At 51.5% G+C, this 68,456-nt stretch overlaps 4 protein-coding genes and 1 long non-coding RNA gene across 10 annotated transcripts; 3 read left to right on the top strand and 2 right to left on the bottom strand.

Moving 5' to 3' along the window:
* Positions 1–10,070: 10,070 nt before the first annotated feature.
* Positions 10,071–16,612, top strand: VKORC1 (vitamin K epoxide reductase complex subunit 1). Its single transcript, XM_074998359.1, has 3 exons — positions 10,071–10,243; positions 13,879–13,988; positions 14,071–16,612. Exons 1-3 carry the CDS (start codon positions 10,074–10,076, stop codon positions 14,295–14,297), a joined length of 507 nt encoding a protein of 168 aa, XP_074854460.1. The 5' UTR covers positions 10,071–10,073; the 3' UTR covers positions 14,298–16,612.
* A 1,479-nt stretch (positions 16,613–18,091) lies between these two features.
* BCKDK (branched chain keto acid dehydrogenase kinase) lies at positions 18,092–36,999 on the top strand. Of its 3 annotated transcripts, none has more exons than XM_074998333.1 (13): positions 18,092–18,154; positions 22,682–22,748; positions 22,895–23,115; positions 26,700–26,768; positions 28,030–28,140; positions 28,476–28,523; positions 29,597–29,716; positions 31,246–31,344; positions 31,866–31,939; positions 32,470–32,598; positions 32,916–33,005; positions 33,262–33,423; positions 35,334–36,998. In XM_074998333.1, the coding sequence occupies exons 3-13, from the start codon at positions 22,915–22,917 to the stop codon at positions 35,476–35,478; spliced, it is 1,248 nt and encodes a 415-aa protein (XP_074854434.1). In that variant the 5' UTR covers positions 18,092–18,154; positions 22,682–22,748; positions 22,895–22,914; the 3' UTR covers positions 35,479–36,998. The 3 variants fall into 3 exon arrangements, with proteins under 3 accessions (XP_074854434.1, XP_074854436.1, XP_074854435.1); XM_074998334.1 differs by lacking the exon at positions 18,092–18,154 and adding an exon at positions 21,165–21,210 and having other exon boundaries at positions 35,334–36,999; XM_074998335.1 differs by lacking the exon at positions 28,030–28,140 and having other exon boundaries at positions 35,334–36,999.
* A 489-nt stretch (positions 37,000–37,488) lies between these two features.
* On the bottom strand, positions 37,489–51,535 carry NOL3 (nucleolar protein 3). 4 transcript variants are annotated; one of them, XM_074998355.1, is made up of 6 exons: positions 51,509–51,535; positions 50,970–51,031; positions 47,012–47,140; positions 44,535–44,836; positions 41,903–42,315; positions 37,489–41,762 (listed from the first exon to the last, which is right to left on the bottom strand). In XM_074998355.1, the coding sequence occupies exons 4-5, from the start codon at positions 44,815–44,817 to the stop codon at positions 41,909–41,911; spliced, it is 690 nt and encodes a 229-aa protein (XP_074854456.1). In that variant the 5' UTR covers positions 44,818–44,836; positions 47,012–47,140; positions 50,970–51,031; positions 51,509–51,535; the 3' UTR covers positions 37,489–41,762; positions 41,903–41,908. The 4 variants fall into 4 exon arrangements, with proteins under 4 accessions (XP_074854456.1, XP_074854453.1, XP_074854454.1 ...); XM_074998352.1 differs by lacking the exons at positions 50,970–51,031; positions 51,509–51,535 and having other exon boundaries at positions 37,489–42,315; positions 47,012–47,220; XM_074998353.1 differs by lacking the exons at positions 50,970–51,031; positions 51,509–51,535 and having other exon boundaries at positions 37,489–42,315; positions 46,882–47,018.
* A 1,933-nt stretch (positions 51,536–53,468) lies between these two features.
* On the bottom strand, positions 53,469–54,870 carry LOC142015019 (uncharacterized). The gene is made up of 3 exons (XR_012646080.1): positions 54,838–54,870; positions 54,551–54,619; positions 53,469–53,966 (listed from the first exon to the last, which is right to left on the bottom strand). It is a non-coding gene; the product is annotated as an uncharacterized LOC142015019 (long non-coding RNA).
* A 165-nt stretch (positions 54,871–55,035) lies between these two features.
* On the top strand, positions 55,036–67,383 carry LOC142014976 (interferon-induced very large GTPase 1-like). Its single transcript, XM_074998307.1, has 3 exons — positions 55,036–55,443; positions 56,499–56,570; positions 61,371–67,383. Exons 1-3 carry the CDS (start codon positions 55,167–55,169, stop codon positions 66,071–66,073), a joined length of 5,052 nt encoding a protein of 1,683 aa, XP_074854408.1. The 5' UTR covers positions 55,036–55,166; the 3' UTR covers positions 66,074–67,383.
* Positions 67,384–68,456: the final 1,073 nt, after the last annotated feature.

The following is a 68,456-nucleotide window of genomic DNA, read 5'->3' as shown; positions in this document are numbered from 1 at the left end:
GTCAAACCAAGGCAAATTGTTTAGAGGCAGGGCTACATCAGCCCCAAACTGTGGGTCCTCTTCTTTACATCACTCAAATCAGTCACAAAGAGTCCTTCTGTTCACCAGACTGGCTAGCCAGGAGTCAGACAAGCAATCCCCTTAGACACTCCAACTTCCTGCACCACCACCAAAACAACTCCTTACACAGATCAGAGGTTAGGAAGGTCAATGTCACCAAATCCAGACATGTTCTTCCAACCCCAAAAGGACCAGCCACGTTCCCACATGAATTAATACCTCAGATGTTTCCCAAAAGTGGACATTGTGCCAATCCTTCAGAATCTGAAATCTAAGGGATTATTAATAAAAATAATGGATGAGAGTTAAAAGAATCGAAGTACATACAGAAATTATAAAGTTCTTGATTCAGGCTTGGAGGAGAGATGGAATAATCTGCCGTTTTATAGGTCTCTGGAATACAACCTTTGCTAGCCTGGGTCACCAACCTTTCCAAGCGTCAGTTCACAACAGAAATCGTTCATAAGCGATTAGCAAAGGTGGGGATAAATGGAGGAGCCTGTGTGTAGAGCCGTGTTCTAACCAGGCCCATGTGGCTGGAGTTCCAGGGTTCCAGCTGTGTGAAAATGAGTCCCAAGATGGCGTCTGTCACACGACCAAGTCACCTGTCCATGCACGACTGGGCACTTTTTAAAGTACCAAAGAGGGAGCCATGTTATTCTCTACCCAAACTAAACAAAAACTCAGTCCTGTAGCACTTGCAAGACTAACAATTAATTTATTAGGTGATGCGCTTTTGTGGAGCAGACCCACTTCTCCAGGTCTTGAGGCAGCGCTACATGACGGCTTTTATTCTCTTTTTCAGTAGCAATCATTGCTTCCATGCTGGCTTGAACGTTTCCAGCACAGCGAATTAGATGTGGATGGGCACATTGTCAGTCAAACACTCCTAATCACTTGGCCAGCAGCCCTTCCACGAGAGATTGGCCAAGCCAGCTAATGTCTCCCAGAAGCAGACGTTTGAAATACCAGTACACAACTCACAACTTCCAATACAAATGTTACAGTTCAGACAAACACAAATGCCAGTGCTCATAATGTCAAATACAAAAAAGACACATGCATGTGAACAGTGTTAACAGAGTGTGTGACTCATCAGACAGACACCTCACTTAGCCCAATTTGTACGAGCTCTGGGGCACACACAATGGCTGCAACAATGCACTGTGTTCACATCATAATCCAATAACGTCACATACCATCTGTAAAATTGTTCCATCACTGATAAACAAATGCCCCTGAAATGAGCATTAGGCCTGACTGCACTCAGCCAGCAATGGCCAGCCCATTCTCCCCATTAACTCAGCAGTGACCACAAACTCAGCCAGTCGGTGTGGAGACTCTCAGAGCCTGGAGCATCTCAACAAGTGGGCAACAGCACGAGTCACCTCAGGAGTCCAGTCCGAACGCTTTGTGAGAGCCTCCTACAAAGCCAAGTGGAGCCCAGCCCAGCCCAGCCGTCCCTGGGAAGAACAGCAGCAGAGAAATGGAAGGAGGAAGAAGAGGCAGAAGGGAAGGAGGAAAAAGGATCAAAAAAGGGACAAACACTGAACACCCTCAGGGACCCACAGAATAAATTCCAAGCCCAGAGGGAAGCACTTTGGTTATCTAGGCTGAGTTTCTGTTAACACGGATCATCGAACTTTCCTTAAATAATTCCTATCTGAATTAGAGCAGAGCTTTTTGACACGCGTCCCTCCCTCCCCTGCCCAGTTTTCAAACGTCAGTTGTGGAGGATCCATCTCAAACTTGGGTAAGTAACTCCAAACCCGACTGTTCAGAATGTTCCCTTATTTCCTGTGTGAACTGGTCTGGCTTCAACTCGCACTCATTGTCTGCTGTTATCTATCAATGCAGGAAGGGCACTTCAGTAGATATTTGTTCCCTTGGGCTGATCTCTTAAACCTTCTCTTTGATGGAGCACCTGTCAGCACACGGCGGGAGTTTTACTCCTGTAATCATTCCTGCGGCTCTTCTCTGAACACTCTCTAACTCATCAACTTGTGTCTCTGCTTGTGGGCATCAGAAATGGACATAACAGTGCAGGAGGGGTTGCATCCGTGCTGAGTTCAAAGATATAAGAACCACTTTACTCTCCCCCTGAGAATCTGCTATGCACAGCCAATTGTTTTTGTAATTATTCGCTCATTTTGTGATGTTATGATTATGTGACGTGCATTTTTTCTGTGTTTCTTAAACTTTTTGAGACCACCGAACCATTTTTTTTGGAACACCGATGAAAATTTTCTTTAAAAAAATTGTCAGCCCAAAAAAGAAAATATAAACCCCGAAAGATATACAGCAAAACAAAACAAAGTAATTTGATCAGGTATCATAACAATGAAGATGTAACATTGTGTCTGGTTTTGAGAACAGAAATTAAAGACCGTTAGTGTATTTTTCCAAATGTTCGCGGCACATCTGCAAGTTGTTCATAGAACGACGGTGTTCCACAGAACATACTTTAAAAACACTGTTCAATATTCATTGTATGTTAATTACAGTTAATTTGTAGGATTAGAAAGTATAAGATAGTTAGTTCCTGTGGACACGGGACCATGTACTAGGCATCAGTAAGACAACCCAAGTGCAAACACTTGTAGGTTGAACAAACCCTGCAAGATGGTAGCTTAGCTAATTTAGGCCTTAATGACAGCAAATGATGATGGAAGTGACCAGAAAATAGCCCCATGCTCCAAGACTGTGGGAAAAGAGGCACCCACTGATAATAGTGTGCAAAAATACCCAGAATGTGAGTATTAGATTATAAAAATTCTGCGAAGGCTCATTCTTCTCAGACAAGTGTCTTAGTCACAGGACACTGATTGTGCTTCAGTTCCAATGAGAATAAAGGTCACAGGCTACAGAAAATTGGGAACCTTTACATTTCCTGGGAACACAAACCAATAAGAGAAACGCAGGGGGACACTTTCCTGCACCGACACAGAAAGCAGGTGTAGACAGAATCACATTACAAAAGGGATGCCCAGAATGGGAAAAGTGAAGCCCCTCTGAGGAATTCCAGCAGGAGCCGTCCCTCTCCTGCTGCGTAAAACAGGACAGACCCCCTCAGACTGTAACACTATTGCCCAGGGGAGTCCAGGGGACTGTAATTAACTGTAACTGGACAAGACCAAGGGCCCAAGGGTACATTTTCCCTTTTGGTCACAGGTTCCCGAGGCCGGCCCACCGATGGGGGGCAACAAAGGGGGCAGGCGCCTGGCAGTTCCAAGGCCCCTGCTGCTGCTCTGGCCAGGTCTGGAGTCCTGGGCACTGTCAGTTGCCCCTGGCGCTTGGCACCGCGTTCTCTGTGTGTCTCAGAAGATTGGGGGGCGTAGGCGGTGCAGGGGGCTGGTTGCCCCGGCCTCACCCTTCCCCTCCCAGGAGCAGCGCGCCAGCCCTCCCCAAAGGCCTGCGGAGGCTGTCGGCTCCCCTGCCCTCCAGCAGTTCATGGTCATCTCACGACACTCCCTGGCCCCACGTCTTCTCCAGGGTCACGAATTCCCAGGCTGGAGCCGCCCGCCTCGTACCTACGGCTGAGATTTTGTCTCACCTTCTACACAGATGTCGTCTGCTTCCTGAGAAATCCACAGAGAACAAAGAAACTCCCAAACAAACTCCTCCACACCGACACTCGCGAGGTCCTCGCTGAGAGACCACACGCTGGAGACGTCCTGCAGCCAGGCCACGGGGGTCTCCAAGGTTCCTCCTGCCAGGCCCCCAACTTATACCTGGCTGTTGTCATGGGAACTCTGTGAGGTCATAATCTACTCACCACCTCTGGCCAATGGGCTGAGTTCCTGCCAAAGGCCCATGGCAAGTCCCGGCCACTGCCCACTCGCCCTTGCAGGGCTGCTGGCTGCCCCTGGCCAGCTCAGGCGGGTGTTTGAGCTGCTGCCAGGCTCATCCCACTGGTTTATTATTCACTCTGGGGAGCAAGTGGGTGACCCAGAGAAACAGCAGAGCCGGTTCCTCACCCCACACTGCCTTGTTCAGAGAGGTGGAGATTGTTCAGCCTTTAGATCTTCTCTCTTCCACAGGCCGTGATAGTTCACACACCGACCCTCACATCAAACCCAATCGCTTGTAACTCACTAACACGCACCTCCTAGAAATACAGCCAGTGGTGATGTGAGGCCATCTGGAAACTGACAATTCGCCTCTTCCCTGGGTAATTTGTTCCGTGTTCAGTTTCCCTGGATGACAAAAATTTGTGCTTTACTTTGGATTTGTGTCTCTCTGGCGTTAGCTGACAGTTGTTCCTTCTGGTGCCTTTCATGGCCAGATAGAAGAGACTTTAACTCGTTATCTTCTCTCCATGAAGGTGCTTCTGCATTGTGACCGTCACCTCTCAATCTTCCGTAGCTCGGGCCCGACTGATTTCCAGCAGTGACCCACATGCCCCAGATTGTAAACTAGCCCTGTCCTACCACGTCTGATCTCCCCGTACAGCTGGGACCCTGCCGGCCAGGAGTCTCCCATCAGGGACTTCTAGCTTCTAGCAGCTGGGATGGGGGCAGATCACACCCAGCTCCAGAGGCAGCATGGAAATGAGTGTGGTACATCCTCAGCTCTGTGCTGGAGCAGCCCCTTGTTGGACTTAGGGCTTTGGTCCCTGGCTGTTTCTGCCCAATCTCACATATTTTGTCCTACTTCTCCAGTCCTGCTCCAGCCACGGCTCTGTGCACCCAGGCCAGTGCCAGCTACCGCCTGGAGCAGGATAAAATCTCTGCTGTATTCTTTGCCCTTGTGGTCCCCATGCTAAAACCCCTGACCTATAGGGAGGAAAGAGGTTACGTGTGCTCTTAGGAGGGTGCACGCTTTGGAGAACTGATCCAGCAGTTTCTGAAGCTGGTCTTCTGTGTGAGACACTACAGCAGCATCGTCTGCGAACAGCATGTCTCTGATGAGGACTTCTCGCACCTTAGACTTAGCTTTCAGCCTTGCAAGGTTAAACAGTTTCCCATCAGATCTTGTGTGCAGCAAGGTGCCCTCTGTTGAGGATCCAAAGGCAGGCTTCAGGAGGAGTGCGAAGAAGATCCTGAACAATGTCGGAGCAAGCACACATCCTTGTTTGATGCCGCTGGAAGGACAGAGTGACCAACACCGCCATCCTCGAGCAAGCTGGAATCCCAACCATGCACACCCTCCTCAGGCAGCGTCGACTCCGCTGGCTTGGCCACGTCCACAGGATGAATGATGGAAGGATTCCAAAAGACATCCTGTATGGTGAGCTAGCCTCTGGCAAAAGACCTCCCGGACGCCCCCATTTGCACTACAAAGATGTCTGCAAGAGAGACCTCAGAGAGGTAGACATCGAGCTGTACAACTGGGAAGAACTAGCAGACGACCACAGGAGATGGAGGCAGGGGTTACACAAGGGCCTTCAGAAGGGCGAGATGAGGATCAGACAGCTAGCAGAGGAGAAGCGAGCGCACAGAAAGCACACTAAGGACTTGCCAGACACCCACTACATCTGCAAGAGATGCAGCAAGGACTGTCACTCTCGTGTGGGTCTTCATAGTCACAATAGACGCTGTAAATAAAGTCCTCAACTGAAACTTTAAAGGGCGCGATCCAAAGTCTATGCAGACTGAAGGATGCCTACCTACCTACCTAGGAGGGTGATAGTTGTTTTTTGATCATCAATCCTCTTCCTTGTTTCTTGATCATTAATCTATTTGAAATGATGCTTTGCGACATTAACCGAGACTAAAAATAAAATAAAATGAATTGCCCCTAAGCTTAATCATTGCTATAACTAATGCTCGATACATAACTTGCAGTATGAGTATCCTCTCTTTAGTGTCTGGTCCTCCTATAAGAGCCCTTAATGTAGCTGAAGACAGCTATCAGGTCACAGAATCATAGAATCAAAGAATGATATGTCTGGAAGGGACCTCAGGAAGATATTAAGTCCAGCCCCCTGTCCAAAGCAGGATCGTCCCGAGCTAAATCATCCCGCCCAGGACTTTGTCAAACTGGACTTAAAAACCTTTAGGGATGGAGATTCCCCCACCTCTCTAGGATTCACTATTCATTCAGCAGGATGTAGTATGGATGTGAGACATGGATGATAATGAAGTATTTGAAAAGAAGAATATCAGGGTTCAAAAAAAGTTGTTATAGAAGGATTCTGAGAATAGGATGGATGAAGAAGGTCACCAATGAGAAATTATATAGAAAGATACAGCTGAAAGAGAGCCTGCTGCAGAAGGTTATAAAACGGAAGCTACAACTATTGGGGCATATTTACAGAATGAATGACAAACGAAAAATCAAAACCCTGGTATTCAACATAATGGACGGTTCGAATAGGGGAGGTGGACCCCATAGAGATTTAGTAGATGATATAGTAGGTTGGTGCAGAACTAGTCTACAGAAACTAAGCCACTCCACACTGGATAGGGAAAGACGGAAGGAAATAGTGAGAGAGGCATCAGACACCAAAGGGCGCTGAGCCCATGGGTTATTGATGGTGATGATGATGTACTCGATATACTATAACACATGAATACAGTGGGAGTTGATAGATACCGATACAGATACGCTCCCTCTCAGGGGGTGGGGTCCTCTTTTTCTAAACCTAACAAAAGGAGCTTATTAAGGGTAAATGTACGAAAAGGGGAAAGAAAAGGGATAATTGTAGACAACATAAAATTATAAAGCAGAGTAGTCAGACCCTGTGGTGTAAAACCAAGATCCCTGGGCTGGAAAAATGATTAAAGTGAGTAAAATGGTTTATAGAAACTTATGCTCCAGAAATTTATGAAGTAATTTATGAAGCAGTGGGATCCTTAACCACATTCTCCACACCCCACTGCCTTGTGGGTTATCCTGGGAAGGAGAAAGGCTAAGGGAGTAAACCCTGACAGAAAATCCGGAGTGGAGTCCGAAGGCGGTTCAGTGTCAACTTCTGGCACTGTCCTGGCAACTCCTGCAGCTGAGCTGGTACCAGACGTGGAGGTTATCCTCTCCTTTGGACTATATCAGTAAAGCCGAGAGGGGGACACTGGTGTCTGGGCAGCCGAGTCTCCATAATAAGTGCCCAGGCTCGCGCCTGGAGAGATACTCCGGCATCGCTGAACAGCGTTGTGTCAACACGGGAGGCAACAGATACCGATTATAAGCTCTTGCTTGATTGGCGTAGAGAATGAGCGCCAGGGGTTGCCAGACACCCACCACATCTGCAAGAGATGCAGCAAGGACTGTCACTCTCGTGTGGGTCTTCATAGTCACAGTAGACGCTGTAAATGAAGTCTTCAAATTGAAACTATAAAGGGCGCGATCCCTAGTCTATGCAGACTGAAGGATGCCTACTACTCCAGAAATTTATGCTCCAGAATATTCCTAAGTCTATAAGGCGCCACAGGACTTCTTGTTGTTCTCCAAGATACAGACTAACACAGCTGCCTCTCAGCTAGGGTTTTCTGTTACTATAAGTTAGCAATACGTTAATGGCAGAGAATCTATTTTGTTTCACAAAATGGTAGTCTGGTCAGGTGATATTCAGGGAAACCGTTAGCGCTTCCCACCTTTTAATTGTGGTAAACAAATCCCAGTCAGAACTGGATTCCAGTCAGAAATCTGTGGGGTTTCTCTGCAGGGGCAAAATAAGATGCATCTGATGAAGCGGGTGTTTGCCCATGAAAGCTTGTGCTCCCAGACATCTGTTAGTCTATAAGGTGCCACAGGACTTCTTGTTGTTCTAGAAAACCCGCAGGACTTTTAGCCTTAACAATGGGGTGTGGATGCTTTTTCCCCCAATCCACCTGCGGGAGCAGTATCGTCCCCCTGGCATATGGCTGCCAGGGATGGGCGGTGCCATCCAGTCAATGGTCCCCAACGTTTTTCCATTCACATGCAGAATAAATTTTGTTATGGGCACCAAGGCATGCGTGGATGGGCACCACCGGTAGCAACACACGCTGCTGGTGTGGGTGCCTGTAGGCACTCTGCTAATCAGCTGAGCAGCATTTGAATCTCTCCCAGGCGTCTGTCCAAGCCCTGAGCTTACAGGGAACACGGCTCAGGACCCCATACCCAAGCCCTGCTCCCTTCCGGCTTTGTTCTGGTCACTCCCTACAGGAGGCCGTGGGTGCATCATGGATGGACTGAGAGGATGAGGCCCTGGAGATGGGGGTTGAGTGTCACATTGGAACAGTGACTATGACCAGGGAGGTGTGGATAAGGGGACAACAATTCTGGGTCCAGGCCCAGGAGAGGAGGGTGAGTGTGGCAGGGGGCAGGTGGGGGGCTGTTGCGGTAAGGGAGGGGAGAGGACCCCAGAGCTAAGGGAGCAAGGGCCCAGCCCTGGTTCTTCCTGTGGACACGCTGGGGTGGGGGGTGCTCCCAGCCTGGTCCTCCTCCCTCAAAGCCTGTGTCCAGCCAGAACACCCAGGGCAGGGCCCAGAAAACTAGGGCCAGGTAGGGGTGAGGGTGTCATCAGCCCTGGGCACCCATCGCTGCGGCAGGTGGCTCTGTCCATGTGTCTGTCCCCACAGGGAGCTGCGTGTCCTTGGTGGATTCTGAGGGCTGCTTGGACCTGTAGCGCCGCTACAGATGTAGACCAGCATCAAGCTCTCCGTGCTCAGCATAGTGCTCAGCTCCAACTGGGCTGGGGCACCGTGCTGTGGGGAGTGCCGGATGGGCTGAGAGCCACCCGTCAAGGCGTGCCTGGGGTCACAGCTCTTGCTGGAGCTAAGCTTGGGCTGGCTCTGCTCTAGCTCACATGCCCATGAGCAGAGCGGCATGCGGCAAAAGTGGCGCTCTTAGGTGTCCTGCTGGGAGGACTGCACTGTGGTGCGGCAAGGCCACGGCCATGGCCACGGCAACCTGCTCTTCGCCATGAAGCAAGATGATGGAGGCTTCTCAGCCTGCATGAAGAGCCTCGAAGCCAGACCCAGACTGGTCTCCAACTGGGGGTGGGTAGGGATAGCTCAGCGGTTTGAGTATTGGCCTGCTAAACACGGGGGTGTAAGCTCAGCCCTTGAGGGGGCTGTTTAGGGATGTGGGAGAAATAAAAAGAAAGCAGGGAGGGATGGTGCTTGGTCTTGCCACGAGGGCAGGGGATGGGACTTGATGACCTCAGAAGTCCCTTCCAGCTCCATGAGATGTATTTCCCTGCTGCTCATCCACACTCTAGTGGGGCTGGCTGACCCTAGGAGGAAGATGCAGAGGGGGGTGATGAGGGAGTACCTGGCTGAGTGATGGCAGAGGAGGAGTCAACAGGTGCTCCCAGGGGGTGCTACACCACCTACTGGTAATGGCTACTGTTCTGGGAATCTTCTCACCCATCCATACACAGGTGGAGCATATGGCCTGGGTGTGCTGCAGGGCAGCAGTCTGTAAGGGGATCCACCCATCCAACACTGCCCCCTGAGATCCAGGCCTCCTTCCAAGGCTGGCTGCTGCAGATGGCCTCCATTAAGAACAGTAACAACCCTACTCTGATGGTGGAGGATCTGGGTTTGGGGTAGGGGACAGATGGGGCACTGTGTCCTGGAGGTGCAGAGGTGGGACCAGGACAGGTTGGTGGCTGCTGGCTGGGGACTGATCCTCTGGAGTTGGTGGCTAGAGGAGTCATCTGGGAGACACTGCAAAATCTTCTGCTGAGGCAGCAGGATGGATGGTCACCAGGTGCTGGGGTGTGTCCCCAGCTGGGAATGCAACTGCTGTGACTAGATCCCCTAGCACTGGCTAAGGAAAAGAACCCAGGAGTCCTGGCTCCAGGCCCCCTTTTCTCCCATCCTCCAACTACTAGTCCTCATTCCCTCCTAGAGCTTGGAAGAGAACCCAGGAGTGCTGGCTCCCAGCGCTGCTCTGCTCGAACTAGCAGACGCCCGCCCCTTCCAAGCTCCCATCAGCCCCACAGGCACCCCCCCTCTCCATTTACCCAGAAAACTACAAGTCCCAGAAATCTTTGCTTTCTTTCGTCCCGCCCTCCGGCGGGTCCAACCAACGGGCCCACGTCGGTGGCTGATTGGCAGGAGCGCGGCGCGTGGCGGCGGGCGATGGCGGTGCCGGGCTGGGAGCGGGCGCTGCGGCTCGGGCTGTGCGCGCTGGGGCTGGTGCTCTCCGTGTACGCGCTGCACGTGGAGAGCTCGCGGGAGCGGGACCCCGGCTACCGGGCCATGTGCGACCTGAGCCCCTCCATCAGCTGCTCCAAGGTCTTCACCTCCAGGTGCGCGGCCCCGTGGCCCTGCTCCCACTGCACCCCCCAGTCCCTGGCATAGCCCCCCTGCTCCCCCTGCACCTCCTGGCACAGCCCCCCGCTCCCACTGCATCCCCCAACCGCATGGTATAGCTCCTCTGCTCCCCCTGTGCCCCCCGGTATAGCCCCCCCCGTTCCCACTGCATCCCCCCCGTCCCTGGTATAGCCTCCCCCCGCTCCCTTGAACCCCCTGGCACAGCCCCCCTGCTCCCACTGCACCCCCCAGTCCCTGGCACAGCTCCCCTGGATCCCCTGCTACAGCCCCCCTGCTCCCACTGCACCCCCAACCCCATGGTATAGCTCCTCTGCTCCCACTATGCCCCCAATATAGCCCCCCCTGTTCTCACTGCATCCCCCCAGTCCCTGGTATAGCCTCCACCCCCTGCTCCCCTGCACCCTGGCACAGCCCCCTGCTCCCACTGCACCCCCCCATCCCCATGGTATAGCTCCGCTACTTCCACTGCGCTCCCTAGCATAGCCCCCCTGCTCCCACTGCACCACCCAGTCACTGGTATAGCCCCCATGTTCCTGCTGCAACCCCCAACCCATTGGTGTAGCCCCCCTGTTCCCACTGCCCCCTTGCTGGCCCCATGGCATCAACCCCTGCTCCCACTGCACTGCTCTGGTCCCATGGCACAGTCCCCCTATACCCACTGCACCCCTGGCTCCATGGCATAGCCCCCACTGCAACCCCAACCCTATTGCACAGTTCCCCCGACCCCATGTTATAGCCCCCCTGTTCCTACTGCATCCCCAGCCCCATTGCATAGTCCCCCCAGCTCTATGGCATTGCACCCACCAGCCCCACAGCATAGCCCCCTGCCCCTCTTGTTCTTTCCAGCCCCATTGTATCTCTGGCCCCATGGTATAGCCTGCTTTCTGCCACTGCACCCCCTTGACCCCATGGTTTAGGTCTCCTGCTCCTATTTCATCTCCCAGCCTCGTGGCATAGCCCCTTTTCTCCCACTGCACCCCCTTCCTGCCCCAATGCACATCCCCCAGTCCCATGGCCCAGTCCTCTTGCCCCTCCTGGCCCCATGGCATAGCTCCTCCGTGGCTGGGCTGTTTCGTACAGTTATCTCAGTTTAGCTTGATTGAGATCAGGGTAAACTGAGGTGCCCCAATGCCTTTGCAGTGTTAGGTAATGAATGGGCAGAGATGTGCCCCAGTGATGCATGCTCACAGGGAGGGGAATCTGCCCCTTGGTCCCTGCCAGGCTGGGGTGGGGGGATCCTCCTCCCAGATCTGGCAGCCTGGGTCTGACCTGACAGCCAGGTGGCTGGAACAAGGATTCCTTGGAGCAGCTCAGAGCTTTGTTGCAGCTATCAGGGCTGGGGCTTATTGTCTGGGCCCTGGTTGTACAGCAATTTTTCATCCTTTGGTGTTTGTAGGAGTTACTGTCAGGATAGTGAGATGGGAGGGAGAAACAGATTTTTAAAAATATAGGCGTGGTTAAAATATAAGATGGTTATAAAACAGCAAATATGTAGTAAGGGAATTTCAGTGGAGGGGATGCTTAAAACTCAGTTGTGGGGAAAGGGGGACACTTGAAACTGCTTTTCAACTGTCTTGAGGGAAGGAAGGGGAGCACTTGAAACTACTTTCTCATTTGTAGGCTTTTGAAATGTCTCTTCCAAATGTTTTTGAAGGGGCTTGAGTGACTCACTCTCCTTTTCATCAGAGGGGGGAAGGTATTCCTGGGGGCGGAGTGGAGGGAGAGAACCAATGTTCAGTTTACTCAGTCTTCTGTAAACAGCCAGATCTAGGAGCTGGAGATAGAGGTGGAAGGGGCATGGACGTGTTGTCAGCAGAGCCATACAGGGCTGGGTCATATAGTGTGGTACCGTACTGGGACTCAGGAGCTCTTGATTTTGTTCCTGAGCTCTGCCTCAACTGTTCCATCTGTAAAATGGGAAGAGAAATCCTTTGTGTAGACTCTCAGCTTTTTGTGGCTGGGTTTGTCTTTCACTGTGTGTCTGCCTGACATCTGGGGCAATGGCGGGTCCCAGTCTTGCTTGGGGAGGGAGGTCTGTACAGTGCCAATGTGACAGGGGTCTGGATCTTGCTTGGGGGAGGTCTGTGCAGTGCCTGGCAAGGAGGAGGGCCCCGGTCTCAGTCAGGGAAGAGGCAGTTGGGCCCATGCAGTGCTGGGCACGAGGGGATCGGCACTGATTTTACTGGGATGGGGGTCTGCCTTGCATGATGGAGGCCCGGTTCTCAGTGGGAATCTGGGCAGTGTCCCCTATAAGCTGAGCGCCCAGGTGGTCACCCAGGAGAGATTCGGGTGCCGCCTAGCTGAGTAGCAGATCAGCCACAGCCGGCAGCATGTGTTTCTGTTGGTGGTGCACATTCGCACAGACCTTGGTGCACATAAAATTTATTCCATCCTGGAGGGAACCAATCGGAGGGAACCCTGCCGGTGGGTGAAGCTCCAAGTCTGAGGCCCGCAGCACTCCAGTTTGACTGTGTGCGTGTGTTAGCATCCGTGCATCTGATGCAGGGTTATTCCTCCTGTGCTCTCCCCTCTCCTCTCAGCGGAGAAACACCCTGAAACATCTGCCTGCGGCCTGCGCAGCTGGCTTCCCTCCTGCCGTGGGGGTGGGGAAGAGGGGAGCTTTTATCAATGAAAGCTGTTCCTCTGCCCACAGTCCCGCCTGCCCTGCCACGATGGGTCGGGCCTGCTGTCAGTCATGGCCAGGGTGTTCGATTTCTGCCACGTATGTAGGGGATCTTGCCTGGGCAGGGGCTGGCAATTGTGGATTTGCAGTGTAACCTGGTTCTGGCCCCTCTGAGGACCCCCAGACGCTGGGCTGTTCCACTCAGCTGAGCCAACCCAGCCCTGCAACCCCCCCCAGCCTCAGCTCCATGAGCTCCTTCAGTGCTTGGCGTGTGAAGTGAGCTGTCTCCAGGATTTGCTACTGGCGCCAGATTTGCAAGGGAGAGGCAGCAAATAAGCAGAGGACAGAGCTCCCTGGGGGATGGGAGGGCTGCAGGAGCCAGAGCTCCCCTCCCCCCTCAAACTGGAGCAAGATTTAAGGGGCTGGAAGTGAGGATTCTTGAGTATTATCCCGTGCACTGGGGAGGTAATGGAGTCTAGTGGTTGGGGGGGGTGTTGGGAGCCAGGATGCCTGGGTTCTATCCAGAGCTCTAGGAGGAGAGTCATGTCTAGTGGTTAGAGGTGGGGGGGGCGGGCCTGGGAGTCAGGACTTCTTGATTCTGGAGGGGAGCGGGGGAGCTGGGAGCCAGGACTCCTGCGTCCTATCTAGGACTATAGGAAGGGAGTGGTGTCTAGTGGTTAGTATGTGTGTGGGAGGGAGGGGGCTGGGGGCCAGGATTCCTGGATTCCATCCCAGATCTGGAGTGGAATGGGATCTAGGGGTTGCGGGGGGGGGAGTCTGATTCCTTGTTTCTTCCCCCCCTCTGGAGGGAAGTGGGGTCTGGCATTCAGTGCTTGGGGGCCGGGACTCCTGTGCCCTATCCAGGCTCTAGGGGGAGAGTGGTGTCTAGTGGTTGGAGCTGAGCCCTCATTGTGGAAGCTGCAGAGCCACGGCCTGTATGCAGCAAGCCTTGTGTCCCTCGTCCCACCCTCCCGTTTCTCTCTGCAGGTGGGGCCGTGGCTTTGGCTTGGTGGAAGGTCTCCTGGGGAAACACAGCACCTTCAATCAGCCCAATAGCATATTTGGCATCGTCTTCTACACCCTGCAGGCGCTGCTGGGTAAGTGAGGCCTGTCCACCCCATCCACCTGGGGCAGGCTGGTACCTGACGGTCTAACAACCCCGTCTCTAACCCTCTCCAGGTTTCACTCCCAGCTTCTTGGCGGTGGTCACCCTGCTAGGCACCTCTGTGGTCTCTCTCGCCGGCTCGCTCTACCTGGCCTACATCCTCTTCTTCGTGCTGCACGATTTCTGCCTGGTCTGCGTCACCACCTACCTGCTCAATGGCGCTCTCTTTGTCCTGAACTACAAGCGGCTGCTCTGGCTGGGGCAGGGTGGGCTGCGCAGCACCAAACCCAAGGGGCAGTGAGCGGGGCTGGGGGAGCCCCGGCCCAGCCCCCTGGGACTTCAGCAGTGATAACGAACCCTCTTTGTACAGCAGCTGTGGGCCCATCTACCCTGGTTTCCTGCCTCTGCTCTTCTCCCCTGGATCAGAGCCAGCTCGCTCAGCGTCCCACCAAACTGGGTCCGTCCTTGGGTCCATCCATCCTGTGTAAACACAGTCTGAGGCCCTTTCTGGCCATACTCAGCTCTTTAGGGGGGTTTCTCCTTTTTCTATAACTTCTTGGCCACATTTTTCAGGGGAGAAGAGAGAGGCCCTTGGGGGCGGGGAGGGGATGGGGGGGTGGAATTCAGTGGATTAACCAAAAACACCGGTATGACGGCGGGTTAAAATGGTGATGTGACACATCCAATAAGGGACAGAGTGGAAAGCAAACACGGCAGATTGGATTTCGTCACCTGGAGCAGGGGGCAGAGCTGCTCTCCCACCACCATGATTTTTTCCAGCAGAGCCCAAAGCATGGCTGTGTGGGTGTCAGAGTGCAGAGGCGGCTGTGACGTGGTGTCAGCGGTGGGATCCTTAAAAATATCTTCCCTCTCTTATTGGGGAAGGAGCCCTGACAGTGGTGGAGAGAGATCTGACCCTACTAACATTGGTAGAGGCAGGGCTGGATTCTTATCAGTGACCGCAGTGTCAGCCCAGAGCAGCCCTGCTGGTGCTGGTGGAGTCAGGGGTGGATTCTGCCCTTGATAAACTCCGTTTGAACGGAGTAAACAAGAGCAGCCTCTAGCCTTGTGTATTGCCATGGTTCAGGGTCGTTTCACTTGTACATCCCCTGCCGCAATGACAGCGATACTTGAACAGTCCAGCAGGGGGCACTGGGCACAGGAGCACCATGGCAAGGAAGAGACCGGCCGGAGCTGTCCGTGTGCAGCTGATTCTGTACCACCGCCAGTTTTGGTAGCTGCACTAAAGAGGCAGAGCGTTAGGGTGGGACGAGGCAGCAGGGGTGGATTTTGCTTGGTGTCCCAGCTCAGCTCCATGGCCTGAGTACGTCTGGTTTCCTGCTTCCATCTCGGCTCATGGGAAGCTGCAGCCCCTCTGTGCTGCCTTGCAGTGTGTGGGGTGGGGCTGGTCTCTGCAGCTCCCGGCTGGCCTCTTTCACCGCAGAGCTGGTGCTCAAAGTCTTTTTCCCTAGATGCAGTCTCTGATCTCTGCTTTTTCGCAGTGGTGAGTTCCACAGGGCAGCTCTGTTTGCCGGAGAGACGCGCGGGGTTCAGATTTCCCTGTGCGTTAATTTCACTGCAGGAGCAAGGGGGGTCAGCGTGACCTTGAATCATCCTAACTTGCATGCATTGGTAGGAAGGAGTCTCTGAAGGTCTCGTCTCCCTGTTCCCTGGATCCCTTCCATTTTTCACCCCACAGTGGTTTTGAAGCAGGAGCTAATAAATCTTCAGTAGCCCCCTAAGGTGGCCTAGTGGCTGTTTGACACCTGGGGAACCAGAAAGAGAGGGGAAGGGATGTGGCCAAGGAGACACAGCAAGCGTGTGGCAGAGGCAGGTGCAGCTGCCCATTAAGCTTTCTGGCAGAGGCGATCTGTGGGGAGTGGGGTCACATGCTCCCCCAGATTTCTATTTTTGTAGGGGGGGAAGGTGCAAAGTATGTGAGTTCACAGAAGTTTATTTCCAAGCTTTCCAACCTTAATATAACCAGCAGGTGTCTTTTACCAGCTCACCTTAATTGTTCTCCCATGGCTTTCATTTTTTCCCAGTCAGCACGGTGTTTGCCAATGTCTTCATTAGGCCTTGGAATTTTATTCTGCTTTTCACTTGTTTGTCTGAAAACAGTTCAAGGACGTACATTTAAAATGAGCTAGTTTAATATGAATGGTGAGACTGAGTGACACCAAATGCCATCTAGCCCTGTGTCCTCTCTTATGACGGGCCAATCCCAGGTGCCTCAGAGGGAGCGAACAGAACAGGGGGTCATCAAATGATCTCTCCGCTATTGCTCATTCCCAATTTCTGACAAACTGAGGCTAGGGACACCCTCCCTGCCCACCCTGGCTATTAGCCATCAATGGACCGAAACTCTGGGAACTTATCATGCTCTCTTTGGACCCCTGTTAAAGTCCTGGTCTTCACAAAATCCTCTGATGAGGAGTCCCACTGGTGACTGTGTGATGTGTGGAGAAATACTTCCTTTTGTTTGTTTTAAACCTGCCACCTATTAATTTCCTATTTGCTTTGTACAATGGTGAGAAGGTGATTTTGATTTTTTTCTACACACAAGGCTAAATTGCCCTATGGTTAATAAGCTTGAATATTAAAAATAAAACTTTTCGCAGTGTCTGAGTTTCACTTACTAGTAACGCTGGTGACATGGCATTGTTATATTATATCCAATCATATATGTAATGTATACCCCAGAGCCTTGGGTAATTAAAACTTATGTGGACCTCTACACATACGTTTTGTTTTCCAGTTGGGAAGGAAATGCAGTCCTGCAAACACTTACTTTGCTCCAAATAACCTTTTTACCAAATTAAAGATAAATGATTTTTCAATCAAAACCTCGCTTGGGTTGGTTGTGGTTACAAAGCTGCATGTGGTTGTCTTGGGATCGTATTTATTCACAAGTTTGAACCTGGCACTTTCTCCTAATACGACACAAAGATGATGATGAAAAGTGTAAGATTTGTGAGCATTCCTTGTTTTGTTTTGAGACTCAAATCACTGCCATGCATATATATATTGGCCTTAATGCGGCACCGTATATGAGAAAAGCGTTCTTGTTAAGATTTTTAATGCCTGTAGGAATCAAAGCTTTCTTGTGGGGTAGCTCCTTTAGAGCAATCTCCGCCTACTATTACAGAAGATTGTAAAACATGACCTTAAAGTAGCTGTGGAAATCGGAACTCCTTTATCTCATGAGTATTTACCCTAAGCTCTGCTGTATACCCTCAGAATTATGAAATCCACGTGCCAATATCAATAGTTATGCATCGACTCTCCTTTTTGTCCTAGGGGTGCCCTTGTCTCGTGTTAGTACAGCACATTGTACAGGTTGAACCTGTCTAATCCAGCACTCCCTCATCTGGCAACATCCCATAATCCGGCATGATTTTAGCTAGCCCAATGGACACTTATCCTGGGTGTAACCAAGTTTCTACTGGTCCCGTGAAGTTTGTTTGTGACCACCAGTCCTGGCTGCATGTTCTGTGCTGCTGATTAGATGTAATTTACCCCTAAATGGCTCTCAGAGCCCGGTAAGCAGTGGAAGGGTTGGTCATGGGCTAATGCTCATCCGACAAATCGTCTTGTTTGGCACGGGTCAGGTCCTGAGGGTGCTGGACGAGAGAGGGGCAACCAGCACAGCGGTGCCCTGCTCTGACCATTGGGGCTCTTGGTATTTCTGTATGGGCAACAATCAACAAATGAACCCAGGAGTCCTGGCTCTGAGCCCTTCTTTGCCCAGTGACTTCTGCAGTTGCCTTCACTCCAATGCTACCCTGCTATGAGAGGCTGTGCTCAAGCTTTTATGCAGGGGGGTAGGTCTTGTTCCTCTTGCAGAGCATGCTGGGGACTATAGGCAGCCCCTTTGCCATGAGCTTGCATGGAGATGCCTATTGGACTACATTTCCCGTGAGGCCATGCTCCGATCATGGCGGGCCTGCTCGTCCGCACCCCTTCTGGGATTTGTAGTTACGTGGGAGGCCCTTCGCCGTTGACTTGCTTGGGGACGGCGGCGGAGAGGGACTACGTTTCCCATGATGCCTTGCTCCCAGGCGGCGCGGTGACGCAGTTCGGCCCCCCTCTCGCTACGCAGGCGGCTGGCTCGCTCCGGTGCCCCAGAGAGGAACCTGGCAGGCCCTGCACCCGGCGGTAAGGGGCCCGCTTTAGAACGTACCACTGGGCGTGAGTGGCGGGGGAGGGGCGGCGTGGGGCTGTACCATTGCCGCTTTCCTCGGGTGGTGCAAGGGCAGGGGGTACGGGACTCTCGGGTTCGCGGCTGCTGGTTCGAATCCGGCCTCGGACGCCTGGGTTCCGTCCCCAGCCGGTGCGGGGAGGGGGATGCGCTGGGTAAAGCGGGGCGGGAGTAGAAGGCCGGATTCCTGGGTTCTCTCTCTGGCTGGTAGAGGGGAGTGGAGTATAGTGGCTAGAGCTGGGGGGGAAGGGTGGGAGCCCGGACGCCTGGGTTCCATCCCGAGCGTTGGAAGGGGGGTGTGGCGGCGCCTAGTGGTGACAGCTGTGGGGAGTCGGAGAGAAGGGCTGGAGCCCGGACGCCTGGGTTCCATCCCCAGCTCTGGGAGGGGAGTGGAGTCTAATGGTAAGGGTGGGGGGGAGAAGAAGAGCGGGGGGAGCCTGGATGGCTGGGTTCCACCCCCGGAAGTGGGGAGCTGGCTGTGGGGTTTGCTCCCCCCACTGATTTGGGGGTGCACATCCCTTGGGGTGTGGAGGTGGGGACCAGTAGCAGAGGACAGGGTGATCCTATCTGGCTCTGCCACACCTGGTAGTAGCACCACCCAGGGTGTGGGGGTCTGGCATGTTCCTGCCCCTGATATGGTCACCCAGGAAAACAAGCCTGAACTGCACCCCCACTGAGAGCTTCCTACCCCCTCCCTGACCAGGGATAGAACCCAGGAGACCTGGCTCACCTGCTCTAACACATTAACCCCCAGGGCCCTGCAGCCTGGCCAGGTGCGATCTTGATGCCAGTACACTTTGGGCAGCTTGGGAACACAAGGAGTTCATTTATATGCCAGCCGGGCCATATATACAGTATACTGTCTAGATCCTGACTCCTTGGCCCAGCACCACGTGCCTGGGACGGGCCGGTATCCCGGCAGCCTGGGGCAGGCATTATACCCAGTATATGGCCTAGAGCTCTGTTGTCCCAGGCCAGTGCAATAGGCTGAAGAGAGGTCTGCAGGGTCTGAGGACACAGTGCCCTGTTTCCCCCGAGGTAGGACGGCCTCTAGGACGGGAGCTGCAGGGCTCTGCCTGAGCCAGCTTGCGTCTCTCACCTCCCAGCCGGGGTGAATCGAGGACAGAGTTGGGGGTGGGGTGGGTGAGGCTGCTGCTCACATTGGCAGAGTGCTCCGGCCATCCAGCCGCACCAGCCAGACAAACAGGGCCTTGTTTGGCTCTTTCTCTGGTCGCTGCTTTCCCAGAGGGCTGCCAGGACAACTGAGCCAACCCTGGGACAAGGTGGGTGAATAGCTCAAGACCCTGGAGTCCTGGCTCCCTGCCAGCTGTGCTGTAACCACCAGCACCAGGGAGAGAACCTAGGAGCCCTGGATCCCAGCCTACCCCCTGCTCTAACCGCCAGACCCCACTCCCTTCCCCAAGCCAGGGAGAGAACCCCAGAGTTCTGGATCCCAGTTCCCCCATCCCCCCCAACTTTAACCACTAGGCCCCACTCCCTTCCTAGAGCTGGGGAGAGAACCCAGGAGTCCTGGCTGCCAGCTTCCCCTATCCAACCACCAAACTCCCTTCCCTTCCTGGAGCCAAGGAGAGAACCTCAGAGTTCTGGATCCCAGTTGCCTCATGCCCCCCAACTTTAACCACTATACCCCACTCTCTTTCCAGAGCTGGGGAGAGAACGCAGGAGTCCCTGTGCCCAGCCCCCAGCTCTGCTCTAACCACCAGACCTCACTCCCTTCCTGGAGCTGAGGAGAGAACCCAGGAGTCCTGGCATTATTTTCTCGATGTCAGGCAGCAGACCACGCTTCTGGGGCTTGGGAGGGGGCACAGAGCTCTGGGGGTGAGGCCTGGTGAGCGTCTCTCTGGTTCCTCCCCTCTCTGTGCGGCTCACGGGTGGCTGATGGTTGGGTTAAATGCTGCAGTCTCGGGTAAGTCTGCGACCCCAAGCATCTGTCCTGGGAGCCGGGACTGCTGGGTTCTATCCCTGCAGCGGTGTGGCTCTCCCTTGCCTGCTGTCTGTGGGTTCCAGCCCTGCCCTTCTCTCCTGGCCTGGGGGTGACGCTGGGACCCACCAAATTCATCTTGCACACGTCTGCCTGCAGGAGCCGCCTCCTCTGGCTGCTCCTGGATTAGATCTGGGGCCCCGGTGGGGACCCCCTCCCTCTGCACGCTCTGGGATTGATCGCCTGGGGAAGAAAATGTGTGTCCCAGCAGCAGCCCGAGTCCACATGGGGTGGGGCGGGGGGGGCATGGGGAGCTGTGTCCGTGTGTCTGCTCATCCCTACCTCCACAATGTCCGCCCGTCCATCTCTCATCATTCCCTGCTGTGACCCATTTAGTGGCTCTGTCTGTCTGTCCCTAGATCCCTAGGGGGACTGTCTGTCCGCCCGCCTGCCTGTCCCTAGGGTGCCTGTCTGTCCATCCCCGGGATAGCTGTCCGTCTGCCTGTCTCTAGGATGTCTGCCTGCCTGCCTGTCTCCAGGATGCCTGTTTGCAGATCCGTAGGGCATCAGCCCATCTGTCTGCGTGTCCGTACGGCGTCTGGCCATCTCTCCATGCGATGTCTGTCTGTCCATCTAGGGGATTTCTGTCTGTCTGCAGCCCGTCTGTCTGCCCATCCCCCAGGAGTCCTGCCCGTGCCTGGGATGTCTGTCCCTCTCTAGCTGCTTGGGCCGTCTGACCGTCCATCCGCTCCCCGAAGCCCTGCTGGCGGCCGGTTTCAGTGGCTAGTTTAGCAGATAACTCCTGCGTGGTCCCCTCGCCCCGTCTCTGGGGGAATGGGCTGGGTGCCCAGGCCTGGGGCTGGCTGCAGCAGCTGGTGTCACGGGGGTGGGGAAGTGCAGGAGCCGTTGGCTCATGCGGGAGGGGCTGGATGGGACCAATGGGCTGAGCACCTGCTGGTGGGGGGGCCCGGTAACCCCCCACTGGCGGCTGGATTTGCACAGGCAGCGGCTGGGCAGAGACGCCTGCTCCATGGACACCGGGTGCTGCAGGATTCCCCCGCTGGGGCACAGGTTGGTGCCTGGCCTTTCCCCTTCCTCTGGTCCCCGATTTGCTCCTTTGTTCGCTGCCCTCCTTTCCTGCTGCGTCTGCCTGGGCTCTTCCTCGTCAGCTGTTTGTCTGGCCGGGGTCCACAAAGCCCGGCTCTGACAAGCCAAGGACAATGCACGGCACCCCTCCTTCTCTGCCGCTGATCCCTCCCGCCCCCGGCCAGTGAGCTGCCCAGCTGCCCCCAGCGCTTCCACTGGGGTCGCTGTCAGTTTCTGGCCTCTGACCTCTGTGTCAGTTCTCGCCTCCGCCTGCTCGTCCGTAGCCGGCTGCCCCTCTCCAAACACCGCTCTCCTGCTTGTGCTAGTTCTGAGTGTCTATCAGCGGTCGCGCCAATCTTTTCCGTCGCTGGGCAGATTTTTTCCATCCATATGTGGAATAAATTTTTACATGCACCGAGGTGTGTGTGAGTGCACCACCCATAGGAACAAAATCCAATCTACTTCTTCAGATGCTGGACTCCAGCATCTGAAGAAGTGAGTTAACTCACGAAAGCTCATGCTCTAAACTTTTCTGTTAGTCTATAAGGTGCCACAGGACCCTTCGTTGCTGCTACAGATCCAGACTAACACGGCTACCCCTCTGATACTCAAAAATCCAATCTATGAGCATTCGGGTAACCAGCTGGGTGGCATTTGCGTTATGGATGTTAGTGGTTAACCAGTGAGCCTCCCTCTAAATGGATGAGAGTTACTGGTTACAGTTAACCCTTGGGAGCTGGAGTAGCCCCTTCCCGCCATGAGCAGGGGGCTGGTTCAGCCCTTTGGGGCCTGGCGTGGGCAGGGGTTGATCCAGCCTGGCCAGAGCAGCTCCTTGCATATGGGGGGGGCACACTGCAGCCCGACAGGGGTGGGGAGGGGGCTGGTGCAAGGTCCCCGTCTCCACTCGTTGCCCCCAGTTAACTGGTTAAGTGGTCACACTTAACATGTAACTGGTTAACTAGGTTCAAGTAAACCTGGTTAAACAGGATTTTACTTGCCTAATTGGAATCTTTCCTGGGCAGCCGTACAAGTGGGAAGTTTACGGGGAGCTCTGTCTGTCTGTCCATCTATCTAGCCATCCCTCCCTTCCTCTGTCTATCTATCTATCTAGCCATCCTCAACACCCCTCATCTGTCTGTCTCCCCACTCCACATGTTCTTCTATCTGTCTATCCCATAAACACTCTTCCTTCTATCACTTATTCCACGTGGTCTCTCTCTGGATTTCTCAGCACCCCCAGAGGTTATTATCCTGATTAAGTTTGGGACTCCCATCCTGCAGGGTGCTATGCAGAGTCATCTGCACACCCCCCACCACCTGCCTGAGATCAGAGCCTTGTTGTGCCAGGCACTGCACAGACCCCCAGGGAGAGGCAGTGCCTGCCAGGAGCAGACGAGAGGGATTATTCTCTCCCCCTTAGGCTGTGTAACATCTGATGTGTCTTCTCTTGTTACAGATGGAAACGGCTTTCGCCGCTGTTGGCAAGGAAGGAAGTCACCACAAAACAACCAAGTACACTTGAGGTGAGGAACTTAGATGTTTTCCAACCCAGCCTTGGTGAGCCATCCCTTGGGGTGTTATGTGTGGTGGTTAGCCCATTGCTCTGCCCCAGAGACAGCTGCATCCTGGTGTCAGCTTTGCTCTGAGCCTGCCTGCTTCTCGCCCCCAGGTGTCTGTCAAGGCAGGAAGATGCTGTGGAAAGCTCTGCTGAAGATGGAGCTGGGGGGAGCAGGGATCCGGGCTCCCTCCATGCACCAGCTCCTGTCCCCCACCCTCAGGTACTGGTCTGCATCTGTCATGGATAACCACCAAGTGGAACTGGCCCGTGAGCGATCCAAGACTGTCACCTCCTTCTACAATCAGTCGGTCATTGACATCGCAGCGGAGAAGGTGACTCAGGCTTTTCCCCTCCCAAAGGGGGCTCTCAGTTCTTGGAGGGAAACTGAGGCAGATGCAGAGAGTGGCTCTAGGGGGTGCTGTCCTGCAGGGAGCTGACTGGGGACTCATTAACCTTGGGATCTTGACCAGAGTCCAGCTCAGGTGACTCCACTGTGTGCTTTCCCAAATTTTCTTCTGCTCTTTCAGCTGGACCCAGGATTGCTTTACGCTTCTGTCCCAAAGCACTGGGCAGCACGTGTGTTAGTTCACTGTTGTGCTCTGCCCCAGAGTCAGCTGCATCTCAGTGCCATCCAGTCCCACTCCCTAAAGCCTTGTGGTGCAGCTGTTCCCAGCAGCCCTCCCCCAGAGGTGGCTGCATCTCCGCACAGAGAGAGCCATCCTAGAGCTTCATGGCTGGGTGGCTTTTTCCCCAGAAGTAGCTGCATTTCCACCCTGGGCAACTGGTCTCTTGTGTCAAAATCATCAGTTCCTGTCTCTCCCATCCACGTGCTGTTCTGCCAGATTCATGCCCATCAGGCTAAGTCCCTTCCTTTGCATCACAGGGGAGGGCGGAGGGGTCAGGGAACACAGGGCAGAGCTCTGCTGCGAGAGCCAGTGATAAGCACTCAAATATTGACCTGGTGAAAGCAGCCAGCTCTGCTGGAGCATGGCTGGTGTCCCCCTGCTAGAGGGGAGTGAAATATTAATTTCAGCTGTGTTCCAGGCACAAAACTAATGGCAGCTGAATTACACACATGGTAGATAAAACAGGCGCCCACAGGCCACAGCTGGAGGGTTGCACAGCTAGTCCAGGGGATATTGGTATGGCCTTAGGCGGAGAATGTTGCCTAGTGGTTAGAGCGGGGGAGAGCTAGAGTAGAGACAATAATTAAAGGGCCTGTTCCTTCTCAGGGGGCGCTGGCTTCCATCCAGCCCCTGTGTGGGGGACTGGCCGGCTCAGGCGGGCAGGGAATGGGTCACAAGGGTTTTCCCCTCTTGGGGGTGCTGGCTGTGGTCTAGTCCCAGGCCAGGGGACTGGCTGGCTCAGGGGAGCCGTGAGTGTGACACAGGCCTTCTCCCCTCTCAGGGGCGCTGGCTCCCATCTGGTTCTAGGATGGAGGAGGGGCTGGCTGTGGTGGGGCTGGGCCCTAGGGCCTGTCCCCCGTACAGGAACCAGCTCTGATCCAGCCTTGAAGAGGCTGCTGCTCCCACTGCATTCCTGCATCTTGATTCCCCGTTTGCTCTTTCCCATCAACATCCTTTGAAAGCCTTATCCCGTTGCTGGGCAGTTAGCGGTGTTGCCGTGGCAACTGTCTCCGGTGCCTGGGTATCCAGGGCAGCTCCTGCTTCTCCTCCAGAGTGGGCCCACACCTCTGCGGGGGCGGCCCAGATCCTGGCCTCTTCAAAGGATGGAGCTCCGTTGCGAGACGCAGTTTCTGAGGCTCGCCGGGGGCTGGGATGCAGCCGCCTCTGGGGAGGGGCAGCTGGGGAACAGCTGCACAAGAAGGGAACGGGGTGGGGAAATGAGAGCCACCAGGCGCTGCAGATTTGGGACGGCTGTCTGTGCGCCAAGGCGGGTGCTGGCTCCCGGCCGGGGAATCTTGGGCGTTGGTCTCAGCTGCAGGTCTGGGTTCCCAGGTGCCTCCTGCCATGCCAGGTGCTTGGCATGGCCCAGTCCAGGGCTTGCCAGTGGGCCTGTCTGGCCTTGCTTCCGCCCCCTCCCCAGCGCCCCGGACAGACCCCAGGCCCACAGAGCCGGGTGTCTCCCTGGTGTCAGCCTGATGCTGTTTGCTGGGTTGGGGTTACTAATTCCCTTCCCCAGTCCCAGCTGTGACACCTGGCTGGTTGCAGAGCGGCTGTGTAACATGCTAGCTTGTGGGCGGCTGGCTCCAAACGGGGTCCTCCAGGGAAGGGGACACTTCCAGTTATGAGTGGGGGATCACCCGGGAAAGTGGGGTGTCCAGCCGCATGTAGGGCCACCTAGGGAAAGGAATTAAGCCCCTTCCTCCTCTCGTCTCACTGCCTCGCTCTTTTCTCTCACTCTGCTCAACATTCGCCTTCTCCGCCCTCCTTTTCCCTCTTCCTTGTTCATTCCTCTTTTCCCTTTGTTCCTTTCTTTGTTTCTTATTTCTTCCCCATTCACCCATTTCTGTCCTTTCCTTTCCTGCTCTCCTGCCTTTATTCCTCTGCTGTTCTCTTTCTTTTCTTGTTTCCTCATTTACTCTTTTTTCTCCCGCTCTTTCTCTCCCGTTTTTTCCTCCTTCGTCCCTTCTCTCCGTCGCCCTTCCTGTCTTCGTTCATTCTTTTCTGTCTCCAGGGTTCCCACGAATTCTTTTTCCCATCCATGGGCAGAATACATTTTATTCCATGCCCCGAGGCCAGTGCCGATGCGCACCACCAGCAGAAACTCACGCTGCTGGCTATGGGTGCTCTGCTTGTCAGCTGGGCTTTCCCTGACTCTCTCCTGGGCAAAACAAAGCAAGCAGCCCTGTAGCACCTTAAAGACTAACAATTTTATTTATTAGGTTGCAAGTTTTCATGGGCAAGACCCACATTTTTCGATTCTGGAGCAGAACTGAGCTCATTGGTGTGGCGGAAATATTCCCACAGAGGTGGTGGAAAAAAGGCTTGTAGGTCACCACAAAACTGTATCACGTTCAGGGGATAAGGGGCCAAACGAAAGTCCCTGGGTTAAGACAGACTCTTCTGCTGGGCTCAGTCTGTGGCTGGAAAGGTTACAAATATTATCCGGTGAGTTGAGGTTGTCACGGTTGTGGTATCCTGTGGCATGAAGTAGGTGAGATAGTTTATTGTCCTTTAGTAGGGCCGAGCAGGGCGTATTATAGATGTTTATATTTTGTATTATTAAAGTGGTTACCGATGAGGGTCTGTAGGTCGGAGAGGTCGTTCTTGAGCCTCTCCTGCTTGTTGTACAGGATACTGACCAGGTGGTGCCTCGGTTTCTTTGAGAGCACGTGGTGCAGGCTGTCCGTGCAGTCGGTGGCGGGTGTTGGTTGGAATGCGTCTGGCCCTGGCAGGCTGGTGGCTGTGGTGTTCCTCTTTGTGAGCTGCGAGAGGACGAGGATGCCTGTCTGGATCTGTGCAAGGTGTAGATGATGGATTTCCACTCCAAACGGCTAAATGCCCTGGGCGGTCGCCCAAGCACTCGGCTGACGGGGGACCCTGGCTGTCTCCTCTCAGTTCTTCTCCATTCAACCCTCTTCACCTCTTTTTTGTTCCTGTCTCGTTCCCCGTTGGTTATTCCTCATTCAGTCTTTTCTCTCTCCTTGCTCTTCCCTTTCTTCCTCATCCGTTTTTCCCTCTTTTTCTTTATTTTCTTCTAATTTATTCATTTAAATCTTTATTTTCTCATTTGTTCTTCTCTCTCTCTCTGCTTTTCTTTCCTTTTTATTGAGTCTTTGCCTCTCACTCTGCTTTTTGTTACTTCCTCATTCATTTTCTCGCTGTCCCTCTGCTCCATGTCAGGGGATCAGCCCTGCAGCCCTATTGCCCTGCTCTGCCTCCAGTTCCCCCCTTATACCACCAGGAGGCGCTCAGAGCCTGCATTCACCCCCTTCTGTTCTGTTTTCTCCTAGCCCTCCGTGAGGCTGACACCCACCACCATGCTGTATTCAGGTCGGTCGCAGGACGGCAGCCACCTCCTGGTAAGTCAGGGCCTGGCACGGCCCCCCAGCGTGTCCCCACTGAGAGCTCAAACTGAACCCTGCTGTACTGGGTGGGAAAAGTGTGTGGATCCCTGTTATACAAGTGGGGAAACTGAGGCACATGGTGGGGGAGGGGATCACACTGTCATGCAGGGAGTTAATAATAGAGCCCAGGCATCCTGGCTTCCAGCCTCCCCTGCTCTACCCATCCGATCCCACTTCTCTCCCACAGCCAGAGAGCAAAGACAGAGATCCTGCATCCCAGGTCTAACCACTAGACCCCACTGCCCTCCCACAGCCTTGGCTGAAACGCAGGCGTTCTAGCTCCCATCCCCGCTCCCCCACAAACCACACTCTAACTACGAGACCCCACTGCCCTGCCAGAGAGAGAACCCAGGAGTCCTGGCTCTCTCCCCACTCCCTGCCCCCCAGCTCTAATCACTAGACTCTACTCCCCGAGCCAGGGATAGAACCCAGGAGTCCTGGCCCCTGGCCCCTGTGGTTCTAGTGCTACTGGAATTACTAGGAAGGAGCTGCGGGCTGCAGGTTGGATCCTGTGCGGGATGCAAGCAGCCCTGCTGATGCTAGCGGATGGGTGCCAGCGTCTCGTCAGCAGTTCAGATGCCAGGACGCACCCGAGCAGTGCCTCAGTCGGGCTGTGGGCTGGGGTGTCTCAGGACTCCTGGGTTCTGTCTGCAGCTCTGGGCGGGGAGCAGTGCCTAGTGAGTGCAGGGAGGGCTGGCAGCCAGGTCCCCCTGGGGGTGCAGCTGTTGTCTCAACGTTCAGCACAGTTCTCCACTGTGCCCAGGCCTGAGGGTTTGCTGGCAAATCCCCCAGCATGTTACATCTTGCCCAGATAAATGAGGCGATGGGATTGTAGCATCCTTCATCTCAGTCTCTGTGCAGGGAAGGCTTACCTGGCACTGAGATGCAGCCACCTTTGGGTAGGAGCAGCTAGAAACAGCCTTACAGGGATGGCTCACCCATGCTGAGATGCAGCCACCTCTGGAGTGGGGGCAGCGGGGAGAACAGCCCTCTTTTTATTTCAGAGCACTTAAAGACAGCAAGTGAAGGAGGACTCAGGGTGGTTGATTACAGGAGGTTCGGATTAAGGGCGGGAGAACAGAACTAGGCACTGAGATGGGATCAGCACCGTACCTGTTTAACTGGATTAAACCAGGAGTCCTGGCTCCCAGCCCCCCTGCTTTGGCCCCTGCCCCCTAACCCTGGTCAGTTACACTCTGAGCTCTTCCTCCTCTAGAAAAGTGCCCATTACCTTCACCGCGAGCTGCCCGTCCGCATTGCCCATCGCATCAAGGGGTTCCGTAGCCTCCCCTTCATCATCGGCTGCAACCCCACCATCCTGCACGTGGTATGTACCAGCTTGGGGCACAGCTGGGAGCGCCCTGCAGGGGGAGGGGACTCAGGTGGGAGCTGGGAGGTGCCGTGCGGGTAGGGCTGAAACATAGGAGTCCTGGCTCCTCCTTGTCCTCTGCTCTCACCTTTAGAACCCTGCCTCGCATGGCTGGGGAGAGAACCCAGGAGTCCTGGCTAACAGCCCACCCGCTCCTCACTCTAACCACTAGCCCACACTCCCCTCCTAGGGCTGGGGAGAGATCCCAGGAGTTCTGGGCCCCACTGAGCAACCGCTGCTGCCAGTCTGTTGTTCCAGGTCTCACTTTGCGCTGTTCGTTTTTCCACCTGCAGCACGAGCTGTACATCCGAGCCTTCCAGATGCTGAGTGAATTCCCCCCGGTGAGTGCTGGCTCCCCCGCTGGCCCCCGCACACTGCGCCGATTAAAGATTGGGTGGTGTGTTATCTGCCCTGTTGCTGACTGGTCCGAGGGTGGGGCCAAGCGAGCGAAGGGTAAAATGTTTGGAGGGAGGATCAGGTTTAAAACAGGTGATCACGTCTCCATCCCCCAGCCCCACCCTGGTCCACCCATCCTTTTAAATGCCATCCATCTGTCTATCCCCGTACACCCGTCTGTTTGTCCCAACTGGGCCCATCCACCCATCCATCTCTGCTTGCACCATCCAGCTGTCTCCACTGAACTGATTTCTCCGTCCATCCTTGTGTCCGTAGCTGTCTATCCATCCTCATGTACTCTGTCTATCCATCCAGCCATGCATTTCCCCGACACACTCTGGATCTATCTATCTATCTATCCCCACACATTCTGTCTGTCTGGACTGTAGTCTCTTCTGCACGTGAGTTTATATGGCTGTGGTATCATAACACATTTACCACATGTGGGTTGGTTGGCGTACAGTAAACCTGACTTACATGCAGGTTGCATTCCTGGCCAACCACGCCTAAGTCGAATTTTGTGTAAGTCGGGGCCGAGTAGGGGAGGGGCCCAGGTCTTGGCTGTGCCAGGCTCTGGGCTCCCCTCTGCTTGCAGGAGCCAGGAAACCGACCAATGCTGTTGGGCTGGTCAGTTCCTTGGCTCCTGGGAGTGGCAGGGAGCCAGAACCAGGGGCAGCCTGCCTCCCAGCTCCCCTCCTTGCAGGAGCCTGGACTCCTGGGTTCTCTCCATGGCTCTGGGAAGGGAGTGGGATCTAGTGGTTAGAGGAGGGGGGCTGGGAGCCAGGAATCAGGCTGTGGTCAGTTTCCTGGCTCCTGCAAGCGGAGGGGAGCTGGGCTGCCACCTGGTTCCTGGATCCCCGCCGCTCATGATTTCAACTTGCACTATCGGCTCTTATCTGGTCTCGTGGCAGGGACTGGCTGGCCCGGTGGGGTAGGGAAAGGAACACGGGGCCTGTCTCCTCTAGGCAGTGCTGGCTATTGCACCAGTTCATGTCCCTCCTGTTCTGCCCCTTTCCAGATCAAGGACCAAGAGTCGGACATCCAGTACTGCAAGCTGGTCCGGCAGCTGCTGGACGATCACAAGGACGTGGTGACGCTGCTGGCGGAGGGGCTGCGGGAGTGTCGGAAACACATCCGGGTACTGGGGGGGGCGGGATTGTGAAAGGAGTTAGAGCGGGGGAGGGGCTGGGAGCCAGGAGTCCTGGGTTCTCTCTCTGGTTATGGGAGGGGACTGGGGGTCAAAGAAGTGGGGCTGGGAGCCTGAACTCCTGGGTTCTCTCTCTGGCTATGAGAGGGGAGTGGAGGTTGGTGGTTAGGGCAGGGGGGCTGGGAGCCAGGACTCCTGGATTCTGTTCCTCACTCCGGTATGCGTTCTGGTGGGTTTGCTTGGTTACATCACATCCCCTCTCTGTGTGTCGTTTATTCCTCCTGTCAATGAGACAAAGTGAGATTTGCTGGCAAAAAGGGCTCTCTGAAAGCTTGGAATGATAATCACACACATTGTCACTTCTCGGTTAATGCTTAGTAATAATTATTATTTATATTTGTCATTTTCCGAGTAAGTACCTTTTGCACCTCTTATTATTGATGACTAATAGTCATGTCAGTTATTTCGTCAATATTCCACCTACTTCTGTTTAAACCATCCTGATTTGTGGTTTTAATTAATATTTTGCTAAGTGGTAAACACGTAAGTTATCAATTACTAGTTCCCGTTATGCTTGTTGTGTTTTGGATGATTTTGGAGAGATAAGCACTCATTCGGTGATTACACTTATTTGTGATCTACAGTATTCGTGCTTTGTTAATCCTTCATTCAGGCAGTGTGGTTTTTCTCCTGAATTCTATTAACACATTAAATCTCAGTAATAAATACAGTTAGTATAATATTTGTGAATTGTAATTCGGTTTTTTGAGACACTTAGCCATAGTTAAGCCTGGCACAATTCCTTTCGGGTTTGTTAGCCGCTTCCCTGGGTAACGTCAGTGTTTAGTTTTAAGCTTTTTTTTAAAAAAAATGATTTGTTTTTGTCTCTGGTTCCTGGTTTTTAATGATGAATGATCAGAATCATACGGAAATATTTTTGGCTTTGGTTCCGTGTGTTGCCTCAGGGTTGGTCTACGCTAGGCAGGGAAATCGATTGGAGATGTGTAGTTCTAGCAATGGCAATTGAGTATCTAGCCTAGAATTGCATAGCTAGAATCAACTTACCTGCAGTCAACTTACCTGGCTTTCCTCACTGCGGGAGGTCAAGGGGAGAAACTGTCTTATTCCTCGTGATACTGAGGAGTAGAGGGGTCACCTGCTGTCCCCTGATAGTTGAGTTTCACGCATCTCTACCAGCCACGTGAAATTGAACTCCAGAAGATTGACCCTGACTTTCCGTGTACTCTAGGTGTACTCCCAGTATCAGTGTGGTCCTGAGCCTTAGTTCTTCACTAGCATTCTCCATCCGTAGATCTCAAAACTCTTTGCAAGGGAGGCTGGTGTCTTTATCCCCATTTTATAGCTGGGGAAACTGAGGCACAAACAGCCATTTCAGCCCCCCGACCGCCCTCAGTGACTCGCCCAGAATCACCCAGCATGTGAGGTCTCTGAGTCCAAGTCCAGTGCTCTCTCCACTGGACCGCACTGCCTCTCTGTTAACCCCCTCACTCCCGTGCCAGGACGAGAAGGTGATCCGCTATTTTCTGGACAAGACGCTCACCTCCCGGCTGGGGATCCGGATGCTGGCGATCCACCACCTGGCGCTCCACGAGGAAAAGGTGCGATTGTACGTCTGTAGTCCCGTTCCCCATGGCACCCTCGAACGGGTAACGCAGCCAGTTGACCCCAGTGCATTAGGGTAGAACCACCGGAAAGTCGTCATATTTAATACAACTGCCCTGCATGGGGCAGATCATCAGCCCTTTCCTCTAGGGGTGCTGGTCCAGTCTGGTCCCCGGGTGGCAGGTGGGTTGCCACCCCCTCCCAGACTGCCCTGTGGTCTCCAGGAGCTGACGATTGATCTGTAATGAAAGAGGGCGTCAGGAGATGAACACTCCGGAATACACCCCACTAGAGCTGTCCCGGCCATAGGACAAGGTGGGGCGGCTGCCCCAGGCCCCACATGTATGGGGGGCCCCACAACGACCACCCCGGCTGGGGTCCCGTCCCCTCCCGTCAGGACGGCCCTGCATCCAACCACAATGGGCAACTCTACCAGGGGACTAGGTGGCTCGGGAAGGGGGCGGGAAGTGGGACCGAGTTAAAGCCCTGCCTGATTGGTGCTCTCTCTGATTGGCAGCCGGACTTTGTAGGGATCATCTGCACCCGCCTCTCCCCAAAGAAAATCATCGAGAAATGGGTCGATTTTGCCAGGTGAGGAAGAGCGCTGGTCTGCGGCGCCACCTGGTGGCCGCAGCTGCAGTCACGCCCTTTCCTGCTTTAAGTGTCTTGAGCTCCCCGAGGGAGGAGAAATCGTCCCGGGTGTGTGAATGGATTTGTAAGGCTGCACGATCATCGGCTGGCGGGTCTCTCCAGGGAACTCACTGGCATATGGCCTGAGGCTGCGGCTGTTTATCCGCCCTGGATGGAGCGGGGGAAATCTCTCTCTATCAACACGAGTGTGGTCCTAGTGGATTTGTGTGTGTGTGTGTGTGTTTTGGGGTGTGGACTGGGAGCCAGGACTCCTGGGTTCTCTCCCCAGCTCTGGGAGGGGAGGGGGGTCTGGCGGTTAGAGCGGAGGGGGCTGGGAGCCAGGACTCCTGGGTTCTCTCCCCAGCTCTGGGAGGGGAGTGGCTCTGGTGGATTAGAACGGAGGAGGTTGGAATCAGACGGTGTGCAGGGAGGTTGACTGATCCACCCAGCCTGGCTAATGCTCTGTTCCTCCCCGATGTCCCCGGGGGCAGGCGTCTGTGTGAGCACAAGTACGGGAACGCCCCCAGGGTGCGGATCAATGGGCATGTGGCCGCTCGCTTCCCCTTCATCCCCATGCCCCTCGACTACATCCTGCCAGAGCTGCTCAAGAACGCCATGAGGTGAGCTCCCTGTCTGCACAGGGCATGGCGAAGGGAGTGGGGCCTGGGACATGCGGCCTGTCCCCTCTAGGGGGTGCCAGGTTTGATCCAGCCCCAGGGCAGGGACTGGCTGGCTCAGGGGTGGGGTCTGGGACACATGGCCTGTCCCCTCCAGGGGCACCAAGTTTGAGCCAGCCCTTTCTAGGGCACGCTGGCTCACATCCGGCCCAGGCATGGCGGCCTGGCTGGCTCAAGGGGGCATGGAATAAGACCTCTCAGGGGAGTGGTGTGGCTCGGGGCTGGGGAATGATTATCAGCTACCTTTCTGCCTCCCCCAGAGCCACCATGGAATCTCACCTGGACACTCCATACAATGTGCCTGACATTGTCATCACCATCGCCAACAATGACATCGACCTGATCATCAGGTGCCAGGCCCGGCTATGCCACCAGCCCCCTGAGGCCGGACTCCTGTCTCCATGGCCATTGGGGAAGGGGTGGTCCTTCTGGGGGTGCTGAGGCAGGAGATGAAATGCCGAAAGGGAGCAGGTTGCCTGAGGAATGGCTGGGGCGTCTCTGTGTCCACCGGGGAGTAGGGAGTCCTTCCCTAGGATGGGAGAGAGTGGGGGTGAGCTGAGGTTCGTTGGCTGCACAGTACTGAGTGGATCCTGTTCATGCTGGTAGGATTTCGGACCGAGGTGGCGGGATCCCCCATGAACACGTGGAGAAGGTGACGGATTATCACTTCACCACGGCAGAGTCCAGCACCCAGGACCCCCGTATGAACACCCTCTTCGGCAGCCTGGTGGATCTGGCCAACAGCGGCCAGTCAGGCCCAATGCATGGGTGAGTCTCACACTTTGAGCTGCGGCCACGTCAGCTGTGTGGTACTTCCCAGCATCCTCTGCCAACCGGGCATCCTGGACGGTTCCTCTGCCAGGATCTGCCTGGCTGGTAGGACCTGAAGTGCTGGGAGTTTGAGGAGATTCACCATCAGCAAATCGAAACCCTGACAACAGCCGTGTATTGAAAAGCCGATTTTTCCATCTGCCGCATTCAGGTCCATTGAAATGTTTTGTTTAGATCTTAAGGAAAACTTTCTGGCACTAAGGTGAGTTCAGCCCCGGAGCAGGTTTCCTAAGGGGATTGTGGATCCACAGTCTCGATGGTTTTTAAGAGTAGGTTGGATGCCCTCTTGTCGGGGATGGTTGAGGTTTGCTTGGTCTGCACAGGGGTGAACTTGTTGACCTGTTAAGGGCCCTTGCAGCCAGGTCTTTCTGTGATTTTAAGTACCTAAAAGATTGTTACACGGAAGAGGGAGATAAATTATTCTCCTTAACATCTGATGGTGGGACAAGCAGTCCATGGTTCAAACTGCAGCAAGGGAGGGTTAGGCTGGACATTAGGAAAAACTTCCTGACTTAAATTTCCTAGGGAGTTTGTGGAATCTCCAGCATTGGAGATATTTAAGGTCAGGTTAGATGGACGCCTGTCAGGGGTGATCTAGATGGTGCCTGGTCCTGCCATGAGGGCAGGGAACCAGACTCCGCAACCCCTCCAGGTCCCTTCCAGTTCTAGGATTCGACCTGCTTTCACCATCTGTGAGAAATGGGGACTCGGTTGTTTTGCAAATGATGAAACATTTTGTCAGTTTCAAATACGTTCCCCCCACTGCTGTGGAGTCGGGAGGTTTGCTGAAACCAGCCCCCTTCAGTTTATGGCTTTGGCAAATGGCTGTTTTTCAATGAAAGAGCTGTCAGACGGTTCCCCCGTGGCTGTGTCCTGCTGCTGTCTGTTCTAAAGCCAGGCCTCTGCTCCGAGCCCTGGCGAAACAAGATGGAGAGTGGAGCAGGGCAGCGAAGTCACTGATCAGCTGTGAATGGTGCAGCTCAGTTCCTTATAATTGCAAAGCACGTTCCGGAGGCGGGCATACCGGCACCGGTTCCCCCTTTTTACAGGTGGGGACACTGAGCTGTGGAGCCGGTAGTGGAGCCAGAGCCCTGCAGCCCTGACTCCCAGCGCCCCTGGTCCCACCCACTACACCCTCCTGTGCAACCCTGGCGTCCTGCTTCCCAGTCGAGAACCACACTGTAGCATCCCTGGGTCATCCATTTACAATATGCTGTGTGCGTTATTTTATTAAGTGTATTATGGTAACACTGAGACCCCTCAGTCATGGCCCAGAGCCCGTTGCGCTCTGTGCTGTATGTTATTAGGTATGTTACAGTAGCACTGAGGTTCCCCAGTCGTTGCCTGGGCCACTTGTGTTCGGTGCTGTGCATTATTAGGCGTGTTACGGTAGGGCTTAGGGGCCCTGTTCAGGGACTGTGTAGTATTGTGCTCTATGTTGTATATTATTAGGTGTATTATGGTAACATTGAGTTCCTAATATTGGCCCGGGCCCATCGTGCTTAGTGCTGTATGTTATTAGGTGTAATACGGTAATGCTTTGGGGCCCCATTCTGGGATCTTTGGAGCATTGTGCTTGATGCTTTATGTTATTTATTAGGTATATTACGGCAGAACTTGAAGTCCCCTGTCATGGCCTAGCGCTCATTGTGCTTGGTGCTGTACAATATTTATTAGGTGTATTACGGTAGTGCTTGAGCGCCCCATTCAGGGATCACTGCCCATTGCGCTTGGGGCTGTACATTACATATTAGGTGTATTACATTAGCCTGGAGAGCTGACAGGCTCAGTCTAAAATGCCCATGTGCTTATCCCCCCGTCTGTCTGTCTGTCTGTCTCTGCCACAGGTTTGGCTTCGGGCTGCCGACCTCCCGGGCGTACGCTGAGTACCTGGGGGGCTCGCTGCACATCCAGTCCCTGCAGGGCATTGGCACCGACGTTTATCTCCGCCTGAAACACATTGACGGCAAGGAGGAGAGTTTCCGCATCTGAAGAACGCCCCTCTCCAGCCGCCAGTCCTCTCCAGTTCCGCATGGACGTCGGCTTTGCTTCCCATGGCTCTGTGCTTGGATACCTACAAACACGATCTGTGGCCCCGGACTCCTGGGTTGCCAGCATCTCTAAGGGCGATGGGGCTCTGTGCTTATGGAGGGGGCATCACCTCCTGCTTGTTGTTCCGATTCTGCCCTGGGACTACCCTAATGGATTCTTTATTCGGAGGCGCGGAGTATGGTTCAGCCCCACCCACAAACCAGTGTTTAAGGCAGCGGACGCTTCCTGTGCGCATCATGATACCTCCACACTGCCAGCACCTTGTGCTCTCATTTTCTCACCCTTGTTTCATTTCTTTCTTCTGAGGAATCCAATGGAAATGGGGCATTGGAGTGGGGGGAAGACTTCTATTGCTGCACATGGCTCCGTAACCCCCTCCCCTCCACTTCTCTGTACAGTCCCTCCTCCCATGTCACCCCTTGGACAGGGAAAGCCTTTTATGGTTGCGCACTGACTCTTGGCTTCCTCCCGCACCCACGCCGAGGCCAGTTTTAGCTTTCTCGTTTTCCTGCTTTCTCGTTTATTGCGAGGGGGCAGCAAGTGGCGTTGGCTCCTCCCCTTAGGGGCGGCTGGGGGAACCAGACCCTGACGTGTATCCCGTTGTGATGCCAATTAAAGGTGCTGATTCAGAAAGACGTCGGCTGTACAACATCCCTGAACCGACTCCTGCTCGGAGACCAGGCTTGTTAGGAAAACATCTGAGCTTGATTTAAAAATTCCCCACAATGGGCAATCCACCACCACCCTCAGGAAGTCGTTCTGGCCGTTAAATTCTTCTCAGTGTTAAACATTTGTCCTCTCTTTCCTCCTCTGAATTTGTCTAGCTTCAGCCTCCAGCCCATGACCCACGTTAGATGTGTCTGTTAGCGTGAAGACCCATTATGAAATATTTGTTCCCTGAGGAGATACTTATAAGGTGGGATCCCGTGTCTGTCCTTTACCCTTCCCTTTGTTAAGCTAAAGGATCTGAGGTCCTTAAGTCTATCACTATTCAGCAGGTTCTTCTTAATCCTTTAAGTGCTCTGGCGGCTCTTTTCAGACTCTTCTTGAATGTGTCCGCATCCTTCTTGAACTGGGGACAACTGAACGAGACCCAGGATTCCCGCAGCGGTCGCACTCTGGCCAGATCCTGAGCTGAGTCCAGATCCCTCTCCGCTCACATCATCAGGATCAGGCTTCACCCAGGGCTCTGTTTGCCCTTTCGCAATTCCCCGCTCTTGCGTCAGTGATCTGGAAACGTTTTCGTTTGTAGGCCGCTTTGGAAATCTTGAACTTTAGTGTGTGGATCTCTCGGGGTGCCTGGGTAACAGGTTGAAAACCACATTTATGATCATGGCAGCCTTTCACAGATCCCTTAGGCATGGTCTGCACACCCCAAGGTGAAAAACACTGGTTCAGTAGCAAAACGAAAAGGCAGCCCAGTAGCACTATAAAGACTAACAAAATGATTTATTAGGTGATGAGCTTTTGTGAGACAGACCCACTTCTTCAGACCAGACCAGACTCAATGGCCGTTTCTACACAGGCCACTTTCTTTGAAAGTGGCATGCTAATACACGGCCTGAAATGTGCTAATGAGGCACAGATGCAGGTTCCCCGCACTTCATTAGCATGAGGTCATGTGATTTGGAGTCTGGAAGACAGTTCTTCCGGACTCCAAAATGCTGCTTAGAAGTGCGGCCCCTGGGGGGTCTTCCGGAAGGAAGTCCTTCTTCTGGGGGGCCCCCTCCCAAAAATGTCTTCTTCTGGACTCCAAATCACATGACCTTATGCTAATGAGGTGCAGGGAATTTGCATCTACACCTCATTAGCATATTTCAGGCCATGTATTAGCATGGCCTGTGTAGAAATGGCCAATATTTAAGGCACAGAGAACCAAAAATAGTAGTTCTCTGTGTCTTAAATATTGAGTCTCTTCTAGTATGGCTATGATCTGAAGAAGTGGGTCTGTCCCAAGAAAGCTCATCACCTAATCAATTATTTTGTTAGTCTTTAAAGTGCTACTTTACTGCTTTTTTGTTTTAATAGTATATAGACTAGCACGGCTACTGGTTTAGTAGAAATACTTTTGGTTTCCCTTTTGAAATCAACATGGGCGGGGCTTGAACAAGCAATTTAGTGTTACCGTATTTGAACTTTCAGAAAAGAGGTCACCCCTGCGAGGGAGTGTATCTGTATCAGTATCTCACAGTGTATTGAAGTACTAGATACAGTATTCTCTGTGGTGTCCGGAAACATCGGGGAATGGGGGATTCAGTTCATCAGATTTTCCGGTCAGAAATTTTCACACGTTACACGCAGTTGGCAAGTTGAACATGGACATGTAACTTTATTCTGCTCTCTCACACACAGCCTCAATGACCAATCCCAGATGTACTGATCCTTTGATCTCCCTACTCTGACCTCTGTATGAACCATACCTGACATTTTTTCATGTTGCTAATTAAATGTGCCGTATATCACGCCATAAGCTAACCTTTATTCGTGAAAAACTACAACCGGAAATGCATTCTAGATAATGTTCGTAATTTTTTTCTGGTTAGTAAAGTAAAAAAAAAAAAGTATCCTGCCACTCCTGAAATGTCCTGGTTAGCCAAGAATTCTGGTCAGTAAACATCCAATTAACAAAAAGTATACGGTGTACTATACAGTACATTAATGCACAGTGATTTGGGAGGTGCTGATACAGATACAGTCCTTCTCAGGGGTGTCGTCTTCTGTGAAAGTTCCATTGGGGTCGCCCCAGCCAACCTCTCAGCTAACAGCCCCGCACTCAAAGCAGCTGCACGAAGGAGACATCATTGCAGAAGAGAAGGTTGTGGCCAAGGTTTAGGTTACAGCGGTATGCTTGATTCCCTCTTCTTTGAGACCGGGGCAAAACTAGAGTGGTTGCACTGAACTGAGGGCAGCTATTCCTGCCATACTTCAGGGTAGCTAGGCTCTGCCCGTACTACTTAATTAGGCAGTGGTGGATGTCCCAGGCCAGCCCCAACCCCGGTAGGGGAGGCGGCCAGTGCAGAGTTTGATGTAACTTTCTTCCCCACCATGCTGGCTCCAGTGGTGCATGAGGTTCCTGGCTGGGCTCTTGGAAGTGGTGTGCCTTGGTGCGAAGCACAACCAGAGCTGTGTGTGTCAAAATCTGTGCTGCTCTTGAGGTTTGCACGTGTGACTTTTTTGGCATGTTGCTCTTTGTGCAGAGTTATTGCAATCCCAGGGGTGTTGGCACCACTGGTTCACCCTTGCTTGGTTCTCGGGCCAGTGTGCTAGGCCACGGGGCATTTTTTTTCAATGCTCTTTGGTGGAATTTATGCAGAAATCGGGTAAGGAAGAGCTAACTACTGACCGAGTGCATGTAGATCATTTCCGGTGCATAGATGGCGATCAGGAAACGAGGAGATGGACAGGGGGACTAGATCTCAGTCCAAGTATCTACGCATGGAACAAGTATTTCACAACGGGCTTTTCCATCTAGCGCAGAAAGGTCTAACATGATCCAGTGTCTGGGAGATGAACCTAGACAATTAAGGCCTGGTCTACACTCGGGGATAAGCTCCAATGAAGATACACAACTGCTGGAGTTGACGTATCTTGTCTGAACTTTGGCTCCATCCCCCAGCAGGAGGTCAACAGGAGAGGCTCCTGTCAACTTCCCTTACTCCTTACAAGTGCCAGGAGCACCAGAGTCATTGGGAGCACCTTCAACATTTGGTGTAGAGCGTCCTTACTAGATGAGTTAAGTCGAACCCCAGAAGATCAACCTCTGGAGCGTTGATCTGTGGGTACGTATAGTGGAGCCTTAACACTGGGAATAAGGTGGGCATTTTTCACAGTGAGAGGAATTAACCATTGGAAGGACTTAACCCAGGGGTTATGGTGGATTCTTTATGACTTGACTGGTAATGGTTGAATCAGGGTTGGACGTTTGACCAAGAGATCTGCCCTATGGTTATGTTGGGGGAAGGTCTCTGGCCTGTGTGATGCAAGGGGTTGGATTAGGTGGTCCCAGTGGTCCCTCAGTGACTTGTGAAAGGCCAAATGATGTGAGTACAGACGTTGTGGGAATGGCAGAGCCATGTGTCAATGAGAATGATGGTGGTGGGGAGAGGCAGCCCTGTGATGCACAGCAGCCCTACCTGTAGCTTCATCCTCTCTGTGAAGGAGATGTTCTGCTTGCGTTAGGGTGTAGCAGAAGGGAGATTTACTCTTCCTCTGCCACCAAGGAGAGCTAGAAACTTCCTCCTTGAAACAGGAAACCAAAGCAGAAGTTCTCCTCTGTTTGTGTGACGTCTTTCGGAGCTGGGGTCTGTTCTTTCCTGCTGGGATATCCAAAGTGGGGTGGGTGGGGGTGGCTGTTCTTATTTACCCCTACCCCCACTCCCTGTTACATATTATATTGAGGAGGCTCTCCCAGGAGTGTGTGTTTTCTGTCTCTCTCCCACTCTTTATCGTGTAGCAGCGAGAAGTGAACTGTGTGTGTGTAAGAACACCCAAATAGCCAGACTGGGTCAAACCAAAGGTCCATCTAGCCCAGTGCCCTGTCTTCTGATAGTGGCCAATGCCTGGTGCCCCAGAAGGAGTGAACAGAAAAGGTCGTCATCATGATATCTATCTCCTGTTCCCATTCCCAGCTTTTGGCAAACAGGTTAGGGACACCCTCCCCGCCCAGCCTGGCTAATAGCCATTGATCAACCTAACCTCCACGAATCTATCGAGTTCTTTTTGGATCCCTGTTAAAGTCCTGGTCTTCACAACATCCTCTGGTGAGGAGTTCCACAAGTTGACTGTGCGTTGCATGAAGAAACCCTTCCTTTTGTTTGTTGTAAGCCTGCTACCTATTAATGTCATTTGGTGACCCCTAGTTCTTGTGTTATGAGAACATGTAAATAACTCTTCTTTATTTACTTTCTCCACACCAGTCATGAGTTTATAGACCTCTGTCACATCCTCCCTTAACCTCCTCTCCTCTAAGATGGAAAGTCCCTGTCTTTTTAACCTCTCCTCATACGGCATCTGTACCAAACCCCTCGTCATTTTTGTTGTCCTTTTCTGAACTTTTTCCAGTGCCAAGATATCTTTTTTTGAAATGAGGCAACCACACATACATGCAGTATTCACTATGTGTGCATATTTGTATTTACTTAGAGGCAATAAGATATTCTCTGTCTTATTCTTTATCCTTTTTTTAATGATTCCTAACATTCTGTTCACGTTTTTGATGGCTGCTGCACACGCGGGGGATGTTTTCAGAGAACTGTCCACAATGACTCCAAAATCTCTCTCTTGAGTGGTGACAGCTAAATGAGTCCCCAGTCATTTTATATGTATAGCTGGGATTAGGTTTTCCAATGTGCACTCCTTTGCATTTATCAACATTAAAATTCTTCAGGCATTCTGTTGCTCAGTCACCTAGTTTTGTGAGATGGGGACATTGACCAGGGTCACCCAGTTGGTTTTGGTTGGGGCGGAAAGTGAGGGGCTCCAGATGAGACTAGTAAAATGGGTATTTGGGCCACATGACAATAGGCGGCGTCCCATGAAGAAGGTGCAAGGGATACAACTAGGAAGTGAGAAATATAAGGAAGCAACGTCAACAGCGAGAAGAATGAAGCATTGGAGTGGAAAGGTTCAATGCCGGTGGACAAGAGCGGGAGAATTACAGAATGCATCTGAGCTTCTGAGCTCAACAGAAGAGAAGTGACCTGGGCAGAGGGTGGACATGGTAGCAGGTATCACAAGGAGAAGAGCAGCTGTTAGAGAGGCAGTCTTATACCACTTGGGGGTTCAACCAAGGTCTTGAAGTCAGCCTGGGAACCAACCGACAGCTGTTGTGGGGTGGGAGAGCATGGATTTTGCTTGTGATATAACACCCGGCTTAGCAGCCAAATTCTGCACCTGCTGTCGTTTCTTGCCAGATCTAATATTGAAGTGACAAAGGGCTCATGCCTATTGCGAGATCCACAGATCGGGGATGGTTGGAGGCTCCCCCCCGTCCTGTTTTTGCCCTGACATACCATACTGGTCTCATTGGGCAGGATTCGTATTTCACATGGTGCATTTGAATTCACCTTTCCCCTTCGGGAAATACCAGGAAATCTCAACCAGCCCACCTGCGATTCCCTAGTCCCAGGTCCTGACGGATAAAGAAACGGTGGTGCCACGGTCGTCCTTCCTCCCTTGCTGATGCACAGCACAAGATCATCCACCCTGGTCATTGCAACGCAGTCCTGCCAACAGTGATGGAGGGAATTAATGGCTTTAAGTTGTTGGAACGATAAGGGAGGCCCATGGCAGCTGTAAGCAAACTCTACTGATATAGAATAACTCGCCCATGAGGATGTGCTTTTTGGGAGAGTTTTTTCCTCACCGTGGTCTAGGTCTCACTCTCTGATTCCTGCTCTGAATCTGGACCTTCTGGTTCAGGGTCTGGCTCCACCTCCGATTCTTGCTCTGGATTTGAGCCGTCCTCCTCGTCTGGCTCTGGGTCCTTCAGAGTCTCTGATTCCTGCTCCAAATCTGAACCACCCGTCTCCAGGTCTGGGTCCGTGTCTGATTCTTTCTCTGCATGTGAACTCTCTTCCTCCTCCAGTTCTGGATTAGGCTCTGGATTGAAATCCTCTTTCTCCTCTGGCTCTGGGTCTTGCTGAGTCTCCGGTTCCTGCTCTGGCGTGAGATCGTCTTTGTCCTCCAGCGTTGTAGGGGGCTCTGGGTTGAAAAAATCTCTCCCCCTTGGTTCAGGGTCTCGCAGAGGGCGTGAATCTCGCTCGGGATTGAAAAAATCTACCAAGGAAAAACAGGCGGATTAGGTGAATGGTATTCCATCGTTAATTGTCTCTATCTCCAAAGACTTCTCTCACCCGCTTAATGAATGGTGCTGCAGCACAGAGCTCTAGGAAATTCACTGACGAAAGTTATATGTTTGAGAGTATTTGCCCTGCTGTGACTCTATGAGCCTGTGATGGTTGCCCCGCACTGGAAAGACAAGGATTTAAATAGCCCTGGGAGAGGCTGGGAGCCAATCAGGAGTGGGCTTGTGGTAGCCAATCAGCCCCAGCAGGGCTATATAAAATGATGGCTGGCTGGGCGGTGCTCACTCCGGGGCTGGAGGGTGAGGGACCTAGCTGCACGGTACTGTGCTGGGGAAAGGCAGGGTAAGGGAGGGGAGCTCAGGCCCGAATAAACTCGGGGCCCAGGGAGGTACTAGGGCTGCAAGGGGCAGCCAGGGCAGGACAAGGCAGCAGGTCCATTCTCCCTTGCCAGGGGTGAGTGAGCAGGGCAGACTGCAGTTTGCCCCAAGGGAGGGGACTAGATGACCAATGGCAGAGAGCCATCCGGGCAAGTGATGGCTTAGGGGTTCTCTGGGCAGGGAGGCCCTCGGCGTGCGGGTGCTGCTGCAGAGCGGAACCCTGTGAGGGCTGTCGTGGTCTGGGAGGGACGCAGGCTCCGAGCGGTGGTGGAGGATGGACAAAAGAACTCGGGTAGCAGCAGGTGAGATGCAGCCGGGAGCGGGCGCTCTGAGGCTGGGCTGAGCTAAGTCCTGCAGTGGCCAGCGGGAGGCGCTGCAGCTGTGAGTCCTGAGCTACCACAGAGCAGGAGGGGCTCAGGGCTGGGGCTCAGGGCTGGGGTACAGCACGTGGATGAGGATTTTGGGGCGTGGGGGGATCCTCCCTTCTTTTCTCTCTCTTTTCCCCCTTCTTTCCTCCACCCACTCCCCTGAGGCCCAGGCAGGAAGGGCTCCACTGGGAGCTGCCTGGGCGGAGGGGAGAGGGGAATCCCACATGCCTCCTCTTCACAGATGCAGCTGTCAGCTTGCTGCCAGGGCTGCTCCCAAGAGCCAGCCGCAGCACCGTGGCCAGCAAGGGAGAGCCTCTGAGCAGAGATGCAAGGATGGGAGGCCATAGGTCAAGTCTCTCAGGATAAGCACCTGGCAGGGATGCTGCGGGGAGGAGGCAGCAGGCAGGGCCAAGAGAAAGGACCTCAGGTCGGTGGAGCCCGGGCACCACTGGCCCACACAACTCCACGCTTAGGCCAGCAAGGCTGGTCCATCCCCTTTGTTTCCAGCCGCTTTAATAGACTTCCAAGCTCTCCTGGGCGAAGAGGAGCCTGAACACCCGTTGGAGGAAGGATGAGTCAGAGCCATCTGCCTCTGGACCACCAGCTGGTGCTGGGTGGAGCGCGGGCGTGAAACAGCTGTTTCGGGGCATCCCAGCACTTACCCGTGGAGCTGGAACCGGGGTACACAGTGAATGCGACAGGCTACAACAGTCAGACCCATGCGGGCGTTTGGTGCAGTGGTTCTCTTAGGACAGGGGAGAGCAGTAATTTTCGCAGCAGGGCCACTCCAGCAATTTCGGCACCGGTCGCAGGCTGGCTCAGGGCCCCCCAGAAGGGGCGGGGCCTTGGGCAGAAGGGGCGGGGCCGGGGGCGACACGGAGACAGCGAAAGAAACCCTTTGTGCGTCACGGAAGCAGTGTGTGCTGCAGTGGCTGTGACAGTGGCTGTGTGTGTGGGGCACAGACAGGGTGTGTGTGTGACAGGGACACACGGGGCCCGCGCTGGCTGCCGCTGGGTACGTTTCTGAGAGAAGCCAACTTCCAAGGAAATGTGTCCTGCTCTGGTGTCCCCCCACCTCCCCTGCTCTGCCCTCCTGAGCAACTCACTCACCAGCCACAGTTCAGACTGGAGCAGTGCGTCTCCCTCTCCCTGATCCCTGCTCTGCAGAGACTGGGTACCGGGGCAGGGGATCACCCTGACCTCAGCACCACCATCTCCCCTACACACAGCGAGCAGGAGAATCCTAGGAGCAGCTGGGATGCCAATGGAACAAGGTGGCGGGAGGGGCAGCTGAACACAGGCTGCTGGCTGTAAGTATGCATGTTCTGCTAGTTAGCTGAGTGGGCTGGAGAGAAATCCTCGGCTGGGCCAGATCCGGCTCCCGGGCCTGATTTTGCCCATCCCTGTCCTAGTAGGAAACCAACCCAGAAAGACAAGCAACTTACCGAATTCTGAAGGGTGCCAAAGCTGATCGGTGCCTGGGAATAAGATTTCTAGACACTCCAGGAAGCGTTGGCAGGCCGACTCCCCCTTTCTCTGTATGTAAATCAGCAATTTCCTGATTCCGGCCGCTCGGTCTTCAAGCTTATTCATGCTGTCGTATTCCTCTTCCGTGATGATGGACTGGGCTAGTAACTCATCCAAGACGCTTTCGGGGTCTCTCTGAATGATTCCTATCAGCTCCTTGCGTTTGGTGCGTATGACGGTGTATTTGTCACCAGCAGCCATGGTGACCAAATCACAGGACCTGGAAAGTTAAAATTATATGAGAGGCAAGGACTGGAGTGAGAGAAACTACTAGGGTTAGAACAAAAAAGCAGTCCAGTAGGACTGGAAAGACTAACAAAATAATTTATTAGGTGGTGAGCTTTCGTCTTCTATCCCACGAAAGCTCACCACCTAATAAATTATTTTGTTAGTCTCTCAAGTGCTACAGGACTGCTTTTTTGTTTTGATAGTATATAGACTAGCACAGCTTTCTCTCTGTTACTAGGGTTAGAATTACAGAAATATGGGGCTGCAGCATCTAGTAAATTATTTCGAGCTCGACATGCAGTCTAGCCATACCCAAGGGATGGAACTCTTTACAGTTCTGTCAGTTTACAAGTATCCAGCCCAAGACCTTAGATCTTAGACAATTATTTTTTTGTGATGGTCCAAATTTCTTGGTCAAGATAAACTCAGGGTCTGGACTCCAGAGGAACGTTTATCACACCGCAAGTGCCTTTGTCCAATGAATGCGTACAATGTTGTGAAATGTACTCAGAGCCTATTCTTTAGTGCATTAACTGAAAAATAAAATCAAGCCCCAGTATAACTTAAAAACCTTCCAAGAAAAATGTAATCAATTACATCTCAGGCTTTGAGAAGGTAGTGAAATAAGATGTCCAAGAGACGTCAATAGTAATAGTAAAGCGCTTTCAGACAACAGGGTTAAGCTTTGAATGACTATCATCCGATACAGTTCTTACAGGCATATTTATATAAAGATAATGCATTAAACCGTGATTTCGTTAAGGTAAGCAATCGACTGTGAAAGAAAATAAAACACAGGAACTGCTTGTCTTTTGTCCTTTCATACATAGTCAGAAACACCTGGAAACCTCATCCTGCTTAAGGATTTCTCCGATCTCTGTTTGCAAACTCCTGGACAGACACTGCCCAACTGGCAGTAGAGTCTCACCCACACATGAACATGTCCCTTTGGTAGCCCCATTTCCACTAATGGCCTTGCCACCCAGTCTTGGTGGGCACTGCACCCACCAAAGTGCCTGGATAACCCTAGTTCCCTGCTCTCCAGCACCAGCTAGTCCTAGAGACTCGTGTTCCCTTTAATTTTTCCCATCTGTGGGTGGAATAAATTTTGTTATATGCACCAAGGCTTATGCAGCTGTACACCACCTATACAAACATAGGCTCCTGACTGGGGGCGCTCTGCTAATCAGCTGGGCAGCATCGGAATCTCCTGGGTGGCTGCCCAAGTGCTCAGCTTACAGGGAACGCTGCTGAAGCCCCATGGCTGGAGGAATGTCACCGCTCCTCTCCAAGCAGGGATGGCAGGTGCCCCTCCTGGCCTGTGAGCTCTGGTTCCCTAGGTCAGGAATGCTTCACCCTCCCATCCCACCAAGAGTGAGGTGCCTGCCCTGCTGCACTGTCCAAATCTGTCTGGCGCTCTGAGGCTATTCTGGGCTTCCCTGGTCAGGTGCTGAGGAAACTGTCCCCCTTCCAAGCTGCTAGGCAGCAGCTCCTTTCCTTACCCACCATCTCAGAGGAGTAACTAAAGGCCTTGGCTAGTCAAGACCGTGCTGGCTTCTTCTTTCCTATTTCCAGCCTGGGGGAGATAAGGTTCAAAAGCAAGGCCTGGATGAGCCATAGTCCGATTACAGAAGAAAGTGAAATTGCCTTGCGTATTTCTCTGAGGCATTTCCTGGAGACACACTCATCATCTGACTCAGTGCTGAGTCACAGCCTGGCTTCAGTTCCCAGGCCTGTGCTAGAAAGCACATCAGAACGGCTCAGCGTAATGATCCCTTTGGACCTTTTAAAAACGATGAATCTCCACCAACCAAGCAGTCCTGTAGCACCTTGAAGACTAGCCGGTTTATGTGTTAGATAACGGGCTTTCATGGGTAAACCCACGAAAGCTCATTATCTAATACGTAAAATGGTTTGTCTTCCAGCTGCTACAGGACTGCTTGGTTTTTGTGACGCTACAGACTAGCACTACTACCTCCCCGAGACTATTTTCCAGAAAAAAGTAGATCCTCAGAGAATCTGGTCCCCGGTGCCTACCTCTGCTGGGCCAAATGCAAGTCAGTGTAAGACGGGAGGAATGGCGCAGCTGGGAGCTCAGGTTTTGGCCGAAGAAAGGTTTACTCGGCGGGAAGATTGAGTGCTTATTGAAAAGCAGTTCGGCGCCTACCTCCCAGGTCGGTGAGAGTCGAGAGAGATCCCCCCTCCCAGCGAGGTGTCCGCTGGCGCTGTGTGTTGGGTGGCAGAAATGCAGAGTCACTCTCAACCGGGCAGCCTGCCTTCCAGCGTGGTGTGGGCTCTGTGTTTCAAGAGCAGAACAGCCAAGTAACTCTTTAGGTCTCGTCTTCCAGTGAGGGAACAGCTGAGTGAGGCAGGTGCTGTGAGCAAGATAAGGGCACGAGGGCACAGATGGCGTCTCTCTGGACAGCTGGGAAATCAGAGCAAACAAAGCCACAACCCAGAGTGGTGCTGCATCCTCCTCCTCTCATGTGACACTTAGCTCAGTCCCTGATGCTATTTGTGTCTGGCTGGAGATGAGCCAAGATGTAACGGAGAAGGTGCTAGCTTAGGTCATGGCTGTCATTGCCGTGCTGGTCTGTCCTTCACACCGCATGGCTGGCAGGACAAGGTTGGCTGGATGAGGTGGCCAGGGGGAGGGCAGGTGGCTCCTGTTCCCATGCCGGCTGTTTTGGGTTGGCCGAATGGGGGCCGTCATACTAAAACCAGAGACCTCAGTGCCACTGGCACAAACACATGTCACTTTCAGGAGCTTGTTTGAACACAAGAACGGCCAGACTGGGTCAGACCAAAAGTCCATTTGGTGCAGGAGCCTGTCTTCCAGCCGAGGCCAATGCCAGGTGCCCCAGGACGAGTAAACAGAGCAGGTCATCACCATGTGATCCCTCTGTTTGCATCCATTTCCAGCCACTGACAAACAGGCTATGGACACCATTCCTGCTCAGCCTCGTAATAGCCACGGATGGACGTAACCTCCATGAATTTATCCAGCTCTTTTCTGAACCCTGTTACAGTCTTGCCCTTCACAACATCCTCTGACCAGGAGTTCCACAGGCCTATCATGTGCTGTGGGAAGAAAAACTTCATTTTGTTCCTTTTAAAGCAGTTACCCCTTAATTTAATTTGGTGACCCCCCTAGTTCTTGTGTTACGAGAACACATAAATCACTTTTCTTTATTCACTTTTTCCATCCCTGTCCTGGACCTCATCCATGTTCCCTTTAGGTTTCTCTTGTCTAAGCTGAAAAGTCCCAGTCTTTTTAATCTCTTTTCGTACGGCACCCGTGGCACCTGGTCCAAAAGAAGAAGTTCCCAGCAGGCATGTAGAGAAGGTTGATAAAAACATCACTGTTCACAGAATGATAGAATTCTAGGGCTGGAAGGGACCTCAGGAGGTCATCGAGTCCAGCCTCCTCCTGCCTGAAGCAGGATCTCTTGGTGGATGGTTGCAACATAACACAACTTTCATTAAAAAACAAGGAGAAGTTTTTAATTTTGCCTGGTGTTGACCCACGAATGCTTATGCTCAAATACCTTGGTTAGTCGTTAAGGTGCCCCACGACTTCTCATTGTTTTTATAGCTCCAGACTAACACAGCTATCCCTCTGAGACAACTTTTATTCCTCGGGTAGTCACAAAGGCCCCCAAATTAGGAACGATCACGCCTCTTGGTAGAAAAACGAGAGTCCCTTAAACTAATATTCTTTGTCCCTCGGGCAAGTCCCAGTGTACCTCATGTTTATTAGTCATTATATTTCAGATGATCCTAAAATGACCTGTATGTGACCTAATCCGGATACCAAGAAAGGGCTCACTCATGGTACGTAACAGGCATTTTCGGTGGTTAATTAAAATGCAGGTTGAACCTCCCTCGTCCGGCACCTTCGGGATCTGAGCGGTGCCTGATGAATTTGCCAGGTCACAGGAGTTCAATATTGTCTAGCAGAATTTAGTTCTACCCAGGGAAGTAGTCGAGTCTCTATCCCTGGAGGTGTTTAAGTCTCACCTCAACAAAGCCCTGGCGGGGCTGATCTGATGGGTTTGGTCCTGCTCAGAGCAGGGGGCTGGACTCGATGGCTTTTTTTTAGGTGTCTTCCAGCTCTATTGTTCTGTGATTCTATGAATTACTAACACTTCCACTGCTTGCTGGGGTCTTAAGACATTTAGAGGTAAATTACAGCTATCTAACTACACAGGACACTGAGAGCCAGGACTGGTGCCTGGAAACAAACTTTATGGGACCGTGGGAAACTTGGCCAAACCCATGCTCAGAGATTGTCCAGATAACTAAAATCATGCCAGATTATGGATGTTGCCAGATGAGAGTGCCGGACTAGAGAGGCTCAACCTGCAATCTATTGCAAGATGCATTTTGCAGATCAGGAATTGGTCTAATCAGTGGCTCCTGTCATAATGACTCAATTACAGAGATATTTTGCAGCTGGCAAAATAATGGATGGTTGAACAACAGCTGTGATGGATGGGAGGATGGCCCAGCACTCATAGAATCATAGAATCATAGAACACCAGGACTGGAAGGGACCTCAAGAGGCCATCGAGTCCAGCCCACTGCCCCAATGGCAGGACCACGTACTGTCTAAACCATGCCTGATAGACATCTATCTAACCTGTTCTTAAATATCTCCAGCGATGGAGACTCCACAACCTCCCTTGGCAATTTATTCCACTGTTTGACCACCCTGACAGTTAGGAACTTTTTTCCTAATGTCCAACCCAAACCTAATCAGTTCTCTAGATTGCCTGTAAAGGGTTAAACCCAGATACACTGTGTTTCTGAGAGTCTCCAGGAAGTGTTGGCCAGGAGCCAGGTGAGCCCACGGGAAGAGGGAGCGACTTTTGAATGGAAGCCGTGATTTGTATAAGAGAGGGGGAGCTGGGAGAGAGGGATTAAACCAGGGACCAATTATATAATTTCTCAGCAATATCCACACCTACGGTGGGCTCATGGAACACCAGTGATAGGAGTAGACAGGGGATGTTTGTGAGATGCGATCAGGTTATTTTCCTTAATTTTGGGATTTGGTTTGTGAGATTACCGTGGGCTTTAATCTCCTTTTTAGTTGCTCTGTAGCACCCAGCAACCAAGCACACTTTTCAAGTGCATCGTCTTTGCTTTGTTAATCTAATCACCTTTTTGAGACTATGATCTGATCCCTGTCTCCTAAAAGGATCTGGTGCATGTGCCTGTGACTGTTAGATAAGAGAAAACAAACAGCAAAGTTTTATTTACCCCTTCACGTAGCACAAGTATTAAGGATCACCTGATCAAATGAAAAGGCAGCAGATTTAAAGCAAACAGAAAGCTGTGTTTCCTCACACAATGCATAGTTAACCCGTGGAACTCCTTGCCAGGGGATGTTGTGAAAGTCAAAATAGAACTAGGTTAAAAAATGAGATAAGTTCTTGGAGAATAGCTCCACCAATGACTACTGGCTAGGATTTGCAGGGATGTAAACTGTGTGTCCTTAAAACTGCAACTACCAGATGCTGGGCCTGGACCAGAGGAGATGAATTACTTGCAACTGTCCTGTTCTGTTTGTCCCCTCCAAAGCATTTGGTCCTGGCCACAATCAGCACACAGGATACTGACCTAGATGGACCATTGGCCTAAGCCAATGTGGCTGCTCTTACATGTACTTTTCTATATTCTGCTCTGTTAATTTTTGACTAATGTTCACAGATTAAATAATTCCAATTAAGACAATTATTTGACATCTTGCTCTGTTGTTATTGTTATTTAAATTCATACACACACACACACACACGGCTGCTTCAGAATTGTTCAGCCATCCAGCGCTTTTAGAAAAAGCAGGGCAGGGACCTGAAAGAGCAAGAACCCCTTGGAAGTAGCGTTCCCTGTAAGAGGAGCACATGGGCGGGCACCCAGGAATGATTCAGATGCCACCCGGCTTGTAGGCTGAGTGCCCACAAGCACTGTGTTTCTGCCGGTGGTGCGCCTCCCCATATGCCTTGGTGTACACAATAAAACTTATTCTGCCCATGGATGAAATAAAATAGCGGGAACCCTGCTGGGAAGTTACAACGGGGTATCTTAAGACTTGCTAAAGAGCCTGGGGACAGGCAGCCTACCTGTAGCCTTGCCGAAAAATGTACCATTGGTGTGACTTGAAGAGACTTCCCTTTGTCCCAGCCTGTGAATTAACGAATTGTGGTCACATGTTGACTATTAAGCAGCTATATTGTTTTGCCAGATACAACAGAGGAGCAACAGGAATGGTGAACTAGATGGAATAATTATTGTGATTAAGCAAAGTTACGCGTGGCGGGGGAAGTCGGCAGTAAGTAGCCTTGGCAGAATTGGATTGCCATGTGGTTTACAATTTTGCCGGCTAATATCAATGTTTGTTTTAAAGCTTTTTGGTTCTTACCGGTGTAATTCTTTCACAAATGAGGGGTGCTATGGGGAGGACAGCGGGATCAGAGCATAACGTTAAACCAGAGACTGGCAACACGACATGTCCAAATGGACAAAGTCAATAGCTTTAAACCAAACTCTCGTAAGTTCTTGGGCAGGAATTTTCTTACATTGCCTCTGTGTAAAGGTGGGTGATCATGGATGGCCATAAGTTCTCACGGTTTGTGCGGGGAAGGGTAAAATAGAAGTTTACCGCATTTCCTGGTACTTTGGAGCAGAATCATAACTGGTCTTTGCTTTGCGTCGGGGAAGTTGGTGGCTACATGAGACAATGGCTCCCTCTTGTGTCCTGTGAATGGAATCTCTCCTCAGGGCTCCCTTTGCTTAGCTGTTCGTTCTGCTTTCTGAAATTGTAGGATCAGCTGGATTAAACTGTTCCTTGCCCCCTGCAATCCTACCCTTTTTTGTGCTGCATTTCACCTGCCGTCATGTCAGCCACTTACCTGCACCATTTAGCTAGAGTCCTTCAGACCGACATAGTCCACACATCTCGCTGTTCACCAGTGTTCCCTCTGACTTTTTCCATCCATGAGTGGAATAAATTTTGTTATACGCACTGAGGCCAGGGCTGATGTGCACCACCCCTAGAAACGCAGGTCGCCATTTGTGCTGGGCTGTGGTTGCTCTGCTACACAGTTGGGCAGCACTTGAGACCAGGTCTGCAGGAGCCCTTAAAACCCTTAGTAGATATGCAATTCCAGCTATGGCAACTCTCCTGTTGAACTCCCTTACTGCTTATGGGAATGCGGCGTGCCGGGGTCAACTGATAGTTCGAGTTGGGGCGTCACTACTAAGCGCAAGAAATTGAACCCCAGGAGACCGACCCTGCGAGTGTAGCTGCCCCCAGAGAGTCTGTCAGCCTGTCTGTTTCTAAAACTCTGAGCTCTGTGGATTTCTGCTGACCAGATGATGTTAACGTCAGTAAATTGTCCATAGTGATTGCCCTGCGGAACAATCCCCAAATACCTCCTTTGGTATGTGTCCTCACAGGCAAGGCTGGGTCTTGGAGAGACCAAAAGGGACCTCCTGTTGGTTACCCAGCACAGTGAGGGAAGTCAAGTCATTGCCTCCGTCTGTGTTTCGCTGACCTTTGCACAGCTCCCAGCACTATGCTCTTTATGGCCCTGCACACCTTGCCTGGCGAGCACCGTGTGCTGGTGATTTCACAGCACCTTCCTTCCACAGGTTCCGAACGGCAAATGTTCACCGCCCCCCACCTTCTTAGAAAACAGGGTGGCGATGAACAGGCTCACGTCTTGGGTAAAGTTCAAAACCTGGACTTAGACTCCATACAGGTTGAACCTCTCTTATCTGCCACCCTCGGGGCCTGCCCGGTGCCAGGTGAGAAAATTTGCTGGACCGTGGGAGGTCAATGTTGTCTCGCACGTGACCAACACTTCCACTGCCGACTGGGCTCCTAGAAGACATTTAGGGTAAATCACTGCTAAATAACACCACAGAACACAGAGCCAGGACTGGTGGCTGTGAACTAACTTTATGGGACCATGGGAAACTTGGCCACATCCAGGATGAGTGGTTGTCCAGCTAACTAAAACCACGCACGGATTATAGAGTCTGCTGGGTGAGAGAGTTCTGGATTACAGAGGTTCAACCTGTAGTTTCCTCTAAAAAAATCTTTCCTTTCTGCTGTATTTTTGGCAGTGACTTAAGAAGATTCACCAGCCTCCAAAGCTTCCTGGAGCATGACGCCCCTCTCCATCACGCTGACATAAATCAGGAGTCATGTCACTAAAATCCATAGTGAAAAACTTGTGCATGAGAGAGGCAAAATGAGCTGCTTATCACCAGCGTCTTTATGTACCATGATAGCTCAAAGGAGGAGGAAAAGGAGTAATAATAGTAATACAGATAAGCGATGGCCACATAAATACCACCTTATACCGAAAACCAACAGACCGCTATGCTGATCTACACGCTTCTGGCTTCCCTCCATGGCACACTACACAATCCATTGTATATAGCCAGGCACTAAGGTACAACCGTATTTGCGCCAATCTGTCAGACAGAGACAAACATCGACAAGACCTTTACCAAGCTTTCCTCAAACTACAATACCCACCTAAGGAAGTGAGGAAACAGAGCCAGACAGGTACCCAGAAGCCACCTGCTACAAGACAGGCCTTGCAAGGAAAATATGAGAACACCTCTGGCCACCACATACAGCCCCCAGGTAAAGCCTCTCCAATGCATCGTCAGTGATCTGCGACCCATCCTGGACAATGATCCTTCACTCTCACAGACCTTGGGAGGCAGGCCTGTCCTTGCCTACAGCCTATCAACCTTAAACAAATCCTCACCAGCCACTATAGATCACAACACAGTAACTCTAAACCTGGAACCAATCCCTGCAACAAACCTCACTGCCAACGCTGCTCACATATCTACACCAGTGAGATCATCACATCAACCACACCATCAGGGGCTCCTTTACTTGCACATCTACTAATATAATATGTGCCATCATGTGCCGGCAATGCCCCACTGCAATTTACATTGGCCAGACTGGACAGTCTCTCCGTAAAAGAATAAATGGACGTAAATCAGACATCAGGAATGGTAATGTACAGAAGCCGGTGGGGGACCACTTCAGTCTCCGTGGACACTCAGTGGCAGATTTAAGGGTGACAGCTCTGAAACAAAGAAATTTCAAAAATCAAATGGGGAGAGAAATCTCTGAGCTGCAATTCATTTGCAAATTTGACTCCACCAACCAAGGATTAAACAGAGACGGGGAGTGGCTGGCCCCTTACAAAAGCAGCTTCTCTGCTCTGGATGTTCACACCTCCACATTCGAATCTGACAATGGGCCACATCCCCCCTGACTGATCTGACTTGTTTTCTCCTCTCTTGATGTACACTACTAATAATGAGCCATTCCCACCCTGACTGAATAGACCTTATCAGCTCTGGCCCTCCCTTTTACTGGAGCCCCGCTCTTTAAATATTCCTTTGAACCCCTCCCGCCCACTCATGCATCTGATGAAGCGGGTCTAGGCCCACAACAGCTTATGCTCCACATACCTGTTAGTAAAAAGCAGTCAAGTAGCACTTTAAAGATGAGCAAAATGGTTTATTAGCTGAGCTTTCGTGGGCCAGACCCACGAAAGCTCAGCTAATAAACCATTTTGCTCATCTTTAAAGTGCTACTTGACTGCTTTTTGTTTTGATAGTGTATAGACTAGCACGGCTTCCTCTTTGTTACTATTCAACATACCTGTTAGTCTATAAGGTGCTCCAGGACTTCTTGTTGTTCTCGAAGATACAGCATAAGACAGCTACTGCTCTGATAATAGGGAGGTTGAGAATCATTATACAGACATCATCTTGGTGCAAAGGTACCCACCCACAAGCAGATTTGAACCTGGGACCTCTAGAGATTAGTACATGAGTCTACAATTTGAGCTAAAGGTTAGTTGAGGCTCTGCAAAGGCTGGAGGAGACTCATTGCTTTCCCTGCATGTCAGTGGGCTGGTTGCTCCTGCATGGGACGGCAAACCGCACCTAGGCATGTGGGTTACACAAAGAGGTGTCAGCAGAATGGAGCCTGGGAGTCAGAGGAGGGCTTTGGGATTTGCAGGGGGATGTTACTCACAGGCACAGTGCTGGTTATGTGGAGGGAGGAGCAGGGGCGTTGCACTCAGCCTCATGCCACAGAGCTCTAGTTTCGTTTTGCCTCTCTCTGCTCTTTGTTTTGCTCTTTAACCAAACAGCCTCTCAGGCCTCCGGAACCACAGTAAGAACCTGCCCAGCGTGTGCACGCAACTGTTTCCTGACTCCCTCTGCCCTGGCCTGGCTGCATGGAGGTCTCCGTGTGCCTCTGAGGAGGTAGCATGGCGAAGACCCTGAAGGATCATCTGCTGGGGACCCTGGAAGACCTGGAGGAAGATGACCTGAAGAAGTTCAAGTTCAAACTGCGCGGAATGCCACTGAAGGAGGACTATGAAAATATCTGCTGGGGGACACTGAAGAAAGCAGATGCCATCGACCTCACTGAGACACTGATCAGCTACTACCAGGAGGATTACGCGGTGGAGGTGACTGTAGAAGCGTTGAAGTCAGTAAACCAGAGGGATTTAGCAGAGAAACTTGCCAAGGCCACAGGAAATGGTAAGAGGCAAAACTCTGGAAATCCAGCTGCAATCCCTCCATAGTCTTCTTTCTAGATTTGCTTCCATTTCTGCCTCCACAAACAAGAGCTCCCTGCAGGCCCCCCCGAGCTGCGGTTTCTTTCCTTGCTCGTGGTTTTCTCTCAATGTGTTTCTGCAAAGGTCTGGAAGGAGGCGGAGTAGCACCACTTACCTCTTTATGCCTCACGTGCTCACTGACCTTCCTGTGTAAGGGTAGGTCTACCCAGCAGAGTTACTTCCAAATAATGGCCATTATTTTGAATTAACTTTGCAAGTGTCTACGCGATGCAACTGCTATTTCAAAATAGCAGACAGTTTACTTCCACATTGGTAAGCCTCATTGTATGTGGAATAGCGCCGCTTTTGAAACAGGAGCTCTGTAGACAGGGAATGGAGCCTGTTTTCATATGAGCCACGGTATATCCAGTGGCTCTGCTTCAAAATGGGTTCTATTGTTTTTGGAGGTTCTGCTTTGAAATAGTGCTCAGCTATTTTGAATGCATTTTGTGTGCAGCACCTTTATTTCAAAATAAGCTATGCTGGAAAATCTCTTCTGGAATTGCTTATTTTGAATTAATGCTGCTGGTTAGATATGCCCTATCACGCCTATTTTTCTTATTGTCTTTTTGCCCTTCTGATCTGTTATTTGAAACTTATTGAACTTTTAATCACATTTTTGTAAAGTTTCAATTTCAGTTGAGTGAGGTGGTGTGGGTCCAACTCTGACTTACCAAATAGTAATGTCAAAACAAAAAGCAGTCAAGTAGCACTTGAAAGACTAGCAAGATAATTTATTAGGTGATGAGCTTTCGTGGGACAAAAATAACGGTGTAGCCTTCTGCTGGAAGATTCGGCCTCCCTATTTCAACCTCTTTTTGCCAGTTTATTTTCCTGGAATATAGAACTGTGCTTAGTCACATTATTCCTAAGCAACTCAAAGATGCAGGGAAAATGCACAGACACACACCCAGGTCCATAGAGAATGAATAGAGATTATCTAAACCCAGTGTTTCTCTCTCTGATTTTCATTGCTAGATGCTTTAAATGCTAAACCAGAATCAGACACTCAGCAAGTTCCAGAGTTGGAGGAGAAAGCTCTCCTTGAAGGTAGGTAGTCCTCTTTTGCCTCGATAGTTAAACACATTTCTGAAATATTATTCAGTGTGACTTGATTCCTGACAATGTTAGCCAACAGGGCCTGTGACAGAGTGAGAATTGAACTGGTATCTTCTGTATCCTAAGAGAGCGAGCTAACGACGAGGTATTAAGCATAACAAGAGCTTTGCTCCAGTAGACATGCTTTAGCTCAGGGATTCCCAACCTATGGGCTGCCATTAGATTTTCTAAGGCTCACCAGCTGGGCGGCTCCAAGCTACGTGTGGCTCCCTCCACTTCCACCACTCACTCCTTTGGCTCCCAGTCCCTGTCATGCCGTGCTGACATGGAACTCAATTTTATTGGTTTGCAGGAGGCAACTGGCTATGAAACTAATTAAACTGAGTCCCATTTCAGTGTGGCAGGGCAGGGAACTGAAAGGGAGTAGGAGGGCTGAGGAGAGCTGCTCAGAGGAGGTGGCAGTAGGTGGTGACCCAGTGAAGGACCCAGTGGGGGAGCAGCAGTGATGCTCATGTGAGGCAGCCGTGGGGCATCTTGGGGTTGTGAGTGGTTTAAGCCTGGCGGCAGCAAGGTAAAATCAAGATTTATAATTTTGTTTTTCCCAGGGGAGAACCTCCCACCAGTTTTGAATTGCCTTGGGTCACAAAGTCTTACTGAATTGTCAAATTGAGTCGCTGTCTCGAAATGGTTGGGAACCACTGTTAGCTAGACAAGGGAATGCCTGGTCGGTGAGTCCTACCAAGGCTTGGATAAGTTAGGCACAAAGCTTCTGGGTGGTGGCAAGACGTAACTGTTCCCACGCATGTCCAGCTGCTGAAACTTAGCTGACTCAGGGACTTTACTGGTGGGAACTTGGGCTCCTCAGGGATTTGAGGCACTTCTGGCATAAGGCAACTGCTGAGCCAAGGTTTTGTGTACGGCAGGGGTACTGAGAAGTTGGCTAACGGTTAGGTGACCGAGTCCCCCTTGTGAAAGCTGATGAAAGCCTAGACCTTAATGGGCTTAAAGCTGTCATTTCCGTGGGGCTGGAACCCAGCTAGGAAAGAAACTGGGAAGAGACTTCATGTCTGCACCAGGACCAGGACGTGGGCAATCAGAATTAGTGGTCACAGCAGGGCCAGGGATGGGAGTCAAGCCAAGGGTCAGGCCAGAACTAGAGTCATAGATCATGAACTGACATCGTGAACAGGGCAGGAAGTGAAGAACTTGTCCGGCCACCCAGACAGAGATTCAGATGCCACCCAGCTGATTCGCAGAGCACTCACAGCTGGGCCCCTGTGTTTCTATGGGTGGTGCACATCCACACATGCTTCAGTGCCCATAACAAAATTTATTCCGCCTGTGGATGGAAAAATTAGGTAATATTGTCAGGAAGGCAGGAACCTGGAGCAAGGCAGGAAAACTGGGTTCAAGAGCCTGGGAAGAAGACAAAGACATAACTGCCAGCCAGGAATTCACCTAATTGCACAGACAACTTCCTGTACCTGGCTTAAATAGCGTAGCCTGACCAATCGGTGCAGCCAGGGCCTCCTCCAGTCAGAACTCCCATGGGTGGTACCTCTGGTACCATCAGTCACTCAGCCCACGACTTACTGTCAGTTTACCAGATGGCAGCTGGCATGCAAAGCATAGTCCAGGCCCAGCGATTCTCATGGCTGGAATGAGGGACGAGTGAGAAACATTTTCTGTGTTTTTGCTGGAAGATTCTCAGGTCCGGGAAAAATAAGGACAAGACCCAGCTGGTTTGAGTTGATGGGATTTTTTGCTGTCGTGGCAAAGATTTACCCTGGATCATCCCTTACACTATACACTGGTAAAACACCAGCAAACAAAGAGTCAGGATACCCCAGAAATGGGTCAGTGTGACAGGTAATACCCCACATTTCTCTGCCCTTATTGCAGGCATGAATACGCATCTCTCCTTAACTGAAGAGGTGACCCTCGTCACGTTCACTTTGACTGTGTTGCAGTAAATATGGGCTTTGGGAAAGTGAAGTAAAACAGAGCCTGTCCCTTTAAAGGTAGCTGGTTTCCCTTTTCCTGTCTGGCTCTGTGTGTGTGCAGAGGTGGTCTGGGCCTAGAAGGCGAACTCGGACTGTTTTGGTTGCGTATTGGATTGTGATTGTGGCAGATCTTGTTGTTATAGTAACTGAGTTAGATTATTACAGGTTAGCCCACCCGCTTTTGGTTGGTTGTAGCTAGCTCTGTGCGATAGAGAAAAATGGAAACCCTGCCACTGCTGCAAGCTGTCTGTGTTTCATGCAGTTTCTTCCTAAACTCGGTGACTCCAATGGATATAGCACTCGGGCTTAGCAGCAGCGGTGGCTGGCTGTTGTAAGTGCACTTCGGGAAGCAAACTGCAGAGCAAAGCAGAAACTAGGGGTGGAGCAGGCCTGTTTTTTCAGCTGTCTGCAGTCTATCGGCTGCGGGAATGGGGTTTAATTGTAGAGGAACCATTTTCTTGCCTGGACAGTGAATGCATCTGACTGTTTCTTATTTGAATGTACATGTGAAAAGGCGAGACTGAGTGTAATGCCTGTTGGAGCACTCGACTAACAGTCGTTTTGTAAATGAGATGAATAAAATGAACAGGACCATCCTTAGGATTTGGGCGCCCCATGCAGGATTATAAAACAGTGCTCCACTGACTCCAGTGTGTGGAGGGGGCTCAGGCTGTGGACACAACCTGGGTGAGGGCTGCTCACCCATTTCACAGTTGCGGGGAGGAATTAATTGATGCAATGTTTTGTTTACCCCATCAAGTGTCTTCTCTCAGGTGCAGCTGGTTCATTCCAGGCAGGGTGGGACAGACCCTCACCCTCAGCTTTCCCGTGTAACTCACACACCTAGTTTTGGTTCTCTGTCCCATGGAATAGTACCTAGGTCACTTACACAAACAAGCAATGAGTCTCCTTTGCAGCCTCAGCTGGCTTTTAGCTCAAGCAGTTGAGGTTCCTGCACTAAGCTCCAGAGGTTGCAGGTTCAAGTCCACCTGTGGGTGGTGACTCTGTCACTAATAGATACCAGGGACGGGTTTGGCAAGCTCCAACTTGTCCACATTTTTACAGCCCCTCTTTTCACAGCCGTGCACCCTGAATGCAGATTGTTCCAAGAACCAGTTCTCCCTGCAGCTGCAGATGCTGCTACCTATCCCTCCACCCAGGGAAACACAGTAACCTGGAGCCGGGCTAGGACTGGCCCCAAAAGGGGAAGTAGGTTCTGCACAGCCAGGCCACATTCTCTAGCAGCCCCCGAAAATGTCAAGAGAAAAACAAAGAGCGGGCAGCAGAGGTCAGAGGCAAGGGAAGGGAAACTGCTTTGGGAAACACAATGGAGGAGCCACTGTGGCGAGTGGGTTAAGTGGTCCCGGTGGAACAAAGATCTATTGTTCCCAGGCCATCCATGGGCAATTCACTATCTCCAGAGAGAATTCCAACAACGGACTAGATTTTGATAATGTCTAAACTGAAAACATCAGAGGGGTCGTTGCATTAGTCTGTATCCGCAAAAACAACGAGAAGTCTTGTGACACCTTAGAGACTAACAGATGTATTGGAGCACAAGTGTTCATTTGCAAAGACCCACTTCGTCAGGTACATGAGTGGGGGTTCCAGAGGAGGGTCTAAATATACAGGCTCATGAAAGGAGGGAGTCCCAGTCAAGAGGAGGGCCAGAGCTGACCGGGTTAGTTCAGTCAAGGAGAATGTGGCAGCAGCAGAGAGGGAGGGACAGAGAGAGAGAGAGAGAGAGAGAGAGAGAGAGAGACACACACACACACACACACACACACACACAGACAGCTAGGCAGGGCAGTGTCTCACACACACACAGAGCTAGGCAGGGCAGCGTGCATGTGTGAGAGATGCACTCATATAGGCAGGCTAGTGTGTGTGTGTGTGTGTGTGAGAGAGAGAGAGAGACACACACACACAGATAGGACAGCATGTGTGAGAGAAAATACACACACAGAAATAGGCAGGACAGTGTGTGTTTGTGCAAGAGAGAGAATGACACACACAGACTGGCAGGACAATGTGTGTGAGAGAGATACAGGGAGAGAGAAAGAGAAGGACACACTCAGATAGGCAGGACAGTGTGTGTGTGGTGTGTGTGAGAGAGAAAGACACACACAGACTGGCAGGACAGCGTGTGCGAGTGAGAGAGACACTCAGGCAGGGCAGGCAGCCCCTCAGCTCCCCCCCCTCTTCTCGGCACGCTTGCTGCAACTCCAGTCCCCCAGAGCGGCTGCGTCGCTCCCCCCCACTTGTCAGAGATGGGGTACAGAGGCAGGGGCACCCGAAGCACAGCGCTCCCCCCTCTGCTCTGCACAGCTAGGGTGAGCGTGCCTGGAGCAACGGCTGAGGGGTGGAATGGTGGAAGGTGGGGTAGGAGAGAGGGGGCCCCTGAGAACCTGCTGGTTACTGCACGTTCTGTACTCTGCTAATCTGCCTGGTAAACCTTGGAATCCTTCCTGCAGGCCTGGAGCACACACCCTGTTTTCATAAGCTCCCCTGGGCTCCTGCCAACTCACTTCCTGCTCCCCTAGCGTTCCAGAGGACTCTCTCGGACTCACAGTCTGTGCTTTTAACCCTTACGGGCAAGGCAATTAGGTCTAACGAGTTAACAAGTACTGAGAAAAGACATTAGCTCACTGAATGGCTGGAGCATCCAGAAGAAGCTGCTACCCTCCACCCTTGTTTGCCACAATGTCAGACTAAACATATTCAAAACACACCTATTTAATACCACAAGGATTATGAAACCTGCTCATGCTCTAATCTCTTTCTGCAGCGAGGCGAGCGCTCCAGGGTGTCCTGTCCAAGCTGAAGATGGAGCAGCACAGAAGCAGGAAGCTGAGGCTGAGGGATCTCCAGGAAATAAACCCAGAGTGTTTTCAGAACAGGGCTCCTCAGACCTTAGGGGATTTGCCGTGGCATTTCCTGAGGAAGGTCATGGCTCTGGATGTCACAGCCAGAAGCACTAGCCTCGGGCAGGACATACCTGGGGAGCAAGCCAGCAGTGTGGCAAGGCGGGGAGAGGGTGATGGTGATGATGTTCCTCATCAAAGCCCCATGGAGTCTAAAGCTTCCCTGCACCCCCTGGATGTTCTCTGTGCCGTTCTGCTTTGCTCAGACAGTTTCCTACAGCAGGAGCTCCTGTCCAAAATGTCCACGTGCCAGTTTGCCCTGCCTCTGCTGCTGCCCGCCCTCGACACCCCCAGGTGCACCCTAATGCTGTGGGCCATGAGGGACATTGTGAAGAAGTATAGGTCGCACTCCCTGGCAGAGAGCAGAGGGTTCAGGGAGGAGAGCCTTGTGCTCATCAAAATGCCAACCGTTTCCTTTGTGCGGCTGGGGAGCTGCAGCTTCTCCAAGTCCCAGCTCCTCAACGAGGTTCTCAGCCCCTCCCAGCAGCACCATGATTTCTTTGTCCATCGGGACATGGAGACTGGGAACATCCCTCGGGAAATGGCAGATGGGCTGGTCGAGATTGCCTGGTATTTCCCTGGTGGGAAGGAGAACTCAGATCTTTTCCCAGAACCTGTGGCATTTACAAATTTGCGTGGAGATGTTGAGTCCCACTGGCTGCAGTTTAGATTTTTAACCATGGTCTCCTCAGCTGTGTTCATAGTTACCGAGCGCATCAGTGAGCGGGAATACGTGCTGTTATCATCTCTGCAGGGATCGGCAACTAAATACTACTTCATCCTCCATCATGAATCTGGCAAACGGAGTGAAACACAGGAAGTCCTTCACAAACTCGCGCCAGCCCTGAAACTGAGTAAACCACATGTTCTAGAAAAAGAGATTGGGGAAAACAAAGAAGAGTTCATGGAAAAGTTGTGTTCTATTATCGGAAGTATAATGAATGACCATCAGAAGGACATGAGTATGGAAGACATGGCTGTGATTGCACAGGAGTTGGGATTCCATGTGGATGAGGACCGTGAGGAATGTCAGAGCGCAAGTAACCGCGTTAAAGACATCATGGCAGAAATAAAAGAAGTTGGAAGTTACAAGAGGCAATCGCTGAAATTGCAAGGGGATCTATGGAAGAGGTTAAGCAAAGTGGAAAGAGAAATTTGCCGACTGAAAGAACAAGGGGATACGCCCACGGAAGAATATATATCTAGGCTGAAAGAGAAATGGTTGGAGTTACGTAGCCGGCAAAATAAGCATGACCTTACTGATGGCTTGACTAAATTTATCGATGGAATAGGAACTCTGTCTCAAATGGAAATACAATACTTCCTGAAATTCATGACATTTCATCTAGATTGTATGGCTAGGGGGAACCTCCATAACCCACAGCCCAAGCAACAAAAGGTAGCAGAACTGGATGAATCCATCTCTGGCAGTTCCCTCGGAGTACAGCATTTTCTACGAGAGTTGGGACAGTTCTACGAGGCTGAACACTCCATGGTGAAGGAAGGCAAACTGGCGAAAATTCAAAGGAAATTCCTTCACTTCCCCAGGTTAGCAGCTGACCTGATGCTGGAAGGGTTTCCCGTGGAGCTGCTGGATGGGGATGCATCCAACATCCCACTGCAGTGGGTGACGGATGTTCTGACTGAGCTCCATGCCAAGGTGGGCGGACAGTCCAATATGTTGGTTATAACTGTGCTGGGAGTGCAAGGCATGGGGAAATCCACCCTCCTCAACACCATGTTCGGCCTGCAGTTGGCAGTGAGCAGCGGCCAATGTACGCGAGGAGCCTTCATGACACTCATCAAAGTGGCGGAGAACTTTCAGCAGGAGCTGGATTATGATTTCATCCTGGTGATAGACACAGAAGGTTTGAAAGCCTCTGAGCTGGCCACGCTGGAGGATAGTTATGCACATGACAATGAGCTGGCCACCCTGGTGATTGGACTGAGCGACATCACCCTCGTTAACATGATCACGGAGAACGTCACCGAAACGCAGGGTGTTCTGCAAATTGCGGTCCATGCGCTTCTCAGAATGAAGAAAATGGGGCACAAGCCCATCTGCCAATTTGTGCATCAGAACGTTCGGGATGTAGCCACCTATGAACAAAACATGAGGGATGGGAAATACCTTGTGGAGCTGCTGAATGAAAGGATCAAGGCGGCAGCATGGATGGAAAATCTACAGAAGGAAATGACGGTTTCTGACATTATGGACTATGATCCAGAGAAACACAATTGGTACATCCCTAGCCTATGGCAGGAAGATCCTCCGATGTCCCCTGTGAACACTGGGTACAGTGAGAGTGTTTGTGGGCTAAAAAAGTGCTTATTTGAGATTGCAAGGCAATATTCACCTCACAGCTGTCCCAAAGACATGCCCCTGTTTGTTGAATGGGTGAACAGTCTGTGGAATGCTCTGAAACATGAGAACTTCCTCTTCAGCTTTAGAAACCCATCCACAACCGAAGCCTACACCAAGATCTCTGTCACGTCTGTAACGTGCGAATGGAACTTCCGCAAGGAGATGAACCTGTGGGTAAATAAAAAACAAACCTTCTTACAGAATCAACTCCCTGACCAATTTGATGCTTGTGTCCTGACCAACTTAACAAGTGAGACTGAGGAGAAACTGAGCCATGAATCGAACAGGATTTGGGACCGGATTGAAAGCGCAGCAGCAAAGCTGACACTGAGAAGAGAGGATATGCAACATTTTGTTAGGCATTCATCTCCGCTATCGCAAAAAAATTACAGTAATTCACGTGCCATTTGTTCCAATCTGGTGACAGCCAGTGAAGGATGGCGAAAGAAAAACACGATTCAGACAATGTGCCTGAAAACAGTCGAAGGTGAACTGGACATTCTTTTGGAAGACTGTAAAATGAGAAAGAACAAAGTAGACAACAAGGAACTGGAGACGGAGTTTGAGGATATGTGGAGTGAGACAGTGTCAAAAATACGGCTCAACTATTTGGATGAAAAGCAAATTTATCAAGACGTTGATTTGTTGCTGAGGGAGGAGCTGGCCAAACAAGAGAAGTCACCTGGTCTAAACCTACAGGAACACGTCAACTTACTGAATTGTGCAACACAAGCTTTCGTTATGAAAAAAGAGTATTTAGATTTACCATGGACTAAGGCTCTGAGTGAATGGTTCACGCAGGAATGCTGGCTTAAGACAGAAGAACTCGTTAAGTCACTGAAGGAACAGTGCAGGGATTACATTGAAAGCATCGCAGACTCCCAAGAGGACTATCATGAAATTTACTGCAGAAGGCTGTTGAAGATGATCAATGAGCGGCTTCAAGAGCCAGAGGTTCAGAAACTTTACACGAGTGCTTGCTTTAAATTCGACTTGAAGCTTCACATTTTAGGGGAAGCAGTTCCTTTACTAGAGAAGGTGCAAGCAAACTTCCTCAAAGAAAATGACCCTGAAGAGTATCTGGAGAAACTGAAACCTCAGTATCTCTCCACGTTTAAAAATCTTTACCTGGGGAGGGATTCCTGCCAAACAAGGGCCAGGGACTTTTGTAACTGGTGTCTCAAACCTGCCCTGGTGGAGTACATGAATAACAGACTTGGGTTAGAAATAGTGGACGACATTGTCAACAGTGAGCAATCTGCTGAATACACAAATAGAAGCCTTTTCCAGTTGACAGTCCTGAAGAAGCTGCTGAAATATGAGAACTTTGACACCTACATCTTATACATTAATAACTATGCCCGTTTTGTCAAAATCTGGGTGGAAGGCTACCTACAAGATGTCTACAGACAACCAGGACGGTTGCAAAACCTGGAACAAAAGATTCTGTCTGAAATAATAATGAAAGTCATGGAGATTCTGGAGTCTCACTGTGGCAAAAACGCTAGCACAGTCTGTGACTTTTTAGGCGAGTTTTGTGCAGCATTGCAGAGTGACTTGGTGATTTCCAGGGATCATCTCGCTGCAGTGCAGTTTAAAAACACAGCAAACGCTGTCCAGTTTTCTGCTGACGTTCAGGTTATTCTTCCGAAGCTAGAAAAAGAAATTTTAGCTGAATTTGAAGTGATGAAATTTGAATCCAAACTCTCCAACCTGTCTGTGAAGCCCCAGGATGAGATCTTCAATTTAGTGTTCGGCTGTGGGAAGCAGTGCCCGTTCTGTAAGGTTCCCTGTGAAGCCGGCGGTGTGGATCACATGGAACACTTTGCCACAGTCCATCGGCCTCAGGGATTAGGGCAGTGCAAAAACAGGCGGACAAGAATGCTGGAGTACTCCTTGTGCTCTTCTGACGTGGTTTCCAATGCCGTCTTTAGCAACTCAGAAACGGAAGCCAAATTTCATCCTTACAAAGATTACAGAAGGTATTACCCAGACTGGCGCATCCAACCCGATCCCAGCAGCGACACTTCTGACTACTGGAAGTTTGTTTTCAACAGGTTCAACTATAAGTTTGCTAAGAAATACAATGCTAAACCAGCCAATCTGCCGCAGATTTGGAAAAAAATCACCAAGGAGAAGGCGCTGGAGAGCTTAGAGAAAGCATTTAACATCAAACAACAAACCAGCCCAGTGTCTTTGTAAGGGGGTGGACATATGGGAAATGCCAGTAGGATTTTGTTCACAGAATGAAATAATCTCGCTTCTTATGCATGTGTAGTTTCTCTAGTGTTTGAAAATCATCATGATAGCAAATGCCAAAGGGATGTGGTCTACTTGCAGGTGCCATATGAAGACAGATTAAAAAGATGGGTACTTTTTGGCTTAGAAAACAGAAGACTAAGCGGGGCGGGGGGATATGATATCAGTCTACAAAATCATGATAAATACGGACAAAAGCAAAGAAGGAAAAGTTATTTACTAGTTCTCATAACATAAGGACTAGGGGTCACCAAATGAAATTATTGGGTAGCCAGTTTAAAACAAACAAAAGGAAGTTTTTCTTCACGCAGCGCATGGCCAGCCTGTGGAACTCCTCGCCAGAGGATGTTGTGAAGACCAAGACTTTCACAGGGTTCAAAACAGAGCTGGATAAATTCATGGAGGTTATTTCCATCGATGGCTGTTAGCCAGGATGGGTAGGAATTGTGTCCCTCGCCTCTGTTCATCAGAGGCTGGAAATGGATGACAGGAGAAGGATCACTTGATGATTACCTCTTCTGTTCACTCCTTCTGGGGCATGTGGCATTGGCCGCTCTTGGAAGACAGGATAACGGGCTAGACGGACCTTTGGTCTGACCCATTGTGGCCGGTCTTATGGATTCTCATTTGGCTACCTTCTTCAGGAGATATTCAGCTACATATTCAGTTTATGTCCATTGCTGGCAGACAGCCATTGAGTGGCATTCCTTGACAAACATGGTTCAGAGTGTTTTGGTCTTCCACCCTCGTATTACTTCCATGCCAAGAAAACCACCAGCAATGGTGATGCCGTTATTTGCTGGGTTCAGCTTCAAATATCCCTCTTACTGACCAAGCCCTGCCACTGAGCAGCTGGCAAAGACGAACAGAACTGAAAAACGGGTGGGCTCTTGCTTCTCCACCACAAAGGTGACCCCATAGGTCAGCAGCTTTATAGAATGCTCAAGGCTGTCATGACAGAGCCCACTAAAGAACCTGGAACACACTGTGCAGCTATCGGCTTGAGGTGGGGCAACACCTGTGGGAGGAGGAGGGAAATGTGCCCCACAGTGCCAAGGGTGGGAAGAGCGTGTGTGTGGCTATGAACAAAGATGCATTTGAGAAATTAAGAAAGAGGTTCATTAAGCATCCACAATGTCTTTATAGGTGGTTCAAATCCAGATCAAGAATCAGGGCCTCCCCAAGACCCACGCCTATTGGGGGAAGAACTTCGGAAAGGTGTTTTTGTACGTGCACTTTAGCCAACTAATTAAATGTATGATTAAATATTCACCTTAATGGATGTATCATGTGGCAAGAGACATGACAAGCAGACATTGTCTCAATAAAGCTGAACTAAAGCGTTGCAGAGGTTAACATCTTTGTCACTCAAACAACAAGCCATTATCTCTGCATCTACCCACAACAGCAGTAATACAGTTACCCTCTTTTTAATCTAAGTGGTCAGCCAAAATTCAGGAGCTAGCTGTTTGCAGCCTAACTGAAACAACTCTGTCTGCTTATGAAGAAGTCCTCTTTGAACCAGGACAGCTTGTCTTTGTTCACAATGCCAAGCCCCTTGCTAGCCATCCCTCTGCCCAAAACCTCTTGAAGCTGTTCTTCAGGTCACGCTCCTAATGCTTGCTAGGCCTATGGGCCTGGCTGAGTCTATCCCAATGCGGTGGAGACTTTCCCAAACAAGCCAGGATATATTAGCCAGATGAGGAGTGTAGTTAGCCTGGGAGAATTCTTAGCTCAGCTTGGGTAAGGCAAACTTACAACAAAGTCTGTAGCGGCAGAAGCAACTTGGCCTGTAATTCCAGGGCCTCTGGAATTCCATCGTTGTTGTAAGACAGAAGAGAAGATTGGTAGCTCGGGGGCAGGGGGGGGGGTGTTCAGTTTGGTGTCTGGATGTTCATCGAGCTTGGCAATTTGGTTGCAAACGTTTCATTATCAATCGAGGCAATGTCGTCAGTGTGCAGTAGATTTGGTGAAAAGTCCTCCGAGACAGGTCTTTATATAGTCTTTTTGCGTGACCGTAGCCAGTGGTTGATTTTGATTGGTTACTTGTGGCCTTGAATTTCAACCAACCAGTCATCGTTGACCATGTTCTCATTGATTGTTCTTTTTCTATTATCCCTCAACCTCATGGGTTCGAACACGGGGTCTAGGTCGATGTGCTGGTTAATTGAGTCATTTCTGGAAAACCACGCCTTTAGAAACTCCCTTCCTTGCCTAAATCCTGTTCATCCTATGACTTTCACATTGTTGAAGTCAAATTGAGGACCACTGTTGTCCTCGTGTAATGAAATCAATGACAGAGGATCATGTCGTTTCACAGCCATTT

This window comes from Carettochelys insculpta, chromosome 6, assembly GCF_033958435.1.
Source record: "Carettochelys insculpta isolate YL-2023 chromosome 6, ASM3395843v1, whole genome shotgun sequence".
Lineage (NCBI taxonomy): Eukaryota > Metazoa > Chordata > Testudines > Carettochelyidae > Carettochelys > Carettochelys insculpta.
The sequence above is the reverse complement of the archived record's forward strand: the minus strand, read 5'-3'. Positions and strand labels throughout refer to the sequence as shown.

Bases quoted from the DNA above. Each gene is read 5' to 3' on its own strand.
- VKORC1 (XM_074998359.1), top strand. From the start codon at position 10,074: ATGGCGGTGCCGGGCTGGGAGCGGGCGCTGCGGCTCGGGCTGTGCGCG. The intron at 10,244-13,878 runs GTGCGCGGCCCC...TTCTCTCTGCAG, and splicing joins TCCAAGGTCTTCACCTCCAG to GTGGGGCCGTGGCTTTGGCT. The intron at 13,989-14,070 runs GTAAGTGAGGCC...AACCCTCTCCAG, and splicing joins CACCCTGCAGGCGCTGCTGG to GTTTCACTCCCAGCTTCTTG.
- BCKDK (XM_074998334.1), top strand. From the start codon at position 22,915: ATGCTGTGGAAAGCTCTGCTGAAGATGGAGCTGGGGGGAGCAGGGATC. The intron at 23,116-26,699 runs GTGACTCAGGCT...GTTTTCTCCTAG, and splicing joins TTGACATCGCAGCGGAGAAG to CCCTCCGTGAGGCTGACACC. The intron at 26,769-28,029 runs GTAAGTCAGGGC...TTCCTCCTCTAG, and splicing joins AGGACGGCAGCCACCTCCTG to AAAAGTGCCCATTACCTTCA.
- NOL3 (XM_074998355.1), bottom strand. From the start codon at position 44,817: ATGGCTGCTGGTGACAAATACACCGTCATACGCACCAAACGCAAGGAG. The intron at 42,316-44,534 runs GTAAGTTGCTTG...TTTCCTTGGTAG, and splicing joins TTGGCACCCTTCAGAATTCG to ATTTTTTCAATCCCGAGCGA.
- LOC142014976 (XM_074998307.1), top strand. From the start codon at position 55,167: ATGGCGAAGACCCTGAAGGATCATCTGCTGGGGACCCTGGAAGACCTG. The intron at 55,444-56,498 runs GTAAGAGGCAAA...TTTCATTGCTAG, and splicing joins TGCCAAGGCCACAGGAAATG to ATGCTTTAAATGCTAAACCA. The intron at 56,571-61,370 runs GTAGGTAGTCCT...CTCTTTCTGCAG, and splicing joins GGAGAAAGCTCTCCTTGAAG to CGAGGCGAGCGCTCCAGGGT.